This window comes from Phaseolus vulgaris, chromosome 8, assembly GCF_051622355.1.
Source record: "Phaseolus vulgaris cultivar YP4 chromosome 8, ASM5162235v1, whole genome shotgun sequence".
Classification (NCBI taxonomy): Eukaryota; Viridiplantae; Streptophyta; class Magnoliopsida; order Fabales; family Fabaceae; genus Phaseolus; species Phaseolus vulgaris.
The window spans coordinates 20,221,091-20,293,179 of NC_143505.1; the positions used below are offsets into that span (position 1 = coordinate 20,221,091).

The following is a 72,089-nucleotide window of genomic DNA, read 5'->3' on the forward strand; positions in this document are numbered from 1 at the left end:
TTAATCCTTTTATTTAATAAAATCAGTATAGGTTTAGTCTCCCAAAAATTATTTTTAAAGACTGAAACAATAAATTTTATCTTCGTGAATGAATGTACACATCATTCTCACTCCCACTCTTAATGACTTTAACTCCTTTAATATATGTAAATATACAAACAAGTAAATTTATTTTAGAAAATTTTAGATTATTATAGCGTGAAGAAAAAATACTTAGATTTAGTAGAACTTTGAACAAAATTAAATACTTGAAATTGTTATTACTAATATAAAATACCCTTCCATATGCTTTACGTGGTTCCCCACCACTCTCATTTTACCACCACCATCAAAACCCTTCCATTCCCTTCATAGTCGCATGTAGTAATAATAATAACAATTAATAAAATTCGAATTCTCTGCTTCCACACAAACTTATTTATTTCTGGTTAAACATTCATATATGACGTAAGTTTGAAAATAAGAGAAAAACTAAAGAATAAAAATTAGAAAAATAAAGATTATTATGAAAGGAACCGGGGAGAGTATTTCAATAGATGGATTTGAACTGATGAAACGTTTGGGCGGAAGGAAAACAGATCGTCGAAAGAAAAACGCACAGTCGAAAAAAAAAAAACAGTTAGACAAAGAAGAAGAGTATGATAAATGAGGGAATTAAGTAGGAAAATACATGCTAGATACCAAATTTGAAAGATGAAATAAGAAGATAGGAAAATGAAATGATCGAAGATGAAATAAGAAGATTAAGAAATGAAGATGAGAAAAGTGATTTTTATGGTTATATGTGTGTTCATAATTAATTAGAACTAATTTGGGCTTTGTCTCAAAAACTATTAAAAGTTGCCTTAGAAAATAAATATGTAAAAAAAGTTGAAGTGGTCAATGAATTTTGTTGGGAACTTTTGTAAATCACTTAAAGTTGTCAAGGAGGGTTTAACACACCCCAAGAAACATGTGTGTTAACAGACGTTATAATAACCCTTGATAATAGATCTTCTGTTAAAATTAAATATTTTTTGTTGTGAAAGAGTTTTAGATACACTATTTATTTCTTTTATAAGGATTATAGTACCCTCAACTTCTCCTTATTCATATATTTTATTCATTTTTTTTTGACAAAAAACGAGGTTGGATAACATTTGGATAGGAATAGGGATGGAAATGCGGGGTAGACCATGAGAGTCATCCCACTACTAAAAAGTGTGGGACAGACTCACTAATCTTGTCCGCATAAATAAAAATAATAATTATTTTATTTAAAAAAAATCAACCTCCATTCATTCATTGATGTTGCAGTGTGATCTTTATTTTAATGTACTAAAAAATAAATGTTTTATTTTAATCATCTAAACGAGTTAGTATTAAGAGTGACAGTAGATTTAATTTTTAAGTAAAGTTTTATATTTAAAATTTGTTAATAAAAAATAATATAAAAAAGATACTTCAATAGGATAGTTAAAAAATTAGTCATCTTCATTAAAATATTTTGTAGAAAAACTTTGATAAGATACTCTTATACATTTACATACATATATAGGAAAATGCAAAGCAAAACTTTAATTATTTTTATTCAAGCTTTCTAACAACCCTCATACTTGAATTTATATTTTTATCTTAATCGAATGAATTGAAACACGGATAACATTTTATTTTTTTAGTGATAGCACTAAGCATTTTTCTAATAAATGAAATTTTAATTTTTTAGTGATAGGACTAAGTATTTTTATAATTAATGAAATTTTATTTTTTTAGTGATAGGACTAAGTATTTTTCTAATTAATGAAATTTTAATTTTTGAAAAAAAATACTTTTCTTATGTGGGCAGGCCCACGGGTTACCTCTTATGCGGGATAGGCCTATGCAAGGCGGACCAGCTCATATTGTCATCCCTAGATAGAAAATATGAAATTACATGTAAACATACTAAAAGAAGATGTGAAGAAAAGGGTAAAGAGGACATTGAGATGAAGAATGCATCAAGAAGGGTAGGTAGAAACAAAGTAGTATGGAGGAGAAAAATACCAACAAAATTATGCAGAAATTAGGAAAGGAGGTTTGAAAGAGAAAGTGAATGAAGAAAGGTGGATGAGAATGTAGATAAAAGTTAAACCAAAAACATGGATAAGGGAGATTATGTAGGCAAAAAGCACACAAGAAAGGATTTGGAACAACAAAAGATAACCTAATTCTAACAGACAAGAGATACACTAAGGTAAGATACTGTAGGGACAATCACGTTTTATTAATAGGGAAAGAAGGCATGGACACCAGGAAAGCAATATTGGAGAATGAAGAATGGTTCTCAACAATGTGTGAATCAATTATTCTCTAGACAAAAGCATAAATGAAAGGAAACAAAATTGTGTGGGTTAGATGTAAAGGAGTTACCACTGTCGTTATGGAACAAGGAATGTTTTAGTAAATTGATAGTAGTGGAAACACTGATAATAATTGATGAGATACCAAGATGTGGGATTCGTTGGAATTTGTTAGAGTGAGAATACGTTTACCAATCGAAAATGGGACAAAAATGAAAATGAACACTAAAATCATCAGGGGGATTTATTAAATAACGTTAGAGAAAGACATCAACAAAAAGAAGACATAAATGTAGGCGTGAAGAATGAGGGAGAAACTAGGAAGATAAAGAGTCATCAATGGGAATATCGAAGATTGCATTGTCAAGTAACGAATGCTCTAATTATGTAACCCACAAGCTACAAGATTAAGTTGACAGAGTTGAACAACCAAATGATTCATTGGATAATCCTGCCAGAGAAAACCTTATTAGAGAACACAACGAAGGAGACAAAAGAAAATTTAGAACCATTGTAGAAGGGATCAAACGACCGACATATACACGAAAGAGGGGAAAAATATAATGCTTAGGAGATGATACAAAGAAATGAGGAACCTAAATTACCAAAAAGGAAAAGCCTAAAACGATAGATAGGGTAGATAAGTCACTACAAATAATTCCAAAGACTCTGAGTGAAGTAGATGTGTAAGAAAATTGGGTTGACAACAAAGCCTATTACATAAACCATAGGGAGACCAACATAGTGAAAGAAAATTCAGGCCCAAAATAGATTAAAGCCAAAATAAGGAAAATGAAAGCGAAACATTAGAGAAAAATAATTTGTGCAGCAAAGAAACCAAAAAGAGACAAAAGAGCTAAGACACTCAGGTATCAACGAAAGTGACAAAGACAAAGGGAACTACAAATATACAAAATAAAAAAAAGATTAAAAAGGGGGAATTGCAGACATAGGGAAAATGTTGGAAGATAAAAAAGGAGAGTGAAAGCAAATATCAAAATCTAGAGGGAGCTAGATGATCTTGATCAATAAAAACAAAATGAATCATGGAGCTTCAAATCACAGGAAACAAACAACAACAAAATACAATAAAGACATGCTCAAATGTTAACAATTCATCTCCTCAATAATTTTATTTCAAATAGTGGGATTGATAATTGCATTAGACGATTCTTGATGAATAGTGGTTACAATGAAGCAATATAGACTTTGGAATAAGGAAAAGAACTAGGGTTTACTTTTAATAAGGATTAAGCAATAATAATAACCATACTAAAAAGATGGAAGAGAGAGATTACAAGGTAAAACAAATGAAGCAAGAAGGGGACAAAAGGGTCTAAATGAAAATAGTTACTATGAATATTAGGGGATTAGATGGCTAGGAAAGGTAGAATACATTAGGATATAATTTAAAAAGACATAATGATACTAAATAAAAAAAAGGTAGTGATGAATAGTGAGACATGTTATAAAATTGGGAGGGGGGAGGGATGAGATAGAATGGATAGTAATGCAAAGCAACGGGTTGGAGGAATCCTAGTGTATGACAAAAAAAAAAACATTTGACATGAGAAAAAGAAATTAGAAGTATATTTCATAATAATAATAATAGGTAGATGCATAAATGATCATGTTAAGGTAGTTATTTGGAATATATATTTGTCATGTGATTTGAAAAAAAAAAATTAGAAGCAAATTTACTTGATAAAACATATTGAAACATGCAAAAATTGTTTGGGGATTTCAAAGCGGTTAGGAAAGTAAAGGAATGAAATGGTAGGAATACAACAACCAACAATAAGAAAAAGATGAATGGTTTTAATCTATTCATAGAAAACATAGAAGTTTTAGATATACCTATAGTGGGAGGAAATTTTACATCGAATAAGGTAGATGGAACATAAAAAAGTAGGATCGGTAGATTATTAATCTCTCAAAAATGGTTGAACCATTAGTTGGGGTGTAAACAATATGTGTAGAAAAAAGCATATCAAACCATTGCACATTAGTAAAGAAGGATAATAATATAAACTACGGATAAAAACCTTTTAGAGATATATGGCAGACACATATATAAAGGTTTTTAGAAAGAAGTTAAGAAACTCTAGTCTAATAACACTAAAACAAGAAGTTGTATGGAAATTTAAAAAGATAATCTGAAAAATCTGATAGGATAACGAAAACCCTGAATAGGAGGATTTTTGGAGATATGCAAACAAAGAAACAAAAAATCATAATAGAGATTAGTAACTGGGATAACATTGATGATAATACCGAGTAAATGGGGAAGGTAGATGATGAACATAGTTTTATTCACACTTATTAACTTTAATAATAAATTATTGGAATGCAATAATAAATAAATCCATTGTTTTAATTAATATTCTTCTAATTGGGTTTATTTGGGCCTTAATTATTATTTTTGTTATTGTTGTAAATTTTTGTCGAGATATTCTCTAAAAATCGTGCAATTAAAATCCCTCTACAAAATCATTAAAAAATAGAGCAAATATACTTTGAAGATATTATTCAAGAAAATCTTCTACAATATCTCTCACAACAATGTTGGAATCAATTACAATCAATGCACAAATCTGAAGAAAATTGGAAACAATATATCTGGAAGTGAAGCAAGAATAAAATTTGAGACTATTTGGAATGAAGATATATGTTTAATAATAATTTGAAACAGAAAATGAAACATTTGATAATTGTCAAACAATATCATAAGGTAGATTTTTAATCTGATTTTGTGGAAGGAAAAGAGGGTTATAAAAGAGATTTCAGAGGAAGGAAGAAATCGCTTTTGGGATCACGTTTCATAGGAGCAAACACATTTTATGAGAGCCAATTGTCTACTTAATTTTTGCTCTATGAGAGTCAAACAAAAAACAAATGACAAATACATTAGCTTTGCCATTCACTCTGCTAATATAAGTTGTATAATCTTATGCATCTCTCTCAAATGGCATTTTTGTTTATTGTTCCCAAACTTTAACCTACCATGCTCTCTTCCATTCATGCTTACTGCTACATGTCATTTTTGGTGTTTCCCCACTTCTCAGTAATCAATCTTTTAAAAGTTTAATGGTGTACTGATTGCAGTAGCGTGGAAACCAAATATGCATGCTTAGCATAGTTCTATGATCCATTGCACAAGATAGTAATCTTCCAAGTTGCGCCATATTGTAGCCTCCATCATTCACTTTTTGGATTGCTTTGCACTTCATTGTTGCCAATGTTTTTTGCACCAATGTTTTCTTCCCTTCAAGTACTGCATTTCCTTGTGATTTTCCATCACCAACACATTTGTTCTTTGTTGTGAGAATACATCTACACATGCACTAAACATATACCTTTCCAACCTTTTGTGATGCATCAGTATAATCATGATTGTAAATCAATTGAAAGACTAGTTGTTGCCTTTACACAAAATATTCCATTCAGTTGTCATTCTTCCAATTAATATCATGTAGAAAAATTCAACACTGATTTCCACCAGCCCACATCAAACCATAATCTTTCCGACCCAGTCACAATGAACAATAAAATTCACAAATAACAAAGTTTACCATCATAACAAAACATCCACAACTCTACATAGGTGGATTTTTCATAATCCCCTGCTCAACAATACTACACAATCCTTCCCAGCCTTATACACAAAAAGTTTAGTTCTATATCTGTGTCATATGCAACTCTTAATACATAGAAGATTATTCAAATACCAATCATAATAAGAGAAATTAAAAGCATGCACCTTATACTTCATCCATAACCAAGTTTTGAGTTGTGTCATATGAAAAATTTCTTCCATATCAACTTTACCTTGTTTGAAAATGAATTTATTTATATGATCCCATACACTTCACATTACTGCCAGCCAAAGACCTTTCCATAGTAGATTTTGTTTTATGCTAACATGAGCCAAATGAAAATTCTCAAAATGATACTTCAAATCCTTATGTTAAACAAACAAGATGTCTGTCCACTTATAACGAGAATTCCACACCTGATATGCTATCTTGCATTCCACAAACAAATCTTGGGTTGATTCTACCCCTAAATGAAAAAGAGAGAAAGTAGGCATTCTAACATTTAATCCTCACCTAATTAAGTTCAATCTTGTTGGAATTTTATCCAACAAAATCCTTTAAACATGGGTTAAAACATTAGGCATCGCTTAACTGGCCATAAGCATTTATAAATAAAATTATTTTGACGTCTATCATAATTAAATAAGCATTCATAACACTACAAGAAAATCATGAAATAGAAACCAATTTTAGAAACAAAAAATAATTAGTTGCTATAGTGACTAGACTAGAAACCATTTTAGAAACTAAAAAAAAAATGGTTTCTAAATTAGTTTCTATTATTGTTAAATAGTTTCTAAATTGGTATCTAATTAGATACCAAGATTTTAACTACCAAATACCAATTTAGAAACTATTTAACAATAATATAAACTAATTTAGAAACCAAAATTTTTTTTAGTCTGTAAAATGGTTTCTAATTTAGTCACTATAGCAACTAATTATTCTTGGTCTCTAAAATTGGTTTTTATTTCATGATTTTCTTGTAATGTAAGTTGATTTAACGATAAAAGAACCTGAATCATCACATTCCCAAACCTTTAAGTCTTTAGCCTCCCTGTTTAGATATACATTAGATAATACCATTAACATTTCTTCTTCTTATGCATGCTTCCAAACCTATTCCTTCTCCAACTTAATCTCCATTGTCATTAGGTATCTATCCATACTTCTAACTCTCCCACCTTTCCACCCTTATCTAGTGATATTGAAAAAAAAGCTTAGGGTACATATGCTTAAGATTATTTTTCCGTAACCACATATCCCAACTTTCTTTTCAAAACAACCAATTGAGAGAATTCCATGGGAATATTAATGAAGACTAAAGGATGTATATTTCCAACACGAGACCTTTTAATCAAATGTGTTCAATTTCCAGTCAAACTAACTACTCTCACTTCCAAACGTCTATAAAAGACTATGATAATTGATCTTCCCGTGATGTTCGCAAAGCCTTTGTTTAAAAAAATTGAAATTGTCTTATCCCTTAGAAGTTGTACCTAAGGATTACATTATTATAATTAGTCAGTGCAAAAGATGCTTAAATTATTTAAATTAGTTAGTATAAACAGTGCTAAAAAAATTTATATGTACAAACAGTAGTCATTCGTGAGTTATTCGATGATTGGATGAAAGACGTCAGTGCAGTCAAATAAGATTCTCAATGAAACTCTTAATCAAATTTGGATCTACTAGTAATTGTTGAACCATTAATCAAGTCTTCACCGAGAGAAAAAGAACGGATAAAGAGAAGTTCTTTTGAAAACTTGCTTACACTTAAGCATTCATCAATCAAACTAAAAGGAAAATTAGAGTAACCCAATTGCACTAATGATCTAGTCATCTGTCATCTATTCCGAGGTGAATTAAAACTTAATCTTACAACAGTTGCACAAAACATGGCCCTAAGAATTGAATTTTATGCATCAGTTTTACCTCCATCCCATACTACATGAATATCATATTCTTTAAAAGATATTCAAATTTTTCACCTTTAAAATTCCTAATTTCTATTATGTACCTTTTTTTTTATCGGCAATAAGCAATTAAGATAAATCGATCCACTTAAGGAGTGATCCAACCCTCATACAGAGAACAAAAGATAAAAATTTATTTCCCCCTTCTTATCTAAATCCACAGATTAATCCTCTACTTCCTTTCTCAACACTAAAACTGAACAAAAAACAAAATATATTGTACCATTATTAAATTGAGTACATACATACCAGGGGTTCCAGACACTATTCAGAGAACGAGAAACTCACTGATGGTATCTTAGAATTGATCCAGGACCAAACTTTGACCTGTGCCAGAGAAAATACTTCGGTATGATCAACCACTCCTCTTTTAAATAAACAATTATTTTTTTTTGTGTCTCCAAATCTCGTTGACCAAAGTTATCCAAATATTACCCATAATAAGATTAACTAAATTAGGTGAATCCAAAAACTTGAAATGTTCACAATGACCTGGGAACAATTAAGATCAACTGAATTCAATCCTAACCAGTCATAACATAGGTTCCAAACTCTCTAAACAACCCTACACCCGAAGAAAAGATGATTTGTTGACTCCTCTGATAGCCCGCATAAGCTGCAAATATTATTCTCAATCTTAATCCCTCGTCTCTCCAGATATACCTTTGTGGCTACCCTGTTTTCAATCACCCTCCAAGTTGTAACATGAGCTGAAGGCAACGCTTTAATCCGCCAGAAAGAATTGTAAAATCTCAAATTTTCCTCTCTTCCTTCTCCCATTAATAAATCGTAAGCAGACTTGACTGAAAATCATGTTGTCTCTTTATCCTTCCAAACCCATTTATCCGACTCTATCCTCCTATTAGAAATCGTCTCTAAGAGTTGTCTTTCTTGATCCTCCTCTCAAGCGAGCAAACTCCTTCTCCATCTTAAATTCCACTCCCAAATTTTGTTAATCCTTGATCCACATTCACATATGTTTGCTTCCTTAAGAACGGATAAAGAGAATAACCTTGGGAATCTACTTCTCAAATCTCTAGATGTTACCCAATTATCTGACCAAAACAACATGTCTTTCCCATTTCCAACCTCCCAATTAACACGATCTTCAAACTTCCTTCCCCATTCCTCTGAACACCATAAAGAAACTTTGTTGTTATCATTCTGAAGTTCCTTCAGGCCTCTCCATCCACCGTACTTTGATTCTATTACTTCCCTCCACAACCCTCCCTTATCCGAGTTCAGACGCCAAATCCATTTTCCCAATAAAGCAAGATTAAAACTTCTAATGTTAATAATGCCTAGCCCACTTGCATCCTTGGAATTACAGACCTTATCCCAAGCAACCCAAGCAATATTCCTCCCATCTGCCCTCCAACCCCACATAAAATTCCTCTGTAAACTCAAAATCTTCATTAACACCTTAGATGGAATCTTGAAAAGAGAAAGGTAGAACAAAGGTATAGACGATAAAACAGACTTAATCAAAACAATTCTCTCTGCCATCGAAATGTATCAACCCTTCCATCTACCTAGTTTGCTTTTTACTCTGTTGACCACCTCATCCCAAAATTTACCCCTCTTATGGCATCCCCCTATAGGCAACCCCAAATACTTAAAAGGAGTTCTCATAATTTCACAATTTATTACAGACACGAAACTCAGAATTTTCGTCCCTTTCACCCCAACCCCGCCAATCCTACTCTTGAGAAAATTCACCTTGAGGCCAGAAGCCAATTCAAAACAACTCAACATGACCTTAATGTTAAACACACTTTTGATATTTTCCTTATAGAAAAACAAAGTATCATCAGCGTATTGTAGCATATTTACCTTAACGGAATTTTTTCCTATCTCCAAGCCTTCGATCAATTCTTTCTCAACTGCAGTCCTAAACACCCCTGCAAGACCTTCAACCACTATTAGGAACAAAAACGGAGCTAAAGGGTCGCTTTGTCTCAGCCCCTTTTTCGGAATGAATTCCTTAGTAGGACTCCCATTAACTAGAACTGATATCAAAGTTGATTCCAAGCAAGCCTTTATCCAGAATTTCCACTTTTCACAGAAGCCAAGACTGCCTAACATATAATAGATGAAATCTCACCTCAAGCAGTCGTACGCCTTCTCATAATCGACCTTGAAACACACGCAACTTTTTTTCTTCCTCTTCATCTCTTCTATGGTTTCATTGGCAACCAGAATGTTATCCAAAATCCCCCTTCCTTCAAGAAAAGCGGATTGCCTGATATCTATTACTTTACTAATCACTTTTTTCAATCTGATTGACAAAATCTTCGAAAAAATCTTATACACACACCCTACCAATGAGATAGGTTTATAATCGCTAAGTTGCTGCAGATTATCATTCTTAGGTATCAAACAGATAAACGATGCGTTAGTCCCCCTGGGCCACCTTCCGTTGACCATAAAGTTATTAATCGCCGACACCACATCCTCCTTAAGACAATCCCAACAAAATTTAATGAAGCTAAAATTAAAACCATATGGACCAGGACTCTCTGAACTATCACAGCTCCAGACAACATTCTTGACTTCCTCTTCGGAGATTGCTCCTACCAACGCTTCATTGTCTTCATTAGATATAATATTGAATCCAACCTAACCAGGGGTTCTGACTCTCCATCAAATCTAGCTTTTGGTGCATGACTGCTTCTTGTCTAAATAGGTTCCAACTTTGTTCCGCCAACAAAAGTATCCTCTCTTCCCTCCCCAACTCATCTAACTCACTTTCATCGTCTTTTGCGTCCAACTCTTCAATTTTCTTTTATATAGATTCCCTTTCCTGGTTGACATTCCCGAATACCTCTCTATTCCACTTTTTCAAATCAATCTTTAGCTTTTTCAATTTTTCTTTTAGAACAACCATCCCTCCACCGAACACCTCATAGGTCTGTCATTTACTACGAACAAAATCCAAAAACCTGTTATCCTTTTGCCAAACATCCAGACTTCTGAAAGGTTTAGGCCTCCAATCCATCAATGAAACTTTTAGGACTAACGCGCCATGATCAGAGACCTTTCTGCTGAGAGCAAGTGGTTTACTATTTGGCCAAACATCCAACCATTCCCTAGAGACAAGAATTATGTCTATTTTGCTCTTGACCGTCCCATTTGGCTTGTACCACGTAAACTTTCTACCGACCATTGAAATATCCATTCAATTAAATCATTAAAACCCCTTATCTCTCTACTATAATCTGATGATGAGATGACACTTTTTCTCTCCTCTTTCCTTTTGATTAAATTAAAATCCCCGACAACACCACCATACCTTATTTTGTCGGATCTCCCTGATTTTTCGTAACTCTTCCCAAACCTCCTTCCTTTCTTTCAATGTACCAGAACTGTACACATTTGCTATCGTAATATGTATCTCGCCTCCTGCCTTCCAAACTCCTTCGATGATAGAGAAACCTTTTCTGTTTAAAAAACTTGTCATATTAAAACTACTTCTTTTCCACATTGTAACGATTCCACCTGCGTTATTTACTACCCCGTTCTCCTCCCAGTCAACTTCATTTTAACCCCACAGATAAAAACAACTTTCCTTACTGAACATTGAGCACTTTGTTTCCTGTAAACAAACAATTCCAACCTCCACTTTTCTAATCAATTCTCTTTCGTATGTTCTTTTAATATTTCCTCCTAACCCCCTTATGTTCAAACTAATTAGACTCATCATCATAAACACTAATCTCCATCTCCAAATTCCTGCAATCTGGATTCTCCACACTACTGAGCCTATTTAATACCACCTCTTCTTCACTTAACATAGTGAAACCCATCTCATTACCATCTTTCCACCTTCTCCTAGCTTCGCCCTGCTCATCTTTTAACCAAAGCATTCTACTGTATTTTCTTACATCACTGTCTGAGATAATGATTTACGATCTTAAGCCTTTTAGAAAGTCTGACTTAACTAACCTTTCAAACCTCGGTGAACTCCCGTCTCTTGATTTAGGCAAATCATCCACCCTTCCACCAAAGCTAGTTAACATCCTCCCCACTGGTGACTTGCGAAAAATGATTTTGTCTCCCTTACCGTGCCCTTAGGAGTGGACATCTTCGCAGCTCCATTATTTTCTTTACTCCATTCTAACCCCATCCTCTCCACCTTGCTTACTATTTCTCCACTTGCTTCACACCCCAAAAAACCATCATTTTCGTCATCAAATCCACCTTTTTCTCCCTCAGCTTGCATTGCCCCTGCCGCCACATCGCCACCAATCACCTTCTCTCCGCAATCGCGCCTCGGACTGGTCCCAGCATGCACAGCAGAATCAACTGTCGTAGCACGTTACCCTGCCCTTGCAGACGCCCCCACGTCGTCGTCGGTCGCTGTAGGCGCGTCGCCGCTGGGGACAGTTGTGCCATCACCGGTCACTGCAATCCCTCTTCCGTTGGTACCAGTCACTCCTTCACCAGAAGCCTTCCCTGTTCCGACGACATCGTCCACCGAAAGTCGTTGTCTCCCGCTGTCCATCTCCGGTGACTTCAAGGTAGAATCGACGTCGGCACCCACAAAACCAGAGACGATAGCCATCGCCGTCTTCACGTGGAGAATCTCGTCGACTTCGTCGACGTCTAGGCTCTCGATACCAGCGTCGCAAGCCACTGTCGACGACTCAGGAGTGGCCACGTCAGTTCCATCGTCACCGTCGTAGGTTCTGCCACCGCCTCCAATCCTCTTCGCCGCTCCTCCTTGTCCGACAAACCCTAGTTGCGAGTCCATGTCAGCATTGGGCTCACAAATTAGGGTTTCCCCCACCCAACTTTATGCATACATTTGGGTCTGATCCTGCCCACTACAAATTAGGTCATCTGCTCATACCTTACCATTAGTCGTTCCGCAATTAATTCCTACCAGAGAATTATTAGGTTTACAGGTCACCGCCTTTTCTAATACTAAAGCTTTCTCTTTCCTCATTTTCAACTTGTCGTTCTGACTCTTCTGACCAGAATTAATTCCTCCACTCTTGCATGCGTTATCTTTTGGAAACTCTTCCCCTTCCTTCGGGAATTGAACGGTCATCTCCTCGCCTCTTCTCTCTTCTTGCCTACCACCATATTCTGAGTAAATGGAATAAGAAAAACCTTCGTCAACACTATCTTCTTCACGAGCTTTTGATTCCTCCTCCGAAGCTGCAAACTGTAAGAATGTATGGCTTTAAACTAAAGGGGGGGTGAATGGTTTAAATAGGATTTTCGCAAACTTTTAAGTCAAGAATGAAATTACTTCGAGAAACAGTTGATAAGGAAATCAGTTTTCCAAAACACAAAGCAAATAAGCACAGCACCGGAAAAACAATTGGTTTTTTCGCAGAAACAATCGGTTGTTTATACCAGTTTGCAAATATCAAAACTGAATTTAAAGAGATTAAGGATAGAGAGAATGCACACATAGGTTTATACTAGTTCACTCTAAACCTAGAGCTACATCTAGTCTTCTCAGAAACCACTGAGGAAATTCACTAATCAATCAACCCTAAATCACTTACAACACAACCAAAGAAGTGACCTTGATGTAGCTCAGAAACCACTGAGGGGATCAAGGTCACTTCTTTGGTTGTGTTGTAAGTAATTTAAAGAGATTAAGGATAGAGAGAATGCACACATAGGTTTATACTAGTTCACTATAAACCCAGAGCTACATCCAGTCTTCTCAGAAACCACTGAGGAAATTCACTAAGCAATCAACCCTAAATCACTTATAACACAACCAAAGAAGTGACCTTGATCCCCTCAAGAAACACACTTCCTTTGGTCCAGCACAACAACACTAAGAATGCTGATTTTGATCCCCTCAAGAACACACAACACTACTCAGCAAACACATAAGGTTCTTTCAAAAGATACAAAGGATTACACTTGTTACAGAACAAATCTGAAATCAATACAAGATGAAAATCCTATCTCACACTCTTTGATCAAACTCAATCTCTAAGCAATTCTCAACTTTTTCTCTTAAGCAAAATCAGTTCATAAAACACAAATCTGTTTACTGTATTTAAAACAAAGTTGTTTGTTGCATAATCTCAACAAACTATTAATTGCATTTAAAGATTGGTCAAAGCATTAAAAACTGGAGCGTAAACAGTTATAAAATCTTTTAATGCTCAGTCAAAGAACAAAACATTTTTCTGTTATGGTACCAAAACAAACAATCGGTTGTTTCCACGAATCAATCGGTTGTTTTGGTTTTGACAGCAAGTCAACCATAAAAACAGTTTTCAACCTTTTCTAAAAACACCTAAGCATAAGACAATCGATTGTTTTGACAAAACAACAGGTTGTTTTTTACTTAGTTTGAAAAGCACTTTTCTTTTAAAAAGGATTGAGAATGCTTATGCTTTGGATTCAATCAAGAGTGGATTATACATTAAATCTACCCCAGATCCTATCTAAAAGACAGTTCAGCAACAGCAAGCACATCCAGCCTTTCATCAACCTTCAAAGGTTTTGGATTCTTCAAAACTTAAACACACTTGGTTCAACACAAACCACTTATGAAACGGGCTTTCAAATAAAGATACTGATGAATTCTCCTCCTCAAAAGACACTTGACATATCCTGTCGTTTATTCTCACAAATTTCACCTGTGTAACTTCCTCCCCCAACGACAATCTGATTCGTAACCTCGCGTACTCTAGCACCTCTTTTGAAACAGTTTCCTCATCGACCTCTTCTAGGTTGCCTATCATAGCCCCAATACGCGCAAAACATTGATTACTCCACAATGCCAAAGGAATACCCCTGCATCTGAACCATGCTATCTTCTCGGATACCACGAAAGAATCGTCCCAAGGCACTATGAAACCAAATATACCTTCAAACCATTCTTTGTTGTATGCAATCAACCTTTCAATTAAACACTCTTCTTCGCAGGACAAAAGCACGTACTTCTCCCTTAAATATCTCACCCTTACCAGATTAAATCCTCCTAGAACAAAACTTTTTTTAATTGCTTGCGCATCTACTGCCTTCAACAATTTCCCAATATAACATCCTTCTAGCCAAAAGGATGTTTCCGCATTAACCCTAATATTTGGCAAAAAATCTTCATCTCTCTTCTGATCGGAATCCTCTTTTCCTCCCCTAACAGCTTGAGCATAAGAGCGTTGTTGGGTATAGTGACTCCAAAAATTCCGAGAGTGTGTCTGGCTCTATGAATTTCCTAAAGGTTTCTCTTGTCTTCTATATTTTGGTAGGTTTGCCTGCAGTTTCCATGTACCAATCCAAATGGAATCAAGTTTCCTTTCCAATACATATTCATCCCTTATTCCATGAAATCTAACGAATTCGAATCTTTGTTTTCTGGCGTTTAACTTTCTAGAGATGAAGATGTCTAAAACCCTTCCCCAATGCTAAAAAACCTTGCATAAATCCTTCTCTTGAAACTCATTTGGCAAATTAGTAAAACAGAAAGACACGTCTACCATCTTCGCTCTCTCTCTACTCTCTCTCCACTGTCAGATGATAACCGATCATATGCATTCACGCAAACAGTAATTCTCTCCTCTCATTCACCTTCTATTACGTACCTTAATACCTTCATTGAAGATAAAAGGAAAAACTGACTCAAAATGATTGCCTAAAATGAATATACAGCACAACTTACCTTTATGAGCACTTCAAGTTTAGAGTAGAACTTTTGGACAATTTCAACTTCACACTTGCAAATAAGAAGAATTAGTGAACAACAAAGTTTGAGTTATTCCGTTAAAACTTGAAGGAAATTCTTGAAAGACAAGTCAAATTCATAATGTTCTATGACAAACTCAGATATTTAACATGTTCAAAAGCTCCAAAAAACATAAATGCATGGTTTTTTTTTATCAGCAAAGAATAAAGTTAAATTAAAAGGAGACACTTTGGGGTGTCCCAACCCTTTTACAAGCTACATGAAAAAGAAAAGATCTAAACCAGAAAACAATTTGACAGTTTTACAACATGGTTTGCTCCCAACCTACCCAACAGTGTGTTTCTTCCTGTGATTATCAACGTTCAGCACGTTAATCCTCCTATAGAATACACCTTGACAATTGTGGCCATGAATGTAAATCACTACAACCCCATCATATTCCCCTAACCAAAGTTCTGATATAATAGAACACCGCAGAACTCTTCTACGGGCAGTAAAAGGACATTTCAACTCTTCTTCAAATTATTATATATACACCTCCCAGGAGAGAACTTTCACATTATGTTTGTAGCCTTCAAAGAGCCATGTGCTTGTAAGTTTGTGCCAAACCAATGATCCCTCTACTATTAGCTTGTGCAATGCGCAACTGATATGTTTGTCAGTGTTATGTACCCCTCCAACAAACCAACCAACATAGCAGACTACTTTGGATCATACTAAGTTTAACTCATAACAGTTGTTACTCACCTAAACCTCAATAGCATGCGTAAACCACCATTACAACCAATCTTTGCCAAGCTTGGCTCCAAGCCTAGACCGTTCACGCTGACCACACTATCTGTTCAACCTCCACTTCTCCATATTCATCATCTAAGCATCCCTCATTGCACCACACACCTAGCTGTAGTACCAATCTCCCTCAGTTCTTGATTTAGGCTCAAACCCAGCTATAGCACGAGAGCCACATAACTCCCCTCAACAGTATAATAAAAGCCCCGAACCAGAGAATACTTTCACGCCTGCTCCATATTTGAAACAGGATTATCTGACTTATGCTCGGCAGTCTACCAGACTACACAAAATCTTCCAAAAAAACCATTAACATGAACTAAACCTCTGATATAACAGTGCACATAAAAGTTCCATCTGAAAGTTCCCTAACATAGCCTTTGTTAGTAACTGACGACCATTGTTTTAACGCGACAACAACAACATAACTACATCAAGTTACACTAGGACAAGTACTCTCTCCATGTTTTCCTTGCACCAGACCCGCCTCTACCAAGCTTCAGTTTATATTTGTAGGCATTGATAACAGTATCACACCATTAGCTTTGATGTTACCTGATGGTACTTAAACTCTGCTTCAACCCTGTCATCCCCAAAAAACCTTCAACACCCTCTATTACTGGAACTTTGAAGGCAAAGGTCGAGGTTCAAAATCCAATCCGAGAAGGTAAAACTAAAAGGAGAGGACCCGTATTTCAACCTTAGCCAGGCAGATATATGAGCCGTCATAAGAATTTCCTCGACGTCTACTATCCCTTGTTTAAAAACCACCATGTTTCTCTATTCCCACATACTCTGGACTATAGCAACCCATATTCCCTTCCATACCAAATTTTGTTTCGCGGTAAAGTGTGTTAAGTGAAAGCCCTCAAAATGGTCTATAAGGTCCTTCTGCTGGACAGACAAGATTCCTATCCATCTAAAACATAAAGACCAAACTCGTTGTGCAAAGATACAATCCAGAAATAAGTGTTGGGATGATTCCTCTGACGCTTTACAAAACACACAAAGAGATGAGTTAAAAACCATACCTCTCCTTATAAGGTTATCATAAGTTGGAAGTCTACCCAGTAAAATCCTCCACGCCGTAATTAATGCTTTAGGCGCCGCATTAACTTGCCACAAGAGGGTAAAGACATCATTCCGACCATCGTTGGACTGGTAGCTCATAGTCATATACGCAGATTTCACAGAGAAAGCACCCTTGTGGTCTCCGTTCCAAACCAGCGTATCCTCGACCTCCTTACTCACTAGCTTACCATGAATACGATTCAGCAGATCTCCCTCCATAGCGCTTTCCCAATAAATCTTGGCCTTCTCCAACTTAACCTCAAGTTCCACCCTGAATCCTCCCAATAACCTACCTCCCCCACTGTCTTTCCTTGATCCAGAGATATGGAAAACAGCCTAGGAAACAATTATCTAAGCTTGATATCATCCAACCAGGCATCTTCCCAGAAACTGACTTTATCCCCAGATCCAATTTTCCAAGCTATAGACTTTTGGAACCACCCAGCTTCTTCTCCCTCTTCACAGGCCTTAGACAAATCTCTCCACCACCACGAATGGGTTTTTCCAAAGACTTGATTACTTCTAACATCAATAGAGTACTTGGAAACCAGAATATCTTTCCATTTCCCTTTTTCCTCACTTAACAACCTCCATTTCCATTTTGCTAACAAGGCACAATTGAATTTTCTTATATCCTTGACCCCCAAGCCTCCTTCCTCCTTGGTTTTACACACATTTTCCCACCGAACCCAGGAAATATGTTTGCGATCATTCCCCCACGCCCAAAGGAATTTCCTTTGGATGCTAGGGATTCTATTACATACCATTATCGGGGCCTTGTAGAAGGACAGGTAAAAGAGTGATATGGTATTTAGGACCGATTTTACCAAGCATACTCTACCTGCTAATGATAAGAATTTTCCTTTCCATCCACTAAGTCTAGCTTTAACTTTACCCACAACTGGTTCCCAGAACTGCATCCTCCGTGGATTACCTCCTACTTGTACCCCTAAATGTTTAAAGGGGATCTGCATAATTCCACAGTTGAGAGTTCTTGCATAAGTCTCAAGGGACATCCTTTCAACCTTAATACCTGCCAATTTTTTATTTATGAAAATTGACTTTAAGACCAGAAGCCAGTTCCAACACCCTTAGGATCGCCTTGATTGTGAAGATATTGGAGTATGAGTCTTCACACAAAAATAATGTGTCATCCGCAAACTGTAACATACAACACTCAATCCCGAATCTCCCCACTTTCACCCCCCTAAGTAGATCCTCCTTTAGCGCTTTTCGCACAAGACCAGCCAAACCTTCGACTACAACAAGGAAGAGGAACGGGACCAAGGGGTCGCCTTGTCTCAATCCCCTGGTTGGTCTGAATTCCTCTGTCGGGCTACCATTAACCAGGACAGACACCATTGGTGACTCCAAACATAAATGCATGTTGAGCACGAAAGTTCAAGTCATTCTCACTCGCGAACGAACGAAAACCAAAGTTCAGCTGTTATCATGGCGTACTTGATTAGAGGCTAGGGTGTGAGATGTGTGCACTTCATCCACAGCTAATAGCCAAGGACTTGAGGTTCAGGGCTTCTACAGTAACCTTATGTCTATGAAAACTCAAAGCTAAAGAAGAAGGTTTCTCCAGCTTGTGGACAAAGATGAGTGCAGTCTCGTTGTGCATGGCTGATTTCAAACGCGTAAAGGAAGAAAGATCGTTAGAAAGCATTGAAAAAGAAAAGAGAGAGGAGAACATGTATTGAGTTTGGAGTTAGAAAATGGATGAAACCATCTCTCTTTGATCTTCACCTCTCAAGAAAGTTCTTGCCTCCAAAACTTGTCAACTTTCTGATATCTTCTTCTACTGAAGGATGAGTTATCGTTGGAATGAGAAGAGAGAGAAAAGAAGACTATCACGCCAAACTATTTAAAAAGTATAAATAAGTATCTATTAAATTAAGTACATTATTTGATATTGATTAACTACTTAGAAACCAAGTTAAATGAGTATTGTATGTGATACTTTTTAAGAAAATTCAAAATTTATAATAAAAACATTATTATTTACTTCTCTTAAGATTAACTTAAAGATAAAAAAATAATCTCAAAATTTGAAATATTCAAACAAATAAAAGTTACAATGACCCCCCACGAGGAACGAAAATCTATAATTTTAAAAATATAAAACAAAGAAAACTTTTTTATAGGAACAAAATTAAAATACATTTTTATGAGAAAAAAAAAATTAAACTTATAACAGTATTAATGTATTTGGTAGAAGAACCATTTTTTATGATTTGAAAATCTTATTTCTACATGTAATGCAAAATCTTGTAAATAATAGATTTTATATATGATTGTTAAGCTTTTCCTTGATGTATAAAGTAAAGGATTGCTTAAAAATTGAGCATTTTTTTGCAATACAATTCTCATAAACAACAGAAAACAAAAGAAGAAACAATGAAAAGATAAAGATGTGTGAGAGAACCAAATTCACATGAGAGAAGGTTACACCGACAGATTTTACACTAAGCAATTTCTATAGATCAACAATTTCCATGTAACAAACTTCATCAAGAATATTGCAGAATAGGCTACCACTTTATACACCAACATTCTAACATAGAATTAAGAAGAAAAAACTACAGGACTTTCTAATGTAAATTTATAAAAGCTTTTTTCATGGAACTTCTTTAAATTTTATTTTTAAGTTATACCTAAAATAATTTTAGTTTTACTCTTTTGGAGTTCATTGTAAGTTAGACTTCTATAATAGGTAAAAATATGCAATGAAAAAAAAAATGACCAACAATAGGTAAAAATTTATTTTAGGACACCTTAAACTCAATTTATATACTTTAAATTAGTTGATATAAAATCTCTAATAATATTAGTATATATATTATTGTCCTACTCCAAACAGCCACCTAGCATCTAACCCCAAGAAAAAAAATTAACTATAATTCCAATCAAAGACATAACTAGTTGCAGTAAATAACATTGCCAATCAAATTTTGAACTAAATTTAGGCCCATTCAAGAAATTGTAGAACAATTAAGTCTTCACCAAGAAAAGAAAAATACAAGAGCATAGGTCTGCAACTGAATTAAATGTTCATCAAATGGAGAAAAAACAACATACTTTTGAAGAGATAGATTCCTTGCCCCTTGGTTCATGGGGATTTTATAAATTCAATTTCTATCTGAATAAAACCTCACACTGTTCCGAGCACTTGTGGATGGAGAGTATTTGCTTGCGTTCTTTTGGCTTCCAAGTTTGCTTCTTAAGATTTTCATTCTGAAATTTCTTAAGAGAAACAATTTGCAGAGATGTTCCATTGTTCAAAAAATGTTTCAGCACCTTGTATTCAAGTACTCGCGACCATTGAAACTACGGATTTCCATTTGCTTGATATGTTGAACGAATCTAAGAGGAAAAATAGTTCCAAGTGGAACATCTTCACTGAAGAAGTTCTTGACCAGCTGTTTATATGCAAGTGTATAAGGAACTGAAAAATGCATAGCAATTAAATTGAAATATCAAACAACAATTTATTACCTGGTCGAAAGAAAGTATTTCTAGGTTAGGACAACTTGCAAACAACTTGATGAACACCTTTATCATCCAGTTCCGAGGGAAATCGTCACAATAAAAAGGGATAAACTTTATCATTTTCAAGTGTTGGAAGGTGGGCATCCGCATTTTAGAAACATATAGAGCCTTCACAAATAAAAATAAGAATTAGTTAATAACAAAGTTTCAGTTCTTTGAGACAAACTAAACAAAACTAAACCAAACCTTCATAATGGTTTCTGACAAGGTTAGTAATCTCAAGTTCTGCGTAGCATGAAAAAACTTGGTAGCTTTTTGAGATCGTGAATACAAGTCTTCCATATCTTCCCACTGAGACAGGTATTCAGCATTTATAACTGCCTCATGAATAGAATCAACACCTTGAATCATGTTCAATTCCAGCACATCACCACAGAGGGATAAGAACTCCAGATTTGGTGTATCCACTTTAAGTTTGTGACCTCCCTTAAGAGATAACGTCAACCTCTGGAGACTGTCAGACTTCAAATCAACATTCATCTCTGGTGTTTCCGTCACATCCCAACTAACCACCAAAAGTTTCAGGGAGGAACTCGACATGCGAAGAGTTTTCACTTCTTCATCCAATTCATAATACATCTTTACCGTTAATACAAAGTTTTCGAGCCTAGAGCATCCATCCAAAAGCCTCTGAATAGAATTCTCATCCTCAAATCTGAATGGATCGAACTCAACATATCTCAGATTGGGCAAACAAACAGTTTCTGAAATTTTCCAACCCGCAGCAAAGGTTAGACGGAAACTAGTTAGATTCTCCAACGAAAACATGTCAGATGGAATGTATACAGTAGATGCCTCAGTTCTGTTATTGCCTGCATCAAGATTGAGATCAAGCTCCTTCACCTTATAAGTAGAAAGTGCTTCAGCTGTGGAGGACAACATTGACCTAAAATCCCGTCTGAAATGTCCAACAAAATGTTGTGCATCTATCTTAAGAATTGAAATGGCTACATCTTCGTTTCTTTGTAGAAGCATTCTATTAGCGAACATTGAAAAAAGGTGAAAGTTTCTAATACATATGCAATAGTTGTCATCAGCGGGGAAAGTTAAATCAATACTAGGAAGTTGCAAAAAAAGGTCCTTCCAACTTTTGGCCAACACTGTGGTGGTGGCAGCTTCTTTCAAGTCCAAGAATGAAAGAATGAGCAATAGAACACATTCAGGAAAGTGAACTCAGCCTATCAATATGGTTTTCTCCATCTTCTCTTCCGTCTCGGGTTACTCTAGGGATCTTTGCTGGTGAAGGTTCAGCCATTTCAAAGGATATGGTTTTCAACTTTGGGAACTGTTGGAACTTTGGAATGAGAGAATGGAAGAATGAAAAGTCTGCACAAGGCTTAACAATAACTTTCTAACTTATAGCAAGTGGGATTAGGGTTTTAAGACTTCAACAGAGCGCCGTTTGAATAAATTATTTAAGTGCTGTGCAAAATAATCTTAAAAAGTATATTTATTTATGTATTTAAATTCCAATATTTATGAAAATTAGGTACAGCTATATGTTTCATTCATTCGTATGAAAAAGACCATTCTGATAATTTTTTAACTTTATAAATGGACATCAAATATATGATGATACAAATATTTTAATACTTAAGTTGACATGATGTAATAATTTTAATTCAGTTGCAAAACATTAACAGTCTGTAACTCATTACCGTTAGAAGACAAAATTACATTGGATTTATATACATATTTTATAACTATTTTTTCTATAATTAGAAAAAACATAAAAACAAGTTGAACAGTTATATAAATTTAATTATTTACCAATTATTGTCATAACATATGTAATTAAAGATAAACATTTAATTCATTAAACTCAATCATCTGTAAAATTATATTTTATAAGTATTGTAAAATTATTACTAGATTCATTTGATTTAAAAAAATTTAAAAATGAAATATAATTATAACATCAAAAGAAATAATTGTGTGAAATATATTGCACCCGTTTGCTTGCGTTATTTCACAAACAAAATAAATTATTCTTTTACAATCAACTTTCTTTCCTTCTTTCTATTTTCAAATTATCTATTAATTATGATGATGATAATAGCATACAAATTATTTTTTCGATCTTACATTTGTTATTTTTGTAATAATAATTATTATCATATATTTCTCAAATGTTATTAAATAGATAAAATAAAAAATTAAATCAATTCAGGATATTTTATTAGTATTCATCGGTGAAATGTTTCTCATTGTATAATTGATTTTATATATCTTTATTTTTTACTCATTTAAACTGGTTAATCTTGATTGGATTTATTGGATTCCCGTATATAATTTGTTATTCAAATCCAAAATCTAGTACTTGAATTTTAATTTAATTTGTGAAAGAATCTTAAGAACACTTCCTAAAAGTGCATTGAACATATATCAGTATTAAAGTAACAAAGATGTTACTATTTTTTATTATTTTCCTATTATATGACTCATTTATTAATATTTTTCAAATTTAATAAAAACATGAATTATATATATATATATGCACAAATATTCTAAAATATATTAATAGCTATGAATTGATATGTTAAAATAGCATATATTATTAGAGTGTGAAAAAAGATTATGAGAATAGTGTGGAAGAAGTAGACTTGTGAAGATGAAAAAGATGAGTATGGTTGGAGGAGATGAGTTTGGATGAATGATATGAGTATGAAAGAAGATTAAGAGAATGGTGTGGATAAAGGAGACTTGTGAAGATGAAATAGATGACTGTGAGTGAAAGAGATGAGTGTATAAGGAAACTTATATAGGAAGGGAGAGACATAATTGGTAAGTGAGGAGATTTGTCGCCTTTAAATCCGAACCTTCAAATTAAAAATAATCAGTGGTTTTCATTTGTTGTCACGAAGGCACACACACATTTCTATAGCATATAAATTACAGTCGACTTAACCGAGTTAACTTAAATAAATTAAAGATAGTTAACCTTCTTTTGAAGGGAATCACAGTTTTGACAAAAGCTTCTACCTTTATCGTTAACATAAAGCTTTCGAGTCTAGGGCATCCATCGAGAAGCCTCTGAATAGAATTCTCATCCTCCAATCTGAATGGATAGAACTCAACATACCTCAGATTGCGCAAACAAATAGTTTCTGGAATTTTTCAACCCGCAGAAAAAGTTAAACAGAAACTAGTTAGACTGTCCAACGGGAACATGTTAGATGGAATGTATATAGAAGATGCCTCAGTTCTGTTATTGCCTGCATCAAGATTAAGACTAAGCTCCTTCCCCTTATAAGTAGAAAGTGCTTCAACCGTAGAGGACAACATTGACCTAAAATCCCGTATGAAATGTCAAACAAAATGTTGCGCATCTATCTTAAGATTTAAGATGGGTACATCTTCGTTTCGTTGTAGAAGAATTCTATTAGCAAACATTGAAAAAAGGTGAAAGAGTCTAATACATGTACAATAATTATCATTAGCAGGAAAAGTTAATTAAGTCAATATTGGAAAGTTGCAAAAAAAATTCCTTCCAGCTTTTGGCTAAGATTGTGGTGGTGACAGCTTCTTTCAAGTCCAAAAAAGAAAGAATAAGTAAGAGAACACATTTAGGAAGTGAACTCAGCCTATCAATACGGTTTTTTCTATCTTCTCCTCTGTCTAGGGTTAGTCTAAGGATCTTTGCTGGTGAAGGTCCTTCAATATTGGAAAGTTGCAAAAAAGGTCCTTCAAACTTTTGTCTAAGAGTGTGGTGGTGACAGCTTCTTTCAAGTCCAAAAAAGAAAGAATAAGTATGAGAACACATTCAGGAAGTGAACTCAGCCTATCAATACGATTTTTCTATCTTCTCCTATGCCTAGGGTTAGTCTAAGGATCTTTGCTGGTGAAGGTTCGACCATTTCAAAGGATATGGTTTTCAACTTTGGGAACTTTGGAATGAGAGAATGGAAAAATTGAAAAATCGGCACAAGATTTAGACAGTGACTTTCTAACTTAAGACTTGAACAAACCACCATTTGAACTAACTGTGCAAAATAATCTTAATAAAAAGTAGATTTGTTTTATTAATTTATTTATTGGAAAAGGACCATGCTGACATTCTTTAACTTTATAAATGAACATCAAATATATATTTTTTTATTACTATTTCTATTTATGCTTGTATTTAAATTAACTGTCAAAACATTTAAAAGTACAAATATTTTAATACTTAAGATGACATCATGTAATAATTTTTAATTCAGTTGCAAAAAATTAACCGTCTGTAACTTATTATAGTTAAAAGATAAAATTACATTGGAATTATATAGATTTTCTTTTAACTATTTCTTTATGAAATTAGAAAAAACATAAAAACAAGTTGAATAGTTATATAAATTTAATTATTTACCATATGTAATGAAAGATAAACGTTTAATTCAGAAAACTCAATCATCTGTAAAATTATATTTTACAAGTATTGTAAAATTATATTTTACAAGTATTGTAAAATTATTACTAGATTCATTTGATTTAAAAAAATTTAAAAAATGAAATATAACTATAACATCAAAAGAAATAATTATTACTTTTAAATTTTTGTGTGAAATATATTGCACGCGTTTGCTTGCGCTATTTTGCAAACAGAATAAATTATTCTTTTACAATCAACTCTCTTTCCTTCTTTCTATTTTCAAATTATCTATTAATTATGATGATGATAATAACATACAAATTATTTTTTCAATCTTACATTTGTTATTTTTTCAATAATAATAATTATTATATATTTCTCAAATGTTATATTAAAATATATTAATAGCTATGAATTGATATATTAAAATAGCATATATTATTAGAGTGTGAAAAAAGATTATGAGAATAGTGTGGAAGAAGGAGACTTGTGAAGATGAAAAAGATGAGTATGGATGGAGGAGATGAGTTTGGATGAAGAACATGAGTGTGAAAGAAGATTAAGAGAATAGTGTGGATAAAGGACACTTGTGAAGATGAAAGAGATGAGTGTGAGTGAAAGAGATGAGTGTATAAGGAAACTTATATAGGAAGGGAGAGACATAATTGGTTTTCATTTGTTGTCACGAAGACGCACAATTCTATAGCACATAAATTACAATCGACTTAACCGAGTTAACTTAAATAAATTAAAGATAGTTAACCTTCTTTTGAAGGGAATCATAGTTTTGACAAAAGCTTCTACCTTTATCGTTAACATAAAGCTTTCGAGTCTAGGGCATCCATCGAGAAGCCTCTGAATAGAATTCTCATCCTCCAATCTGAATGGATAGAACTCAACATACCTCAGATTGGGCAAACAAACAGTTTCTGGAATTTTTCAACCCGCAGAAAAGGTTAAAGAGAAACTAGTTAGACTCTCCGACGAGAACATGTTAACAAGAATGTATATAGAATATGCCTCAGTTCTGTTATAGTCTGCATCAAGATTAAGATTAAGCTCCTTCCCCTTATAAGTAGAAAGTGCTTCAGCTGTGGACGACAACATTGACCTAAAATCCCGTATGAAGTGTCCACAAAATGTTGTGCATCTATCTTAAGAATTCAAATGGGTACATCTTCATTTCTTTGTAGAAGCATTCTATTAGCGAACATTGAAAAAAGATGAAAGCGTCTAATACATGTACAATAGTTGTCATCAACGGGGAAAGTTAAATCAATACTAGGAAGTTGCAAAAAAAGTCCTTCCAGCTTTTGGCCAACACTGTGGTGGTGGCAGCTTCTTTCAAGTCCAAGAATGAAAGAATGAGCAATAGAACACATTCAGGAAGTGAACTCAGCCTATCAATACGGTTTTCTCCATCTTCTCCTCCATCTAGGGTTAGTCTGGGGATCTTTGATGTGAAGGTTCAGCCATTTCAAAGGATATGGTTTTCAACTTTGGGAACTGTTGGAACTTTGGAACGAGAGAATGGAAGAATGAAAAGTCTGCACAAAGCTTAACAATAACTTTCTAACTTATAGCAAGTGGGATTAGGGTTTTAAGACTTGAAGAAAGCGCCGTTTGAATAAATTATTTAAGTGCTGTGCAAAATAATCTTAAAAAGTATATTTATTTATGTATTTAAATTCCAATATTCATGAAAATTAGGTACAGCGATATGTTGCATTCATTCGTAGGAAAAAGACCATTATGATATTTGTAAACTTTATAAATGGACATCTGATACAAATATTTTAATACTTAAGTTGACATCATGTAATAATTTTAATTCAGTTGCAAAACATTAACAGTCTGTAACTTATTATAGTTATAAGACAAAATTACATTGATTTTATATACATATTTTATAACTATTTTTTCTAAAATTAGAAAAAACATAAAAACAAGTTGAACAGATATATAAATTTAATTATTTACCAATTATTGTCATGTAATTAAAGATAAACATTTAATTCATTAAACTCAATCATCTGTAAAATTATATTTTATAAGTACTGTAAAATTATTATTAGATTCATTTGATTTAAAAAAAATTTAAAAATGAAATATAATTATAACATCAATAGAAATAATTGTTACTTTTGAATTTTTGTGTGAAATATATTGCACCCGTTTGCTTGCGCTATTTCACAAACAAAATAAATTATTCTTTTACAATCAACTCTCTTTCCTTCTTTCTATTTTCAAATTTATCTATTAATTATGATGATGATAATAACATACAAATTACTTATTCAATCTTACATTTGTTATTATTGAAATAATAATAATTATTATATATTTCTCAAATGTTATATTAAATTAAATAGATAAAATAAAAAATTAAATCAATTCAGAATATTATATTAGTATTCATCGGTCAAATTTTTCTCATTTTATAAATGATTTTATATATCTTTATCTTTTTACTCATTTAAACTGGTTAATCTTGATTGGATTTATTGGATTCTCATATATAATTTGTTATTCAAATCCAAAATCTAGTACTTGAATTTTAATTTAATTTGTGAAAGAATCTTAAGAACACTTCCTAAAAGTGCATTGACCATATATCAGTATTAAAGTAACAAAGATGTTACTATTTTTTATTGTTTTCCTATTAAATGACTCATTTATTAATATTTTTCAAATTTAATAAAAACATGAATTATATATATATATATGCACAAATATTCTAAAATATAGTAATAGCTATGAATTGATATATTAAAATAGCATATATTATTAGAGTGTGAAAAAAGATTATGAGAATAGTGTGGAAGAAGGAGACTTGTGAAGATGAAAAAGATGAGTATGGATGGAGGATATGAGTTTGGATGAAGGATATGAGTGTGAAAGAAGATTAAGAGAATAGTGTGGATAAAGGAGACTTCTGAAGATGAAAGAGATGAGTGTGAGTGAAAGAGATGAGTGTATAAAGAAACTTATATAGGAAGGGAGAGACATAATTGGTAAGTGAGGAGATTTGTCGTCTTTAAATCCGAACCTTCGGATTAAAAATAATCAGTGGTTTTCATTTGTTGTCACAAAGACGCACAATTCTATAGCATATAAATTACAGTTGACTTAACCGAGTTAACTTAAATAAATTAAAGATAGTTAACCTTCTTTTGAAGGGAATCACAGTTTTGACAAAAGCTTCTACCATTATCGTTAACATAAATCTTTTGAGTCTAGGGCATCCATCGAGAAGCCTCTGAATAGAATTTTCATCCTCAATTCTGAATGGATAGAACTCAACATACCTCAGATTGGGCAAACAAACAGTTTCAGGAATTTTTCAACCCGCAAAAAAGGTTAAAGAGAAACTAGTTAAACTCTCCGACGAGAACATGTTAGATGGAATGTATATAGAATATGCCTCAGTTTTGTTATTGTTTGCATCAAGATTAAGATTAAGGTCATTCCCCTTATAAGTAGAAAGTGCTTCAGCCGTGGAGGACAACATTGACCTAAAAATCCCGTATGAAATGTCCAACAAATTGTTGCGCATATATCTTAAGATTTAAGATGGGTACATCCTCGTTTCGTTGTAGAAAAATTCTATTAGCAAACATTGAAAAAAGGTGAAAGAGTCTAATACATGTACAATAATTATCATTAGCAGGAAAAGTTAAGTCAATATTGGAAAGTTGCAAAAAAGGTCCTTCAAGCTTTTGGCTAAGATTGTGGTGGTGACAACTTCTTTCAAGTCAAAACAAGAAAGAATAAGTAAGAGAACACATTCAGGAAGTGAACTCAACCTATCAATACGGTTTTTTCAATCTTCTCCTCTGCCTAGGGTTAGTCTAAGATCTTTGCTGGTGAAGGTCCTTCAAGGTCCTTCAATATTGGAAAGTTGCAAAAAAAGGTCCTTCAAGCTTTTGGCTAAGATTGTGGTGGTGACAACTTCTTTCAAGTCCAAAAAAGAAAGAATAAGTAAGAGAACACATTTAGGAAGTGAACTCAACCTATCAATACGGTTTTTTGCATCTTCTCCTTTGTCTAGGGTTAGTCTAAGGATCTTTGCTGGTGAAGGTCCTTCAATATTGGAAAGTTGCAAAAAAATGTCCTTCAAGCTTTTGGCTAAGACTGTGGTGGTGACAACTTCTTTCAAGTCCAAAATAGAAAGAATAAGTAAGAGAACACATTCAGGAAGTGAACTCAGCCTATCAATACGGTTTTCTCCATCTTCTCCTCTGTCTAGGGTTAGTCTAGGGATCTTTTCTGGTGAAGGTTCGGCCATTTCAAAGGATATGGTTTTGAACTTTGGGAACTTTGGAAATTTTGTTATGTGAGAATGGAAGAATTGAAAAGTGGGCACAAGGTTTAGACAGTGACTTTCTAACTTATAGCAAGTGGTGAGATTAGGGTTTTAAGACTTAAATAAAGCACCATTTGAACTGCACAAAATAATCTTAACAAAAAGTACATTTGACTTGAGCAAGACTGTTCACCAACACCTTCCTCTTCTCCTCCTCTGTCCTCCTCTTCTGGCCATCGAAGATCTCCATTACTGATCCGATCATGCTCCTCACCGTTCCCAACAGAAAGAGCAGATTCTTCAACATTCGTTTCTGAGGAAGAAACGGTATCGGATGAATCTTCCCAGGCCAGTTTTTCTTTGCATCCACAACCAAAACAACCGTTGGGTTACTCCTCAACTAGGATGCTGCACATATGATCGTTAATCTGCATTATTCTCACTCATCTAACACTTCCAAAGTTCTGGACTCTTTTCAACCTAGTGTATTCTAAGACCTCCCATGTGAGAGAAGCTTCGTCAATAGAGACCACCGTTACCGACTTAGAGAGCTCTTCAATCACTTTAGTAAAACAGTCCAAACACCTTACCCAAACAATTCTATGGCTAGCACTACAGTTAAAAAGCAAATTTATTTTATTAATTTATTTATTGGAAAAAGACCACATCCTTTAACTTTATAAATGGACATCAAATATATATTTTATGATTACTATTTCTATTTATGGTTGTATTTAAATTAACTGTCAAAACATTTGAAAGTACAAATATTTTAATACTTATAAGATGACATCATGTAATAATTTTTAATTCAGTTGTAAAACATCAAGAGTGTGTAACTTATTATAGTTAGAAGATAAAATTACATTGGATTTATATAGATATTTTTTTAACTATTTCTTTCTTAAATGGATAAAATTAAAAATTAAAAGAATTCATGATATTATATTTGTATTCATCAGTCAAATATTTCTCATTTTATAATTGATTTTATATATTTTTATCTTTTTACTCATTTAAACTGTTTAATCTTGATCAGATTTATTGGTTTCCCATATATAATTTGTTATTCAAATCCAAAATTTATGACTTGTAATTTTAATTTAATTTCTGAAAGAAGCTTAAGAACTCATCCTAAAAAGTGCATTGAGCATATATCAGTATTAAAGTTGTTACTATTTTTTATTAGTTTCCTATTAAATGACTTATTTATTAATATTTTTCAAATTTTATAAAAACATTATTATATATATCTGCACAAATATTCCAAAATATAATAATAGCTATCAATTGATATATTAAAATAGCATATATCATATATTTTATTTGTTTAGAAGAGAAATAGAGTCTCTGATAAGATTTGTGCCTATATTATCACTCAAAAGACTCTTTCTTGGACCTCCTTCTATATATCCAACAATGAAAAAGTCACTATATCTCAATTTTTCTTATATATAATGTTAAAAATGACTCACTACATTTACTACAAATAAGGCGGTTTAACTTTAAAATTGTTTATATCTTTCCAAAATGAAAGAAACTCACTTTGATTTTATGGGAGTTTGAGATTAAGATATAATATTGATTGTATTGAAATTTAACTTTTTTTTTATTTCTTTAACTATATTCATATGATAGTATTAATTTTTAGTTGAGAAAATAGTTCTCTTTATCCTAAATACAAAAAATTGAAATCATTATTCATCTATCCACATAGCAGTCTTTATATAAACTTTAAGAAGTGGTTAAAATTATTAATTGAATAATTATCAACATTTAAAATTAGTTTGAAATTCATAAGAGAATTAGATTTGAAAAATAGTTGATTGGTTCTAAAATAGACTAATTGAATTATTTTTCTATTAAAGATTTCATATAAAACAACTAGTTCTTTTATCGTAATAACTTATTGCAAAGACAAAAAACAAAATAAAACAAAGCTTTTTTAAATCATTTAGAAAACAAGTGCAATTCAATCGGTTGTCACGACAAATCAACTGGGATGAAAAATTTGCTATAGTCACCAGACTTTGAACAACAACTTTTTCAACTGATTGAAAGCTCAAAACAACGGATTAAAATTCACACAACTTTTTAGAAAACATTTCTTTTAAAAGAGATTAAGAATCAAGTGAATTGGATCAATACTATATGTGAATTGACAACTCAAAATCAACTAAATAAGACACACAAACACATTAGCAGATTCTTCGAGTCTTCAAAGTAAATTTGGAAGTATCAAAACATCTTGTTCAACAGATACTTATAAACAAAGATAAGTGTTTAAAAGACAAGACTTTCAACTCACCACAAAGGAGTTAGATTTTATGATCTCTTTATTTGAGATAATTTTACAAAGTGAAAAATTTACAAAATAACCTCTACTAAAAAACTAACATCCATGGTCTAGGGAATTTATACAAAAATATTAAGAGAATATTTACATATAGAGTATTGGCATGCAAAGTTGATGTATATTTGGAAAGTTTGTATGGATCAATGAAACTAAGTATATAGGCCTTGAAAAAGGACCATTGAAAGCAAACATAGATCCTCCACCTTGTGCTAGTGCTTTATTAGAGTTGGTATGTAGGTACTTTATGTTGACACATTTTTTATAACACTTAATCTTCTTTATGTTTTCCTTCTGAACATCATTTTCTCATACTTTTGTCTCTAACTTGTTTCAAAAAAATAAATGTGAGTTAGCCAATTAATTAATTTTTTATAATGAGTTAAAGACACAGAGATGGAATTAAAAGTCACGCCATTATATTTAACACTAAAAATCAAATGACAGAATATTTATATAAAAATAAAAACATTTTTAACACTTAATAGAATAATTTTTTTAATAAAAATTTAATTAAAAGATCTAAATTTACTTAAAAATTAATTAAAAGTTGTTATAATGATTCACTGGAGATTGAAGGGACGAGTGATTGGTACATGGGACGTTAATAGTGCTGCTGACAAATATATATTCTGATTATATATGAATATATGCTTTAAAGAATTTTGACCAGAAGTTCAACATATTTAATGGAAAATATACTGATGGCAAAAAAAAACCAAAATTTAAATTACTAGTCAGAAATCCACGCTTTAAGATTTGGAGTTTTTTTAATTATCTAATTTTTTATATGAGATATAAATCTATTATTTATTGAGGGTATATAAACATATTATTATTAATAATAAATCATTTCAAAGAAGAATTACAAAAGCCCCAAATGTCTGAGTCCTTATATCACATCTTAATTATCGAGTTATGAAAGTTAAAAAAACTCTTATTTGTAAAATTCTTCTTATCTTAATATATAGTTTTGCTAACAGTGGATTCAAATGCATTGTACTTCAATTCCAAGAGACAATAAGCAAATAAGCACTTATATTTATATTTAATGTAGGTAAGAAAATATACAACATTTTTTAACCAAATTTATATGAATTCTGATATGACTGAAATATGTAAATATAAGCAAAGGTAAATTTTTTTTATATTCAAATAATTGTTATTGAACAAAGTTATAAAAGCTCATTTAGTTTATTTCATTTGTTACTCTTTTTTTTTCAAATTTGTAAAAGTTTATTTAGCTTTTTTTCATTTGATAATTTTTTTTCTGCATTTAAATTATATAAACAGAATGCATAGCTCTCAAGTGATGACGGGTAATGTTATATGGCCTTTTTTAAACACGAACATATCATGTTCAATGTACAAACAATTTGCGTCAAAATAATTGTTTTTCTTCACTAATTAGTTTTAAATCATTTTTTTCATCAATTAATTTCAAATTATTTAATTTATTATAAAAGTGTAAATGAACTTCATACAACTACAATATCAACTATAATGGTACTTGTTATGTTATCTGTTTCTTTTTCATCTAAAATGTGGTTCATATTAAACTAAATAATTACATTGATGCAACAAATGAGATTATATCTTAAACAGATGACATCTTATACTACTTTTTATGATTCAACATTTTTTTTGAATCAATTTTACTCTATGGTTATTAGAAAAAGCCATGCATCACACTTCTAACCATCGTAAATTCTTTCAGAAAAAAAAAAGCCAATTACTAAAAGAGATCTTTATATCTTACATTTTATTCATTTTCATATTTAATTATTCAAATGTATTCTTTCAAAAATTCAATTTAATTATTTATATTTTTAAAATGATACCAAAATTATCCTTTTATAAGTTTGAAATTAATTCCATCAATAATTTAAACATGTTTAAACCTCTACCAAAAAACACATTTTATAAACTTTTTTACTACATATAATGACAATTTTTAATAATTAAGTTTGATTCAGGCTAGTGTTTCACAAATCCAATCCAATCCGAACCAAATTGATCCGCAAACACTCTAATGTAAAACTAAAAGTTTCAATTAGACATAGGTTTTCTAGCTAAAGGTTAGTTCTTTCCTACTTCCAATTGTCTTGTAATTTCTTGGTTGGATAGTTGCTGAAATGGAAAGACTCAAAACCCTACTTGCATAATAACATGAACAATCATATCATGTTTCGGTATACACAGGTTCATAAAAGTTTCATGTGGTCTTGAATCAGTACTTACAATGCTTGCTGGTGTTCTAATTCCTCAATTAATCTCTAAGGAAGGCCAATAGTTTGTTCTGTTGTTTCCCATATCTTGTGATTTCGGTAGCTTTGTGAAAGCAACTTGTAGTTCCGCAACAAGTCTTGAGTACTTGCTGTCTAAAATATTATGACAAAAGAATACAAATTGCATGCGGAGAAGGAGAGCAGATTGCAGAAGTTCTTTATTTTCTTATCTCACAAATTTTTTAGGAGCCTTTAATGCTATCTTTCAACCAGACAATTTATGTGCACATCAGTAGAACCAGAAAGTCTGAGATGCTACTTCTGGTGTCGACTGATGTATTACTGAATGTCAAGATCTAGAAACAAGTTTGTGCATAGGGCCTACACACCAGGATATGGTTCCACTGAAAAAAATGATTTGGGTGTTTTTCTTTAGCTCTTTCTTAGTGTCCTATATATACACAAAAGAGATCATATACATTTCAATCTGAAAATGCACAATGAACCTACTTCCAGATAATGCAGAACCAAGTTTTGCCACTATAGACATATCATTAACTCATTAAGAACTACATCCAAAAAGCTAAACAATTCTACATATAAATTTCAGATAGAACTTCAAAACGTACAACTGATGTGTAAACTTGTCTTCACAAAGAAATAATGATAAAGAGACAGATTATAACAGAAGATATAAAGCAGCATAAATGTCACAAACATATTAGGAACCACTCCTCCACCCAATGAAGAAAAAATAACAGACCATTGTATTCACAATACGCCAAATATTGATTAATCTGTTTCTTCCTTCCTATTACACACAATTAACAGGTCTAAGAGCAATTGTTGAATTACAAAATCCCATGGTGATTTTCCTAATGAAGACTTAGAAAAGGCTCTTTCTCCACCAAAAGTTGATAACATGTGTCCAGCTTTCCAACAAAATTAACTTTCCTAAGTTCCTGTTCGTCTACTATAAAGGTTATGATAGTCTGTCTTTATATGATATTTTCAAGCCTGTATGTTTAAATAGCCTATGGAATGAAAACTACAAATCCTATTCCTCTGAGGTTGTTCTTAATCACATACATGATCACTAAAATTAGTAGTTAGTGCAAAAGATGCTGAAATTAATTCCAGGTCCAAACAGTAGTCATGATTGGATGAAAAGCAAACAATTCAAGAATAGGAGTTGCATGATGTAAGCTTGAACGTCTTCCACAATTTGGCACGAATATATAGATAACAATGAGAAGTTCCAAAGAACTGAACTATAAATACTTCTGATTCTAAAAGTCAGAAACTTAGTAATAGAGTATACATCATAGAGATGAGAAAACCAAAATCATGCACTCATTACTATTATGAAGTCATCTGCTCTTGTAATTCAAATGAAAAGCTTCAAACTAAGGAGGCAAAATAAAAGAAAGAAACATGTGCTTATTAATAGAAAAATCTTGGAAGGGTAGCTACAACCTATAGGTTCAAATTCCCACGTTCAATATAGTATACTTCCATACAACAAATTTCTCCTACATAAAACAAATTGATGAACTAATCGCTCTCCAACCAAAGACCGATTGCAGTCACATGAAAGACACTCACTTTTAACCAAATTTAAATCTATTCAAGCAACTGTTGAACTATTAATAACCTAAAAACTAACATTCTCTAGAAAACTTGCTTACACTTCTACAGACAGGTTCATCAATCAAAGAGTGACCAAATCAGAAAAACATCTAAATTGAAAGCTCTCTCATTAAGAGTATAGTAAGCTATCATCCATTTACCTAGTCTATTACTACTAAAAATCTAAGAACAGAACACTCTTACACAAAATATTAGCCCACAGGTGTTAATTAATACTAATTCATAGAACAGAATACTTTTACACAGAAAAATTGGCTTTAAAGTGTTATAACTATGAAAACAATTTCTTCATCTGCAGTTAAATTGTATGTTTATCAGTTTTCCACAAAATACGTTAAGGAGAAAGATTCATCGCCTGTCGTAATTGTGGGCATTTTATAAAATCCCATTTCTTTCTAAATACAATGTGACAATCCTCCGAGTACTTCTTGAAGGAGAGTATCCTGTTGCAATGTTTCGGTACAGACATCCAACCATCTCTCTCGAGAGCAATCTTTTCCAGAGACTTTCCATTCTTTAAAAAATATTCTACCAGCTTGAATTCAAGTTCCCCACATTTAAAATTATTCATTTCTATTACCTTAAGATGTTCAACAAAAGATAGCGGAAGAACCCGCGTCAAAACAGAGTCAAATTCGTTATCTTCACCAAAGTAGTTGTCAAACACCTGTTCATACAAAGTATATAAGGGACTGCAAATTCATAGTATTTAGCCAGAACACCAAAATATCAAACGCCACTTACCTCACTGAAAACAAGCACTTCGAGGTTAGGAGAATTTTCAAACAAATTCAACAAAACCTGCACAATTCCGTGACGGGGAAAATAGTGACAATAATCAGGGATAAGCTTTAGCTTGATCAGGTTCCTGAAAGTTGGCATGACTGGTGGGGAGAAATAGAGAGCCTTCAAACATAAAAAAAAAAAAAACATGAATTAGATAACAACAAAGGTCAAGTCCTTCTATTAACACTTGAAGGAAAAGGCTTGAAAGTCAAGTCCAAGGCAACTACATTTGGACACTGCAATTACAACTACGTCGACCACATTTATTGCCAGTGTCCAGCTTCACAAAACATCAAGGATCACAACAAAACTGCGACCCAACCTCAATTTAAAGCCTTGGTCAAGCCAAATTAAACAAGACAGACAACAAAAAAACACACCTTCATAATGTTCTCGGACAAACTCAGTGATTTCACATGTTGCAACTCACTAAAAAACGCGAAAGCATGTTGAGCGCGTGAAAAAAGCTCATCCACATCTGCCACCTGAAACATAAATCCAGCTTCTATCACAGCCTCATCAATAGAGACGAGGCTTTGACTTATATGTACTTGAAGCACATGACCAGTAATGGTCAAGGACTTCAGATTAGGGGAATCTAAGGTAACTTTGTGTCGTCCCTCAAGAGAGCACAACAAAGTCTCAAGACTATCCGACTTCACAAAAACATTGAACTCTGATTCAACTTTCTCATCCCAGAAAAGCATCAGACATTTCAGGGAGGGACTCGACACACGAAGAGCTTCAACCTCCACGCCCTCTTCACTCTCACTCTCATTCAAAGACCTCATAATCAACACAAGATTTTCGAGAGAAGGGCACCCTTGGAGAAGCCTCTGAATAGAATCTTCGTCCACCAATCTGAACGAGATCAAGTGAAGATACTTGAGGTTCGACAACCAAACAAATTCCGGAACATTCCAACCCACACTAAGGTTTAGATGCAATCCAACTAGAGTCTCAGATGAAAACATTGCAGGTGGGACAGTAACACAACATGGCACAGTTGTTTTATCCATTTCAACAAAAACATTGATCTTTTCGACCCTGTAAGTAGAAACTGCAGCAGCGATGAACATCAACAATGACTCAAACCCAAATCGGAAACTCTCCACGAAATGCTTGACGTACAGTCGAATCCTTCTAATGGGTGCCTTGTTTCGCTGTTCAAGCACTCTAACACCGAACCTTATGAAAAGCTCAAAGAGTCCATGGAAGTCAGAAGCATCGTCATTTACACAAAAATGTAAATTAATTTCCTGCAATGAGAGAAAAAGGTGTCTCCATCTAGAGGACAAGATTGAGGTCACTGCAGCTTCCTTCATGTCCAAGCGTGAAAGGATGTGAAGAAGAACACAATCTGAAAGAGCACTTAACCTATCAGTGCTATCATCATCGCTCTCTGGAGTTATTTTAAGGGCTTTTCTCATGGGAGATTCGGCCATTTGAATGTGTGGGTTTGGAATGTGCAATTGAAAAGGAACTGAGAAAGCATTAGGAAACACAGAAAACACAACCTGTGTGGCGGTTAGAGAATGGATGAAACCCCCTCTTTGATCTTCTCTCACAATATTTTCTTCCTTTCAAAACCTAATTAATGGGGTTATGTTAAGGGTTCTAACAGCTACAATGGGAAAGGGGAAATATAAACAACAATTTTTTAAAGGGATAATTATCTAAATACAATAGTATATCAAATATTAGCACATTTAATTGTATATATTTAGAATTTAATTTTGGGAAAGTTGAATTCTACTATGATATTGTTCATTGTCTTAAATTATAAGCCTTTGTTGGAACACCCATAAAAAAGAGAAATAAAGGAAAATTTATTTATTTTATAAATTTATATAAATAATTAACAATTTAATGTAAATTAAATATTTATATTGTTGTTTAATTTCACTTTGAATAATAAATTATTATTATTACTACTGCTAATAAACACTTGTTTATCCAAATTTTTATGATAATTAAAAATTATTATAATAAAATTAATTAAAAAAATAATATTACAATTTATATTAAAGATATGTAAAATTGTATACTTAGTATTATAGACTTTCTTTTGATGTTATTGAATCAAATTTAATGGATTAAACACAATTAACATTTAACTATTATGACCAAATTATTGTGTTTCTAACATTGAAAATTTAGGCCAATGATATAAATTCAATATTTAAGTTAATATTATATATGCATTTGCATTTAAAGTTTTGAATAATATTAGTAGTTATATTTTTTAAATATTTCAACAAAAGAGAAATATGGGATTTAATTTTAAAAATAGAAATATTATTAATAATATGGTAAGTAGGTGGACAAAACAAAGTAAAAGAAAAAACAACAATGAAATATAAAATTGAATTTTAAAATTGTGAAAGGTACTCCAAGGAACTTTCGTGGTTTGTCTGAGTTTCTTTCATACTTTGGGTTACAGTGATTTTGTTTTGAGTTCTTCCCACAACTACAAGTGAACGAGTACCATTGAACCTTGGCAACACGTTTCAGCGAAAAGAAAAGGATATGAAGCGTCTCCCATCACACGACATATCTTACGCGTCCTTGCACCGTCGTTTTCTAGAAAGTGTGTTCTCGTTCACGAGGTTGCTCCGCCGTGGGCCAATGCTCGTCGCAACCGCCAGTAACTAACTATGTGAGGTTTTTTTGACGTTGCGTGCACCATGCAGACATCATCGAGAACACGGACTCGTTCTCATGGTTGAACTAATAATGCACTCTCTGTCGGTAACCACCAAGGGGAACGAACTAGTCACGATGGTGTCACGTGTGGTTTGCGCGTTGCATGCTAAAACCCACCTCTGACCCACAATAATGATGATGCATCGTCTTGTAGGTTAGTGGTCTTCAAGAAAAATAAGAGATGAAGTAGAGAAAGATGAAGGCTAATTCAAATGACACTTGTAGACATGCAAAAGTTGGGACAATGGAAAAAATATTATTTTTGTGTTCATACTATACCCACTAAACAAAAAAATATTTTTGAGAACTCAAAATAATAAAATTTTAATAACATCTGTTTTCTTTTTTCATTTAAAAATTTAATATATATTATTATATTATTAAAGTGGGTTGTAGAATGTATGTATTTTTTAAGGAATGTTAGAGTATTATTTTCCTCTAAAGAAAATATAAAGTATGACCAAGTAGTACTTATAGTTTAGAATTCTATTTTTTTTTATCAACAAAAGTTAATGTTAGAAGTGTTTCAACTCTTATACAAGCACCAAAATCCTCACCACCTAACTAGTTATTCCATAATAGCATTACAAGATTCAAAATTGGTTAAGAGTAAAGCTAACAAAACCTATAGCAAGAAAGGCCTAGGCTTCACAAGCTCAGCCACCATTGCCCATACAAAACAAAATTATGCAGCAAAACCTTCATAATTATTTAACCAACAATAAAAGAGGTACTTGGTTTAATTCCTTGGCCCGTAATTAATAGTCTTGTCATGTTCTCCCTCGCCTCACAATCATCTCACAAAGAAACATCACTGCACCTTTATGCTATAAAAAACCTATATACCAAATTTTTGAAAACTCAATGCCACCAATACCTAACAAGATAGCAAAGCAAAGACAAGGTGAATCAAGTTTTTAAACCTAACAGATTATTTAGTTATCATGTTAATGCAAATTAATAGGGATAAAATCCAATCAGAGAAAGAGAAGTTGGTATTCCTTACTTTGTGTTTCATCCATGCCCAAGATTGTACTTGTGCTAAAGGAAAGATTTCCTTAGCATCAATCTTTGCTTGATTAAAAATAACTTTGTTCCTATGTTTATAGATGCACCAAATCAGAGAAACCCATAAACTTTTCCATAACTTGTTACCATATTTGTTAAAGCACAAGCATGAAAATTGATCAAACTGATTAACCATAACATTATGGTTCACCGTACTAACCCCAAGCTACCTATTTCACATATTTCATGCAGAATTTGAAAGGGTACACGTAATGAGGATGTGTGGAGTTGACTCTTCCTCCCTTCCACATAGAGGACATGATGTATCTCTCCCCTTTTGTGAAGGTTCTGCTTAGATTCAAAAGATGGGAAAACGAGCCAGATATACTCCCATAACCATGACTTGCTAGCTTTGAATATGTGAATTTTACTGAGAAACTATAAGGGGGGGGGGGTCATTCCATAGCCATAAATCCTTTTTATCTGAATGAAGGGATACCTGCAATATATTTGTCATGAAGTCTTCTACCATAGGTTTCCCCCATTCGAACCAAACCCTTCTCCAGCGAAAAACCCATTCACAAACCTCTATGGACCATTTTTCGAAACTAGTAATTGGTTTATCTTCCTCTAGGGGTCTAGGATATCTCTCTTTGAGCTGAGTATTGTCTAACTACTCATCTTCCTAGAATTTAAACTTTGAGCCATCTCCCACCTGCCAAACCATATTTGAATCGAACCATCTATTTCCCTGATCTAAGATGCTTACTTTGGATAAATCCTTCCACCATCTAGATTTGTACTTATTTTGAACCGATGTATTTAAGTTTAACACCCTCCAAGACCCGTACTTCAATTCTAAGACGTCCTTCTATAGGCCAACCTCAAGGAACCCCATTCTCCATAACCATTTTACCAAGAGAGCCTTATTAAATATATCAATGTGTCTAATATCAAGGCCACATTCCTCTTTTTCTTTGTATATGTTCTCCCAACTACACCAAGTGATTTCATTGCCTTTTACATACCATCCCCACAAGAAGTTCCTATGTAGCTTTATGATTTCCTGCACACACCAATCAGGCCTTTAAAATATGATAAGAAGAATAATGATATAGCATTGATAACAGATCTTATGAGGCAAACTCTTTCGGCAAAAGATAAGTTTTTACCTTTCCGCACTGAAAGTTTTTTTCTTATCTTTGATAACACTGACTCCCAAAAGGAACATCTAGATGGGTTACCACTTACAGGTAGGCCTAAATAGGTAAAGGGTAAGTCCATTAGGCTACAATGAAGGATTTCGTAGTACATATTGACCAAATTCCTATCCACACAAACTGCACCTAGTGTACTCTTGTGGAATTTTACTTTGAGGCCAGAACTTAATTCAAAACATCTTATCATAGCCTTAATAGCCATAATACTTGCATACTTGATTCATAGACAAATAAGGTGTCATCTACAAACTGGAATAAATTGACCTCCACCTTCTTGTTTCCCACTTTAATTCCCGAAAATAGATTTTTTCCGGTCGCTTAGTTTACCAACTCGGATAGGCCTTGTGCCACGATTAAACACAAGAAAGGTGCAATTGGATTATCTTAGGCCTCTAAAGGGTTTGAATTCTTTTGTTGGGTTGTAGTTTACCAAAATTGAGATAGTAGCAGATTCTTAACATACTTTGATCCACTGAATCCATTTCCCACAAAATCCTAATTTGCCCATCATGTAGAACAAAAACTCTCAATTGACCGAGTCATACGCTTTTTCAAAGTCAAGCTTCACAATTACCCCCACTCCTTTTTTTTTCTCTTAAGTTCATCCACAACCTCGTTAATGACAAGGATATTTTCTAATAGCCCTTTATTTGATAAAAAAAAGCCGATTGTGACCCATCTATGACCTTCTCAATGACTTTTTTAATCCTTATATAAAGCATTTTTACTAGTATTTTGTACAAGCATTTGGCTAGTGAAATGGGTTTATACTCTTCTAAAGATTAAAGGTTCTTTGACTTTAGAATCAACATTATGAATGAAGCATTACATCCTTTCAATATTTTCCCTTCTCTATGGAAGTATTTTAGTGCATCGAACATGTCCTTTCTAAATAATTCTCAATGCTTCTTTACAAAGTTGAAGGAAACACCATCAGGCTCAGGGCTTTTGCTACTTTCACGATTCCATATATCCTTAACTTCTTTCACCTTAAAAGGTTCCGTCAACAACCGATTATCTACTTTCGTTAGGGCTTTAAATTCAACATTATCCAACCTAACCCCAATGTCCTCATATGTTGACATCTTGCTTTTGTAAAACTCTTTGATTGTTTGCTTCACAGTGATGGGATCTTCCTCCCAGGATCCGGAGATCATACTATGTACTCCTTTAATCTCATTTCTCGTCCTCCTCCATTTAATTGATGTGTGGAAACATTTGGAATTAGAATCTCCCTATTTGAACCATAAAGCCCTTAATTTTTGTTGTATAAGGGATTCATTTCTCATGTTAATAACCTATAATTTGGCTCAGAAGCTCCATACTCTTACTTTCTTCCAAGTTATCGACATCATCCAAGGAATCTATCTCACGTATTCTATTAGTGAGATCAAACTTGAGCTTTTCGTATATCCAAACACCTCTTTGTTCCACTCTTTCAAATCACTCTTTAGCATTTTCAACTTGTCCTTTAGCATTTGGAAATTATTTCCGCGAACAATGTAGCTTTCCCATTTACTTTTAATAAAGCTACCAAAATCCTTATTTTCATGCCATATGTCGAGAAATCTGAACGATTTTGGCCCCCAATCTACCACCTTTGATTTTAACACCAATGCACAATGATCTGAAATATTTCTGCCTAGAACATATTGCTTACTACTCGGCCAATGTTGCAACCATTCAAAAGAAGTTAAGAACCTATCAAGCCTACTTTTCGTCTTTCCATTAGGCTTGTACCACGTGTATTTTCTGTTAATGTTAGGCATATCAACCACTTTCATACTTTCGATGAAATTATTAAAGCCTTGAATTTCTCTCTTGTTACTTCTGCCACAATTTACCCCCCTTCTTTCACCTTCCTTTCTTATTGAATTAAAATCCCCTAAGATGCACTAGGAATTGCAAGCTTCCCTTAGTCTTACAACTTTTAGTTCATCCCACATTTGCATTTTCTCTTGTAAGTTACATGATGAGTACACATTTACAATAACAACATGTATATTAATCACCTTAAAGACCCCTATAAACGTTATGAACCATTTATTGATGATGTGGCTAGTGCACTGGAAAATATTATTATGCCATACAGTTAGAATCCTTCATGCCCCATTAATTGCTTTGCTGTATAAATACCCAATGTCATTATCCCCCCAAACTTGACAACATTTTTCTTCCCTAAACGTTAGCAATTTAACTTCTTTTAAGCATATCACCATGGTGTTATTGAATTAAAAACAGTCTCAAGCCACGCTCTATTTTCTTCAAAGATCTTTTCAAAATTTCATTCCTCATCACTATAAATGAGCATCATATTATCTCCCAGATAACTCGTTTTCAGAACACCCAACCCTTCCAGAATCAGATTTTCTTGCAAATAGACTAGAGAACTATATTCGCTTACTCTTCCCACCAAGCATTTGTCTAGCCATTCCTTATTGCTTACCTCAATGTTTATGTCCATACCCTTCCATAAGGCCCCAAAATCTGCTCTATCATTTTGTCTCCTAACCTCTTGTGCATACGTTTGCATTGGTTCCTTTTTGCGCCATACTTTTGACACCCTATTAGCGATTGGGATTTGTTGAGACCTTGTTTGATTTGTGTACCTTTGTGTTCTTCTGAATTTGTCCGTTCACGTGGATTTTTTTTTTTATTTCTAATGATGATGGCATCAAGTTCTTTTTGAATTCTTTTAGCGTTTCCCACATCAAAGAAACAAACAAAGCCAAACCTTCTGCCCCTCCAGTCAGTCTTTATAGGAATGAAAACCTCTTTGATTCTACCCTATCTATGAAAGATCCTCCACATATTTGATTCATCAAAATTGTTTGAAAAATTTGTGAAGAAGAAGGGTTTTTCATTCTTGTTGTTACGCTCAAACACTCGGTGTGTCATTGTGAATTATCGTTGGTGACTCATGTGTTACTTGTGTGTTACTCGTGTGTTACGTTCAAACGCTCATGTTTAACATTCTATTTGATGAAGACGTACTATTAGTTGTTGCATCTCGGAGATACTAGAGTGATGAGTAGGTACTACATTCTAGTTTTTTTTTTATATGGTCTTGAAGGGATTAGTTTGCCATGAAGGTTTATGAAAAATAACGTTTGTTATAATACAATTTGTATAAGATTTGCTCAAACAAAGATGCTTGACAACATTATCTAAACATTGTTAGATACTTTTCAAAGTTGAAAAAGAACTTTATATTTATAAGAACTTTGGATACAAAGGATTATAGATTTCATCTTTTGGGTAGAGTGATGCATATCAAGGGATAGGGAAGAAGTAGTATTGTTATCAAGAGTCACCAAAGGGAATCTATATTTTCTTCATGTGTAATTTACAGTCGCACAATCATGCACAATCATCACGATTTAACACCTTATTTTATAGTATGTCTTATATGTATTTAGGTGTAATGATACATGTTTTATAAACACATTTATAAGTCGAACATTATGTTTTATTTTTGACTTTTAACTCAATTTTGTATTTTTAGTTACACTATCATTTTTTTACTTATGGTTCATAAATTACATAAATTATTGCTGAAGTATTTAATTTGTGTCACTTATGGTTCATAATTTATTATTGCCGCAACAGAAACTAGTAGCTAATGTTTAGCTTAAAAAAATACTATGTGTAGTTTAAACCAAATATATGTTGGTTGGCAAGGATTTTAAAGAGTAGAAATGAGCACCATGTCTTTGAATTGTGGACACTACAAGAAAACAAGCAATTAACTTCCAAATTTTTGCGTGGACCATTTACGGACGCTACTATTGTCGGTCAAAATGGCAAAAAATTCATGCAACAATGGCATTCAACGTCAAACGAACGCACTTATGGATTTAATTATTTTTTTAAAAAGTCCAGTTTGCGTCGGCCGCGGCCCACGCATATGCGTCGGCTTGCGTTGGTCGCGGCCCACGCATATGCATCGGCTTGCGTCAGTCACGACCCACGCATGTTTATATTTTAGGATTTTAAAATTATTTATTTAAATTTATTTAATGTATAACAAATATTTTAATATTTAATTCTTTATTGTATTTATTTTAAAATTATTTGTTTAATATTATAATAAATTATTTAATTTATCAATTTTTAATATAAATTAGTTAAATTAAATTTATTAAATTAATTAAGTGTTTGATTTAAAATTAATTGAGTAAAAGAAAAGATGTATTTAAATTATTTAAATGTTATATAAAATATTTATTATTTTAAAGATTATTTATTTTATTTATATATTGTCATAAATATTTTATTTTTGAAATTATGATATAAATTAGTTAAATTAAATTTATTAAATTGATGAAGTGTTTAATTTTGAAATTATTTAAAAGAAGTTATCTTAAAAAGTTTATAAAGATTTAAAAACATGTAAAAAAATAATAATTAATTAAAAAATAGTAAAAAAAATGCGTATTTAAATTTTGTAAATATGATATAAAATATACATAAATTTAAGAATATAAATTCAAGATGAAGTAATTAATTAATGCAAATGGTAATGGATGTATTTAAAAATAGAGAATAAATTTTATCTAAAAATGTTTTATTTGGTTTAAGAAAAAAAAAGTTAGATAAAACTTTTTATTAGTAACTTAAATAAATTTAAATGTTATATGTTATATGTGTGCAATGGATGAATGAACAAGGATTTTTGTTTTGATATCCATTATAATTTTAAAGATGTTATTTATCATAAATGAAGCATAAGATCATCTTAAAGAATTAGCGAAAATGTATATGATACAAACATATTAAGACTAAGTGCGTGAGTAAGTAACTTATTCTTAATTGTTAGATTGATACAATATCCAATGTGTTCCAAAGTTGACTACATGCTTTATAAATGTCATTGTTATAGTTACTGAGTATGATCTCGAAAAGAAATTAATGTTTTCCAATTGAAGCACATAATAATGTAGTAAGTTGTAAGTAACGAGATGACACATATGCAATATTCCTTATAAGTGTGTTAATATAGTTTTCCAATGTACTAAATAATAGGTCTTTGACATAGTAATTTTAGTAGACTTAGTTCTTAATAAATGTAACATAAATAAGTAAGTTTCGACTGGGTGTAATATAGAATGAACTTAAAATCATGGAATAGAGTTCATGATTACATTTTGGATTATAAGTTATGTACCGGTATGGACGAGACCGACACTTGGTCTCCCTGACCGAGACCCACCTGGCTGTCCGAGACCTGGTGTACCTGACCGAGACCAGGGGGAACCTGACCGAGACCATGGAAGTTTGGCCGAGACGAGTGGAATCATCATGGCCGGCCAGGCCGACCGACCCATACTATCGTTAATGCTCAAACCAAGGTCAGTGAAGCTAATCCGTCATTAAGGATTATGTAATACAACCCTAAGCGAGATCCACTCCGCTAATCATGCCCAATAAGGTAAGCCTATTAAAATAATATAAATAACACACATCCCAAGGAGAAAGGTACGTCATTTATTACTGTTCACCTACAATAATACTAATCACCCGCTTCACTGACTTGAGCGTCGGAGTGCCTTCGCAGGTACCCCACATCCGGTGTTCGCCCGAGACCGAGAGTCGAGGGATAAGCACGAAGACGAGAAGGACTCCAGTCAACCACCCCAGTCCCATCTCCTTAGCAGGAACAAGTTAATAACCCTAGTCCATTGTCAAGATAAGAGTTGAACTAAGAAGTGCATTGTAAAAGCTGAAAAAGAGTATTATAAGCAATTTGAGAAATATGAGTCATTTCGTGATAGTTATAGAATTAACTTAGAATCATGGAATATAGTTGATTATTAGATTTTGGATTATAAGTTAAAAGGGATGATGAGGGTATCATGAGCAATTTCAATAATATGGTTCATTGATATTTGTGGTAGTAAATGTTATGTCACATAGAAATTATACTTAATTTAGTTTTTGTATAAATTAAATTTGTTTATTGTTGTATAAATTAAATAAAGTTTTTTTTTACAATTTAAATTAATTTTATGTTGTAGAAATTAAATTAAATTAGTTTATATAAATTAAAGTAAACTTTTATTGTATAAATTAAATTAAATATTTTTGTATAAATTAAATAAAGTTTTTTTTACAATTTAAATTAATTTTATGTTGTAGAAATTAAATTAAATTATTTTATATAAATTAAAGTAAATTTTTATTGTATAAATTAAATTAAATATTTTTGTATAAATTTAATTAATTTTTGTATTGTATTGTATAAATTAAATTTTTTTTATAAATTAATAAAAGTTTTTGTTGTATAATGAAATTAATTTTTTTTACATTAAATTAAATTTTTTTGTATGTAAAAAAAGTTTTAATTTATTTTTTAAATTTTGAATTCGATTTTAAATTGAAATAAAAATAAATATTTTAAAGTATGCGTCGGATGTGGCTAACGCATACTGAGACTATATATTAAATTTTTTGTGTTCCCGATTTTCCAACAACCCCAAATTTGAAAACCTAATTTCTCAATCCTTCAGTTCCCTCCTCCGCGTGCAGCTCTTCCTCGGCGTCCAGTTCTCCCTCCACCTCCAGCTCTCCTCCACGTCCAGCTCTCCCTTCGCGTCCAGCTCTCCTCTACGTTTAGGTTTAACTCACTCTCATAACCAATGACAGACTTGGATTGATTTTACAAAGAATTTCTTTTAGAGAATTCCCTTCTAAATACAATGAAGATCCTTCTCTTGCATTAGTAAAACTCAAGCAAAGACAACAAATGTATTAATTTGGCAATGATATATGGACAATTCCAATTTTTTATACAACCACATTACAACTCCTAATATTATTATTTTAATACTTTTTATATTATTTAATTACAAATTTACCCTTTATTATATATATTTATTTCTAAACCTATCACATCAATAAAGAATTATTCAATTTCAAAAATTGTGAAAGTATCATTTTCTTTATTTTTAAATCACGTTTACTACTAAAATTACCAAAGATAATGATGGAAAGCCTATACATTTCTTTTGGCAGCTAATTTCTTGATTACCGTGATAATCAAGAATATATAAATCTGGTTAAAATGTCTGAAGAAGGGCAATATTCAATTCATATTATAATAAAAATAGACAAAAAAAAAAAAAAAAAAAGTAAACACTAACTCGTATGACAGTTGTGATTGTGAATGTAGGTAGGAGTACAATGCAGCCATTCTGACCATCATATAGATTCCTATACTAAATCTGTTGTCCCACATAGTTTTAGTAAATAGTAATTTAAACGTGATCATTGAAGCTATAAGGAAAACTGACCTATCAAGCACGCTTCAAACGCATGTCAGACACGGGTTGAGAAGTTTCCTTTTTGTGCTTCGAATGCATGCTGGACACGCCAAAGATGACAACCTATGTCTAAGTTTTTAGACATGTTTGTCACACAAAAAAACTAACAGTCATGAGTTGCACTAACGACGCCGTTTTGCACAAGCTCATGCTTTCTCTACTCCCCCACTAAAGTATAGTACGATAAAAACAAGTTTTACAACGACGAGAGGTGAGAGAAAGAGAAGGAGTTTCGAGAAAAATTACTTTTTATTTTGAATTTAATATTATTATTTAATTTATATTTTCAATTTAAATTTAAATACGATTTATTATATAATTATATAATATTATTTTTTTATAATTTAAATATTATATTTTTATTTTACTTTATTTTTAAATCACAAACATAAAATTATTTCTTATAATTTAAATTTATTTTTAAATAGTAAATTAAAGTTTTATTAAAAATTAATATTTTAAAATAATATTAAACTTTTACCTAAGGAAAAAATAAAATATTAAAAATATTTTTTTTATAATAATCAAATTAAAATGAAAAAAAAATATAAAATATAACTCCATGTCGTGTTTGTCTTGTATCTGTGTCTATGTTTTATTATAGACAGTCATATAGCGAGATTCCCACTTTAGACGCTGAATTCATAGCTCAACAAGTTGCCTTGTGTTGATTGGATAAACAAAATTGGGGTTGTCATTGAAAGTTATTCTTCCCATCTGAATGTTCAGTGCTTCTGTTGGGTGGAATGCATTCCAGAACACATACTGATTTCTGTTGGGCATGGTGTTTGGAATGGAAGACATGTTATTTGGCCTTTATTTCTTCCAATTCCACAACACCTTCTTATTTCATTGAGTAGGTCTCGTATTAAGATTATGACACATACTAAGATTGGTAAAGTAATATATGTGACAACTTTTTTTTCAAGCTTCCTGATGAAGACCATCTTGAAGAAGAATTATATTAGAATCTAATTTATTCAGACTTAAAATTGAGATTTCAGACTTAAAACTTGGAATTGTTATGTGAAAATGAATTTAATAGATATTACAATTTATAATATCTATTTGACTGCAAATATGACTATTTATTTTCATGAAACTATCACTTTCATTTAGTTCATAATATTCATGATAATTGCATATGTATTTTAAATTATAATATATACTATAAATGTTTTAATTAATAATTTCATTTTTTTTGTCTTATTTAATTTCCACTACATTAATAAAATACATTTTTTTTATTTAATATCTTTTAGAAAAATATATATTAATATATGATTTAAAATAAGATCATCTAAATGTATAAACAAAATTTAAAATTTAAAACAGTATAGTGAAATTTATTTAAATGGTTGTATTTCTATATTTTTTACATTTGAAAAAGTGTTGCTCATGGTTCATAGTACCATAGACAACAATTTTACAATCCTCGCCTAAACACAACATGTTGCATTAGACTTTAATTAATAGTTAAAAAAAGTGTTGCCTATAAGAATAAGTAACACAATTTTTTTTTTTACCTAAAAGTGGTTCTAAAAATGTTGTCTATTGTCATATTTTTGGGAATGATTTTCCAAAAAAACTTTTTACTTAATTTTAGTTGTCTCTTGAGTGACTAAATATTATAATTAGTAATAACAAAAATATTTTTTATGCATTAATCCACAGGACTTTAAATATTTATTTTCTTTATTTTATGACATATGATACAGAATATAAAAACTAAGTAAAATATTATTTTAAAAAATATAACATGTAAACAAATAATATTTATCATATTACGAGTAAATAACTATTTTGATTTAAATCCCTATATAAGTATAAAATGACGTCATCTTATGCCACTTAATAAGAAGTTAATCTTTGAACTTTAAAAATAAATTAGACTTAAAAAACAACTTAATAATCAAAATCGTCTTTAGGTATTATAATTAGTAATAAAAAATATATTTTGTATGCATTAAATTTACAGGACTTTAAATATTTATTTTCCTTATTTTGTGAGATGCACTAGACCCTTTGACTAGTGCCAAAAAGAAAATTAAACTTTTTTGATACCAAGCTCTTACAATAGTACAAAACAAGAGTGAAGCACGAGATTCTCAGTAGCAAGCCACTACCCTTGACCCTTTCTTTAAAAAAATTAATTTAATATCAATGGTCCATATATAATATATTAAACTGATAAGAATAAATACTGATCTTAGCCAAAAGGTCAGAAAGGTATCTACATTTTATTATAATATACAAGATAAAAAAGTTAAATATTACAAAAATTTATTTAACAATTTTAAAAATATTTAATTATATTATTAATAACAACATATAATTATAAATAATGAAAATTATAATATAAACCCTAAACATTGTCATATATAATAATAAATATTATTTTCAAAAAAATTAATATAGTTAATAAATTTATTTATATTTAACGCAATAATATTTTCTATTATATTTTTCAATTTTTTCAAAAATACAAGTAATTATGAATATTATATATTAGAAAAATTTAATTAATTTAAATTTAATAAAAATATATCATAATTTATTATTCAAATATTTTTTAATAATAAAAATAAATTTGTAAACCTATATTTTATATCTTTAAAATAATTTCTAAATTTCTTATCAACAACTATCACATCACTCACAAATTATGTTTTGTAATTAGATTTGAAATAAGTTACATATGGACTATATCCGTATGTAACCGTTTTCTTTAAATTAAATTTTAATACATTACATACGAATATAATCCGCATGTAATATTTTTGGTTATTTTTTAATTAAATTTGAAATAAGTTACACACGGATTATATCCGTATGTAACAGTTTTTTTAATTAGATTTTAATACATTACATACGAATATAATCTGTATGTAACACTTTTTATTATTTTTTAATTAAATTTGAAATAAGTTACATACGAATTATATCCATGTGTAACAGTTTTTTTTTAATTAAATTTTTAAATACCTTACATACGAATATCCGTATGTAATAATTTCTGTTTTTTAAATTAAATTTTAAATATTTTACATACGGATATAATCCGTATGTAATTATTCCCGTTTCATGGCGCCAAAGTTACATACGGATTATAGCCATATGTAATTACCTTTGGTTTACATATGGAAAAATCTGTATGTAATGTCTATTTACATACTGAATAAAATCCATATGTAAATATCTGTATGTAACGTTCACTTTACATACGAATTTTTATCTGTATATAATCATCAGTATGTAATTCCAGATTTTCTTGTAGTGAATTTGCATTTCTGATTTTAGAAATTAAATTGGGAATCAATTGCATCTTGATTTGATAATTATATACATAATAGATTGAATGATACTTCGATTTGATTCATATAACTAGTTTAATTGATTAATTGAATCAATTAATCGTTCAAACTTGAACCTGCATCTTTAAAAAAATGTGATAAGAGAAATTGTTTGATTCCTGAATATGTAAATTGACCTTTCACATTCTTGATTTTGTTTTATTACAATTTGTTGTTTTCAATTCTAATCAATTACATTTTACGTAAAACTTCGTAAATTTAATTTGTATGGAAGAAATACTAAAGATTGAATACAATATACATGTCCCTTATAATAATCAACCTAGGTTGTGTTTTATATTACAAATTTTAGAGAAAATTTAAATTCTAATTTCATGAACAACATTGAAAATCAAGTAGACGTGTTTGGGTATCTTGTCCAAACAAGGGTTCCAATATAACTTGAAAGTGGAAGTTTTTATGTTTTGTTAACATTGTGTTTGAAAAGCAGAGCATGTAGAGCTTACCAAGTTGCACAATACATAAGCCATGTTGAATACTTGAGGCCATTAAAAGTACCATTGTTAAGAGGTGTCAAGTAGTTTCTCTCTATCATTAAAAATTATTCAATGTGTAAAGCTCTATTCATTTAAAATTGTTAAACCTCCTCTAGTTGAACAAGGTTGCCTACTCTTCATGGGTTGTCTGGTAAAAGATCTAATAGACTTGTAGAGTGAATATCTTCTGCTACACTTATATAGTGAACATTCTCTTGTACACTTGTTTTGTGAAAGGTCTGTTAGAATACATGGCCTTAAACGAGAGGGGGGGTGAATTGTTTAAGGAAGATTTTCGCAGACTTTTTACTTTAGAATGAAAATACTTTGAAAGAACTTTGATTAAGGATTCAGTTTTTCCAAAACAAACAGCAAAAGCACAAAGCTAGAAAAACAATCAGTTGTTTTAGCGAAACAATTGGTTGTTTATATCAGTTCCAAAATAACAAAACTGAATTAAAGAGATAGGGATAGAGAAATTGTACACAGTTGTTTATACTGGTTCACTCCAATCCAGAGCTACATCCAGTCTTCTCAGAAACCCTGAGGATATCCACTAAGCAATCACCACTTGATCACTTACACCACAACCAAGAGAATGACCTTGAAAACCTCAAGACACACACTCTCCTTGGCCAACACTAAGATTGCTGATCTTGAACACCTCAAGAACACACAGCCAATCTCAGCAACACACACAAACAAATTGTTCAGCAGTTTACAAAGATTACACTTGTTACAGATGAATATCTAAAATCAATACAAGTAAAATCCTTATTCAACACCTTGATCAATCTCTCAACTCTTTAGCAATCTTAGAACTCTTTTTAAAAACTCTTAGATCAAAACTATGTTTCAAGATTCTTAAAACTTTAAAACAGCTTTTCAGAATATATCTAAGAATATAGTTTGTTATCAAATCTTAAGAAACTCTTAATTGCATTTAAAGTTGATTGGTCAAAGCATTTAATGACTGGAGCGTATTTAGTTAAAGCATTTAAAGCTCAGTCAAAGAAAACAGTTTTTCTGTTATGGTTTTAAAACAAACAATCGATTGTTTCCTCGAATCAATCGGTTGTTTTGTTACTTAACAAAATACACCATTCAAAAACAGTTTTCAAACTTTCTCAAAACACCTAAGTGTAAACAATCGGTTGTTTCGACAAAACAATCAGTTGTTTCAACTTAGTTTGAAAAACATTTTGCTTTGATAAAAAATGAGATGCTAATTGCTTTGAGATTTAATCTAAGGGTTGATTACAACATTGAACTACCCCAGAACAAAGCTAAAACCAGCACAACAGCATCAAGCAAAGCAGAGGCTTCATCATCCTTCAAAGGATTTGGATTCTTCAAAACATTGAACACCACTTGGTTTAACAATCTCCCCCTATTTGATGAAGACAAATCCCTGGTACTTGCGTTGTACTGATTAAATCTGAAGCAGTTCTTGCAGAGAAAGCATTCATACTATCCAAAGCTTCTTACAGCAGCAAGTTAGATTTTAACTCATTAAGCATAATAAACAATCGGTTGTTTACACGAAACAATCGGTTGTTTCTATCAGCAGCAACAGAAAGCAATTTTATATTCAGAGATTTAAACATTTTATGCATATAAGACATAGATATACAAGAACCAATAATTCTCCCCCTATTTGTCTTCACAAATAGACTTTAACATGTATCAAAAAAAGATTTAAGAGAGATTATTAAGATCAAGAATACCTAACTCATTTCTCAAGAAGAAAAACCTCTCTTTTGGCAAAGGCTTTGTGAAGATGTCAGCTAGTTGCAGTTTGGTTTCCACAAACTTCACTTCACAGTTCCCATTCTTCAAAACATTGAACACCACTTGGTTCAACAAGGTCGTCCTGTACACTCATCTAATGGATGATTATCTTGTACACTTGTCTGGTGGAGGGTCATCTTATATAGTTTGTCATGTCTACCATATTGTAGAGTATCTATGTGTTTTATGCTTGTCGTAAGCGTGAAACATGTATTAGAATTGTTGGCCAGGTGAATTGTTTTTTATAAAATATTTTCGCAAAACTAGAAGTCAGATTGAAAATTCTAATAAAATCAATTGATTGATTATCTTGCTCAACCGATTATAAACAAATATAACAAAAATCAACCAGTTTATCTTTGTTCAATCAATTAAGATATTGTGATTATCAAATATGCAGCAGATAAAAACAGTAAAGAGAGGGATAAAGGGATCCATACAAAGTTTTTATACTGGTTCACTCTTAACACAAGAGCTACATCCAGTTCTTAACAAATCAACTAATAATTCACTAAAAAAAATATAAGTTTACACAATTAAACAACCTTATGTTTAGTTATTAAACCCTACAAGAACTCTCACTTACAACCAACAACAGAAACACAAAAACCCTAAACAAGAATATAAGCAAAGTTTTGAAAACACCTCAGGTGTTTACAACATATTGTACAGAGGAATACAAACTCAGAAACATCTTCACTACAATACAAGAATGATCCAAGAAGCAATGAAATTCTCCAAGATGTTTGAAAGCAAACTTTTTTTTTTTTCTGATTCAATTTCGTTATTTTCAAAAGCACAAATTATCCATTTACATAAGTCTTTGATAAGGGACAAAGCAGTTTGATCAATTAAATCCCTTTATATTTTTTTTTCTAAATAGGCACATTTTGTAAAACATGATTATTGTTATTATACTACAAGAAAAAAAATATTTTTACAGATGTTTATTTTTACATTACCGAGGGTTAAAGCCTCTGCTAAGTCATTTATCTAGGATTATGGTTTTCGCAAGCAAACCATTTGTTGGGAACATATTCCTTAAAAAAATTTAACCTTAGGAAAAACTAACATTAACGGAGGTTTAATTTGCTTTTTGTATTTAATAGAGGTTTTAAAACCCTCCTTAACTACTATGAATTTCAATGCCACCGTAAAATACTATGGATTTTAGAATCTCTGTAAAATACCATGGGTTTTAGATCCTTCGTAAAATACCATGAATTTTAGAGTCTTCATAAAACATCATGGATTTCAAAAACCTCTATAAAGTATCATACATTTCAAAGCTATTAACATTTGCAAGCATAACCCAACAGAAAACAAAAAGCACAACTAGCTAGGATTGCAAGTAGTTGAAGCCTATAGAAAATCTAAACTATGAATTTAAGGGAGAGTGGTGTGATAAGAACATGTGATTTTCTATTTCAATGCTTATGTTTTCTATAATATTCAAGCATAACAATGGTATGCATCAGGAAGTACACATGAAGGCCTCCTACAACATCCAAGGAATTTTGAAGCATGGAAGAACTTTGAACTAATGAATCCTCAATTTGTTTCAAATCCTCGAAATGATAGACTTGGTTTAGCTACTGATGGGTTCAATCTATTTGGTGATTTTTGTACACGTCATAGTACTTGGCCTATTGTACTCATACCCTACAATCTTCCTCCTTGGATGTGTATGAAGTAAAATTCATTCATTCATTCTTTCCATGATCATTCCTAATAGAAGAACACCAGTAAATGATATCGATGTATATTTAATGGCATTAATAGAATAATTAAAATATCTACGTAACACTGGACTTAATTTTGTTGTATTCATATAGTAATAAAGTGTTTATAAAGATACCAGATGATCTCTCACCTATTAGACTGGGAGTCTAAGAGTTTTGAAGATAACAAAATACTCTAAGATATGTTATGATGTATAACCTAGCTCACTCATGTGCATAACAAATAAAATTAATACATCAAATGATCTATAAAGCTAAACATACAATAAGATTGAATGGTCATTCACAAAACATGTCAGACATTGTAAATATGAAGAATCAAATGATGAAAAGAATGAATGTGATAGATTATGCCTAAAAGCTCATGACATATTAGATGTTTGTCAAAGAAAAAGGAGTTTTCAAAACAAATAGACAATGAGTTTCATATACATAACAAACATTTTCCAAGGAAGAGAAAGATGATGTTACCCAAGTATTTGACATTGTCAAATACTATATATCCATGACTGGTGATTAAATCTGGTGAACGAATCATACAATCAAAGTCTAGATGAGCAAGACATTAAGCGAACAAGAACAGGCTAGAGAACGTGCTAAAAGAAGTCTTAGCTAAAAGTGACAAATGATGTCAATTAGACTCGCTAGATGAAGCAAAGAGAAGAACTCATAAAGCAAGGATAACAATACAAATGACAGACGATGTCCCAGAGGAACTCCCTAGACAATGTTCAAACATGAAAGAGATATACAAAGGTCTCACAAAGCATGATAGATAATGTCTATAAAAGAACTCAAGGGACCAAGCTCAATACATAATTGTTAGAGAGAGCTAACACTAAAGTTCCAAACACTGAAAGTCGTGAATGCGACAGACGTTGATCAATGATCAAATCAATATGACAGACGATCATACACTCACTCGTTGAATTAATTACTTACATGATCATATGATTATAAAATGTTTTCTAAATTTGTTTTGTTATTATGAATGCATTCAAGTCAAAGTTAAAATCAAAATGAATTGATTGAAATAAGAATAGAATGTTTTAAAAGTGGAAACGTAAAACAAAACACAATGTAAAATGAACATACTCTGTGCTTTAAATGCTAAAAGAAAGAAAACATTTTCTTGAATGTTTATAAATTGTTTTCGAATACAATTGTTTTAATCAAGATCAAATTTTTATTAGAATGATTTTGAAAAAATAGATCACACCTGTTTCACACACTTAAAGACTTTTTGAAATATGTTTTATGAAATATATTCAAAAAGAAATTGTGCTTATACTAAAAGCCTAAAATATATTAATAATATGTTTTGAATTAATATCTGGTATTGGAAGGTCTCCATAATTCAAAAGATATTTATTTATTTATTAATAATAAATACATGTTTTGTTTTAAGTCTAGCCCTTTTAACAAGGGTTCAGACTTTTATCACTCTAAAAATTATAATAATAATAAAAAAAGGAAAAATAAAAGCAAAATAGAATGAAATAAAAAAAAAACCACTCCATGTTCACTTTTTACACTCCCACTAAGAGTTATAAGAAACTTGCAGATGATTTTCTCGTTATGTATGTATATTTACGTTGCTGAGATTTGATTATATTGTACATATGCAATTATTTTGATCATATATTTTGTTTAGATAAAAAATGACTTGAATGTGTTGGGTTCAATAGTGTCAAAGTTCAAGAGGAGGGGTGAATTGACCTTTTAAAACTTTCGCGCAGATTCAAGTTTTACCACAGTACACAGAAAATAAATCGATTTATTTGGCAATGAACAGATTTATTTTGACATTGTTTATGTTTTAAAAGCGATTATACCAGCCAAGAAATTCTTGAGGTTATGCAGATTAATTTGCAAACCACACACACTGATTTTAAAGAGAAAACTATGAACAACAAAAAGAGTGACCTTCAATTTTTAAGCGAGTGATAAAGGTTCAATTATTAGCTTGACAATCAATTGGGTAACCTATCACAATCAAACTGTTCCAGTTGTAATTAACAGTTCATATATCATCTTAACAAAACCAAACTGATTTTCCAGATAATAAGAACAGTATGAACAAGCCCAGAAAAAACAGATTTATTTTTAATTGAACAGATTCAATTTTAGACAGATTAACAGATAACCAAGAAAACGAGTGCAGGGATGAAGAGAAATGAACACAAAACAATTATACTGGTTCACTCCAATGAGCTACATCCAGTCTTCACCTAATCCAAGGTGAAATTCACTAAAACACAATTCAAACAATTACAAAACACCACTGTTCTTGAACCCTACAAGAACGTGACAAACCTTGCTGAAAAACACTATTTCAGCACACACAACTCTTCAAGAAACCCTATCAAGAAGAGTTTACAACCACACTTTTACAAGGAATGAAATATGAAACGAATACACCTGATAGAGGATGCATAAATCTGCCTTAGACCGGTAGAACAGATTGCTCACACAGTAGCAGCACCTCTAACCAAGCCTTAGAGCCAACCAAGAACAAGCACACTTTTGATTTGCAAAATCTTTGAAGAACACATGTTAATTCTCTTTAAATCCTTAATTCTCTGTTGTAAACCTTGTTTTCTCAATTGTATGATTCACACTTAAATGTAGGAACAAGCTTTCTTTTTTATAGAAAAACAACTTATAACAGATTTTCAAAAAACAGTTAAAGCTGTTATAAAAAGAACAGATTGAAAATAAAATGAACAGATTTATTTTCAAAAGCAGTTAGAGAATCTGTTATGTGAAGGAGACTTAGTCAAACACTTTGGTGCAAGGACAAAATGAAAAAAACCTTTTAAGATAAACATGACACCAGATTAAAAAAGATTCTATTCATTTACAGATGAACAAATTTATTTTCAAAACGATAATAGAAAAAACTTAACTATTGAAACACAGATGTTTTGATGGAATGAAGACTTAGTCAAAATACATGATGCATAAAACCTGATTTTCAAAAGGACTTAATCAATGCATCAGTTTAAGAAAAAGAATCTATTCATTTAGAAAAGAACATATTTATTTTTTATGCAGTAAGGGTGTTTTTGCAAAACATGTGAAAAACAGTTTCAGAAAATTTGTGCTTGCTCTTATCACATGGTTAGGTGTTGAGAGGTGAGTTACCTAGCAAAAAGATTACTCTAAACAACCTCTAAACTGTACCTAAGACATTCTTAAAGCAAATGTAAATATACATGAAATTTACATAAATGGCTTCATCAAACACATGTCTTGAAGGGGCATAAACCATCTTCAACAATCTCCCCCTGTTTGATGGAGACAAATCCTCATAGCTTTGTTGCTTTAAGAACCTGTACTGCACCAAATACCAAACCAGAAAATTGAAACATTGCATAACATGTGAATCAGTTTTAAGGTGCAGAATGTAACTTCCTGTTTCACCTAGCTTCACCTAGCATGGTGAGCTATTTTTCTCCCCATTTGGATTCATCAAACAACATTTAAGCATAAAGAAAGATAAAACAGAAACACAACCATAACAGTCTAGAAAACAAATACAAATTGTTCAACATTACAGAAATATAAACTGATGAAAGGAAAGCATGGAAAACAAGATACTTCTAATCTTTGTAATATAACTCTACAAGCTGCAACTGAACTCCTTCAATTTGATCATCAAGGTGCTGAAACCTTGCTTGAGTTGTCTTAAAATATGCTTTATGTTCTACTGTCATGGCATCAAGGTGATACAGAACTTGCCTTTCAAACATGGATAATGGTTCATCTCTGTACTCTGGGGTTTGATAGGCAACAATAGCCTTCTGATGAGTTGCAGCAGCTTCTTCATGCACTGATTGGGGAGCTGGTGAATCTCCTTTTATTTCTACAGATGGAGAGCTTATCCTTTGACTTCCAGCATGATCAACAGATGGCTCTTGCCCGTAGGAGTGATGGATAACATAACATGAGTGTTATGTAGCTTGAACCGTGTCATCTTCCATAGGAACAACCTCATCTCCATCTTCATTGTTGAGGTTTGAGGCTCCATGTTCTTCTTGAGGATTCTTACCTTTGAGAATCATCCAGCTGTCCTCCACTTTATGAAACCCCATTTTTTGTGAGAGTTGAGTTATCAATCTCACTTACAGCTTTGATGGTTTCATTTCGCTCATTTGAAGTGTCAATGCCAAAGTAGTCAATCAATTTTGAAACAAGTATAGCATAAGGAAAGCGATAATCAGCTAATCTTTTGGATTTCAGCATATGCTCATTGATGATATACACCCAGTTAACCTTGATCAAATTCACGATGCAGTATAAAAGGATTAAATCCTCTTCATGTAAAACAATATGATTTGTACCTCTAAGGATGAGCTGCCATGCTATGATGTAGGCAATAAGCCGTGGTGTTAGGTTCAGATTTCCTGCATGGAATCTGTTTATGCTCTGGGCAGGGTTCCTCATACAGCTTTTGTAATACTGAAGTTTGTTGAACTCCTGAATCCCACTTGTGTTCCCTTTTCTAACCTTTAGACCAGAATATTTGATTCCAGCCATTGAATTCCAGACTTCACTGGTGACCTTCATTTTGATTCCTTTCACATAGGATACAATGTTCTTTCCATCCAAGGTTAGATTTGTGTAAAACACCTTAACTAAATCATGGTACACATTACCTGTTAATTCCAGCAGCTTTTTCAATTTCTGGTGCTTCAGTGCAAACCTTGTTTCAGCCAATTTTTCAGATTTCAGCCAGTTGAAATCCAACACCTTGGGTATGTTAATCTGTTTTCTGCTCATTTCGTGAATGTAGGCATTGATACCTTCTTCATCTCCAACGAACCAACCTTCTAGCACTCCTTGAAATGTGCTTTGCATGCCCTGGTTTTTCTTTTTCTGTCTTGAAGAGGAAGCCATGGTTGAACCAGAATTTTTCTTGTGATTTTAATGGTGAGTAACGAAAATGGGCAACCAATGTGGGTAGCAGGTTTTTACACAGATTTATATTGTAAAATGAATGAGATGATGAAGCAGTTATGAATGGATATGCACGAAGATTTTATGCTCTGAAATTGTGCAGAAAATCTTTGAAAAATGCAGCAAATATTTGAGGTCATGATGCACACATATCACACCTTCATTAAGCAACCAATGCATCAAATCGGTTACATAACCATGACCAGAACCGTCAAAGGTACAATGGTTAATGCCTACTAAGTCAGTTAATCAGTCAAAGTTCACTTTCTCTTTTCTAGTCATCAAAGCATATCAGTACCAATAAACACGTTTAATTGCAAATAAACATATTTAATTTTTCACTGCGAGGCACAATTAACACTTATAATACCCAATTCATTGAGCAGAAAATTAAACATATCTTTAGCCAATAGTTTTGTGAACAAATCTGTAAGTTGTAAATCTGTACCAATGAACTTAATCTCACATGTTCCATTTGAAATGTGTTCCCATAGGAAGTGACGCCTAATTTAAATGTGTTTAGTTCTTGAATGCATGACAGGATTTTTGGTTAAGTTGATGGCACTTGTGTTATCACACAGCAAAGGTATATGGTTAAGTAAGATACCAAAGTCATTCAATTGCTGTCTTAGCCATATGGTTTGAGCGCAGCAACTCCCTGCTGCAATGTACTCTGCTTCAGTAGTGGAGAGAGCAACACATGCCTATTTTTTGCATTGCCATGAGATCAAGCTTGATCCAAACAAGTGACAGGTACCACTGGTGCTCTTCCTATCAATTTTGCAACCTGCAAAGTATGAATCAGAATAGCCTGTCAAACTCAATGAAATGTTACCTGGATACCACAAGCCAACTTCTTTAGTTCCTTGCAAATATTTCAGAATCCGTTTGGCAGCATTGAAGTGTGATTCTTTAGGAGCAGATTGAAACCGAGCACACATGCATACTGCAAACATTATGCTAGGCTTGCTGGCAGTGAGATACAGTAGAGATACTATGAGTCCTCTATATTTAGTTTCATCAACAGGAATTCCAGCTTCATCATGATCCAAGTGACAGCTAGTTGAGAAGGGTGTGCTGATTGGTTTGCACTTGTCCATTTCAAATTTTCTCAGCAGATCCTTGCAATACTTGGCTTGATTAAGGAAAATGTCATTCTTGAGTTGTTTGACCTGCAAGCCTAGAAAATAGTTTAACTCACCCATCATTGACATTTCAAACTCACTCTTCATGATTTTGACAAAAGTTTCACACAATTCTCCATTGTTTGATCCAAAAATGATGTCATCCACATATACTTGTACTAGAATTGTGTCATGCCCTTTCTTCTTTATGAACAAGGTCTTATCTGATGTGCCTCTGTCATAGCCTTGTGAGGTAAGGAAATCACTTAGCCTCTCATACCATTGCCTAGGAGCTTGCTTGAGCCCATAGAGAGCCTTTTTGAGTTTGAAAACGTGTCCTGGATGCTGATGGTCTTCAAAACCTAGTGGCTGTGAAACAAATACCTCTTCATTTATATAACCATTCAAGAAGGCACTCTTCACATCCATTTGGAATAGCTTGAACCCTTTGATGCAGGAGAAGGCAAGTAGTAATCTGACAGCTTCTAGCGGAGCCACTGGTGCATATGTCTCATCATAGTCTATTCCTTCTTCTTGATTATACCCTTTAGCAACTAGCCTAGCCTTATTTCTGGTAATCACCTCATTCTCGTCCATTTTGTTTCTGAATACCCATTTTGTTCCAATGACATTCATCTCAGGTATTCTAGGAACAAGAGTCCAAACCTCATTAAGAGCAAATTGATTCAGTTCCTCTTGCATGGCCAGAATCCAGTTACTATCCTTGAGGGCCTCATTCAGATTTTTGGGTTCCACTTGAGATACGAAGGCCATTATTTCACAGAAGTTATTCAAGGATTTCCTAGTTGATACTCCTTTCTCAATGTTCCCAATGATATTATCAAGGGTTAGGTCTCTTGGGGTTTTCCATTCTTTTGGCAAACCTGCAGACACAGTAGGTTCTTGCACAGCATGTGAGTCAGCAGTATCAATATGAATCGATTCATTTTGATTTAAAACAGATTTAAATTCATCACAGTTAAGGTCATCAACGGCAGTTTTAGATATGCTATGATCAGCTTCATCAAATACAACATGCATTGATTCTTCTACTATGAGCAATCTTTTATTGAAGACTCTATATGCATGACCACTCAAAGCATAACCAATGTGCACACCTTCATTAGATTTAGCATCAAACTTACCTAAATTCTCTTTGCCATTATTCAATACAAAGCATTTACACCCAAACACTCTAAGGTGACTCACACTAGGTTTCTTGCCCTTATACAATTCATATGGAGTTTTCTTAAGAATGGGTCTAATTAAGGTTTTGTTTAACACATAAGCTGCAGTATAGACTGCATCTGCCCAAAAATACTTAGGAAGCTTGGATTCATTTAACATGGTTCTAGCTAGTTCTTCTAGTGATCTGTTTTTCCTTTCAACTACACTGTTTTTTTGGGGAGTCCTAGGGGCTGAAAAGGTATGTGATATCCCATGTTTCTCACAGAACCTCTCAAATCTAGCATTCTGAAACTCTCCCCCATGATCACTTCGAATAGATTTTATGCATAAACCATTTTCATTTTGCAGAACCTTTGTTAATTTCTTACAAGCATTGTAAGCATCATTTTTATGTGCAAGAAACAAAGTCCATGTAAATCTAGAGTAGTCATCCACAACAACTAAAGCATACAAATTTCCAGCCAAGCTAGCAACTCTAGAGGGTCCAAATAAGTCCATATGCAATACATCCAATGGATTTTTTGTAGAAACAATGTCTTTTGAATTGAAAGAGGATCTGATTTGTTTACCTTTCACACAAGCATCACAGAGCCTGTTATCCTGAAATTTAATGTTAGGTAAACCAAAAACAAGATCTTTAGATTTTAATTTATCTAAGTGATTAGTGTGTATGTGAACTAACCTCCTGTGCCACAGCCAAGACTCATCACTTCTAGACAGTAAACACTCATTTGAAGAGTTAGTTTCCATGATATCCAAAAGGTATATGTTATTCACTCTCTTACCAGTAAACAACACCTTTCTAGAGGAGTCACTTGAGATTGTGCAGCCCTTTGACTTGAAGTTCACCTTGTATCCTTTGTCATAAAGTTGACTGATACTGAGAAGGATATGCTTGAGTCCTTCTAAATAAAGCACATTCTCAATAGTGGTTGAATTCCCTGTTCCGACAGTGCCTCTGCCCAAAATTCTTCCTCGGTTATTATCACCATAGGTTACATGTCCCTCTGCTTTGAGCTTCAAGCTAGTGAATTTTGTAAGATCTCCGGTCATATGTTTGGAACAACCACTGTCCAAGTACCATTGATTTCTCTTGCTGCCTTTCTGCAAAACAGAACAAAGATGATACAAATGGTACCCTTTTCAGTATAGGGTCCAGCACAGATTAAAACCTTCTCTTTGGTAGCCATTTTGCTAAGTTCTTAGGAACAAGATGCTTTCTAGCAATGCATGACCTAGAGGTATGACCAGATTTCATGCAGTAAAAACAGGTTACATGAGATGCCTTTTTGCCACTGTTAAAAGCTGAAAAATCTGATTTTGCTGGAACAAAAAAACTTGAAAGCTTTTTGACATTGGTTACACTTCCAGGGTTATAACCAATACCATTCTTGTTGAAAACAACATTCTGTGAGCCAATGAGAGACTTAAGATTCTCTCTTCCCTTGGTGAAATTGGAAAGGGTTTTTAGCAAATACTCCACTTGTTTTTCCAATTTTTTACAGTTTTCACAGGTTTTAATAGAGACATGCAAGCATGTTAGTTCAAGGCTTACCATATCTGTTTTAGCCTTATGCAGTTCTTCCTCAAGTGTTTTTACTTTAGGTGCAAGCACATTATTTACCTTTTGCAACTTACTACATATTACAGCTAGCCTATTTGCTTCATCATGTGTTTCTTTGAAAGCAACAAGCAATTGATCATAGTTATCAGATTCCATAGAGAATTCACTTACTGAATCAGAGATTGACCCTTCATCTTTCACCATGAAGCACATATTGTTTTCCTCACTCTCAGTTGAAGAGCTACTGGTTGAAGATACTTCATTCTCTTCCCATGAAATGTAAGCTTTTCTCCCCTTGCTCCTTTCAACCTTCTTGCTCGTAGATTTGTCCTTTGATTGATTGTTTGGACAATCCATTTTGATGTGCCATGTTTTACCACAGTCAAAGCAAGTGTAGTTAGAGGAATTTGAGTCATTAGGTTTAGGATACCTTCTTTTCTGCTGGTTCCTATCTCTATTTTTCTTTTTCAGGAATCTGCTGAACCTCTTTGTAAGTAGGCTGATTGTTTCATCATGTTCAACATCTTCTTTTTCCTCATTGATCTCATTTTGTTCACTTGCTTTCAGTGCAAGTCCTTTGGGTTTTCTTTCCGATGTTTCCTGCTCTTTGAGTCTCTTGAGCTCCAGCTCATGCTCCATTAATTTCCCAAAGAGTGCAGCAGTTGACGAATCACGACTTTCTGATATGGCAGTCACCTTGGGTTGCCAGCTTCTGTCGAGGCACTTCAGCACTTTTATGTTGAGTTCCTCTTTGTCAAATTCCTTTCTCAAACCAGTAAGGTGATTCACAATATGAGTGAACCTTTTCTGCACATCAACAATGCTCTCCTCGGGTTGCATTCTAAAGAATTCATATTCTTGGATGAGAGAATGTTTTCTTGATCTCTTTACATCTTCAGTATCCTCATGAGTGACTTCCAAGACCTCCCACATCTCCTTAGCTGAACTGCATTGGGATATCCTGAAGAACTCATCCATTGTTAATGAGGAGGTTATGACGTTCTTGGCCACAAGATCATATTGAGCCTTCTTCCTTTCGGTCTCATTCCATTCAGATCTTGGCTTTACCACTTCTTCATCCTTGACAACCTACATTGGCACATAGGGTCCACGGACCACAGCTTCCCAAATTAATGCATCAATAGATTCCGTGAAAATTTTCATTCTTATTTTCAAAAAGGCATAATTCATTCCATTGAACATAGATTGTCTATTGACAGAAGATCCCTCAGCAAAAAGCACTTTAAACTCAAACATTATTGCAAACAAACTTGATTAAAATACAAGTCCTAGCTCTGATACCAATTGTTGGGTTCAATAGTGTCAAAGTTCAAGAGGGGGGTGAATTGACCTTTTAAAACTTTCGCGCAGATTCAAGTTTTACCACAATACACATAAAATAAATCGATTTATTTGGCAATGAACAGATTTATTTTAACATTGTTTATATTTTAAAAGCGTTTATACCAGCCAAGAAATTCTTGAGGTTATGCAGATTAATTTGCAAACCACACACACACTTATTTTAAAGAGAAAACTATGAACAACAAAAATAGTGACCTTCAATTTTTAAGTGAGTGATAAAGGTTCAATTATTAGCTTGACAATCAATTGAGTAACCTATCACAATCAAACTGTTCCAGTTGTAATTAATAGTTCATATATCTTCTTAACAAAACCAAATTGATTTTCCAGATAATAAGAACAGTATAAACAAGCCCAGAAAAAACAAATTTATTTTTAATTGAACAGATTCAATTTTAGACAGATTAACAGATAAGCTTTTTGGCATCTACGGTCGTTTCAAGTAGCTATGCTGACCACCGACCGGCGATCATGTGGAGCATTACCATCTACGATCGCCGTCTGCTCAGAGAAGCTTTTGAAAGTGCTCTTAAAAGTTTTAAAACAGTATAAAAATAAATATGTTTTATGGAGAAAGAATCTGTTTATTTCTTCTCTGTTAAAAGGCTTTTCCAAAATTCTGTTTAGGGCACCACAAGTAAAGCTTAGTTAGTTATTTCAGTTAAAGCTGAGCTGGCCTGTTTGCTATACTTTAATCTGTTTTACTGTGAAAGAACAGGTTTATTCTTTGGTCTGCTGAAAGGTTTTTCACAAGTTAGTTAGGGCACCAAAGGTACAACTCAGACAGTTATTTCAGTTAGCTGAGTTGGCGGTTTTCACAAAATAAATCTGTTAAGTTCAAAAATGAATCTGTTGTTTTCATAATTGCTTTTCAACTGTTTTTTGAAAAGAAGTTAGAAATTGTTTTCTATATAAAGAAAAGTCTCTCTCACATGAAGAGAAGATGAGCAATTACGTCTTTGACAGAGATCAAACAATTTCCATGTGAGAAGAAGGATTGAAAGATTTTTGAAAGGTTTTCCAAAGAGATTTTCAAGTGTGCTTGTTCTAGGAAACCTTTGATCTTGGTGAAGGTGCTGGTGCAGTTCTGCAGCAAATTGAACTACTGGTTTTGAGTTCTTGCATCTTCTTTTGAGGTGTAATCTTTCCTTTATTCTGGTTTGTAAAGGTGTAAGTGTTAGTCACTCCTTGATAGGGTTTCTTGGAGTGCAAGGTGTGCTGAAATAGGGTTTTTCAGCTTTGGTTGTGTTGTTCTTGTAGTGTTCAAGAACTGCTGTTTTTGTAAGTGTTTGGTACTGTTTTTAGTGGATTTCACCTTGGAGTAAGGTGAGACTGGACGTAGCTCTGTATGAGTGAACCAATATAAAAACTTGCGTGCCTTTTCTTCTCATCCCTGCACTCATTTCTGGTTTTGCTTAATTTTGTCAAGAACTAAATCTGTTCTTTTGAAATTGAATCTGTTAATTCTAGGTTTAAGTAAAAACTGTTCTTCCTGATTTGTTAAAGCTTTCTAATCACAAACAAGGCAGTTGTATATGATCGTTTAAGTGATCTGTGAACAAACAGTCTATTCATTAAAATCTGAGAAAGAATCATTCTCCTTAGAACCTTGTGTTGAGTAAATTTGTTTGATTTCTAAGCATAGCTGTATCCTTCATCCTCATAATATTCAGCTGATCTGGCTCTGTTATAATCCTCTGTTGATCACAATTTTATATTGAACAAGTTCAAATTATGCTAGACTGCTCTGAAGAATCAATCTGTTTCATGTAAAAACAATCTGTTCTTTTTGCCTCTGGTATACTGAAAATTGTGTGTTCTTGCGAAAATTTTATAAGCTCAATTCACCCCTCCCCTCTTGAACTTAGACACTAATAGACCCAACAATTGGTATCAAGAGCTAGGGCTTGTATTTTGCTCAAGTGTATGCATGATGTCTGAGTTTAAAATGCCTTTTGCTGAAGGTGCGTCTATTAATAGACCTCCTATGTTTGGTGGTGTTAACTATGCTTTCTGGAAAATCAGGATGAAGATCTTTATGGAGTCTATTGACATGGGAATCTGGGATGCAGTGGTCAGTGGACCTTTTATACCTTTGCAGGTTGTCAAAGATGAAACAATAAAGAAGCCTTGGTCTGAATGGAGTGAAACCAAGAAGAAGAAGGCCCAATATGACTCCTTAGCCAAGAATATCATCACCTCTGCACTGAATATGGATGAGTTCTTTAGAGTCTCTCAATGTAACTCAGCAAAGGAGATGTGGGAAGTACTAGAGGTAACTCATGAAGGGACTGATGATGTGAAACGAGCAAGGAAGCACTCACTAATTCAGGAGTACGAGCTGTTCAGAATGCAATCAGAAGAAAGTATTGCAGATGTGCAGAAACGATTTACACATATTATAAATCACCTCACTAGCCTTGGTAAAGTCTTTGACAAGGAAGAGCTTAACATAAAGGTGCTAAAATGCCTTGATAGGAGCTGGCAGCCTAAGGTAACAGCATTCTCAGAATCCAAAGATTTATCCAAGATGTCCACTGCTGCACTTTTTGGAAAGCTAATAGAGCATGAAATAGAGCTGAAAAGATTGAAAGAACAAGAAACTGTGGAGAAGAAGGCCAAAGGAATTGCTCTGAAAACTACCATGGAACATGATACAAGTGAGGAAGAAGTTGATCCTGAACATGATGAGACCGTGAGTCTGCTCACCAGAAAATTCAGCAGGTTTCTAAGAAAGAAAAATCGTGACAGAACTCAGCAAAGAAAGAGGTACTCCAAACAACCTAATGATTCAAATTCTTCCAATTACACGTGCTTTGGATGTGGTAAACCAGGCCATATAAAAGCTGATTGTCCAAACAATCAAAATAAAGAAAAATCAGCAAGCAAGAAGAGTGACAAAGGCAAAGGTAGAAGAGCATACATCTCATGGGAAGAAAATGATGTATCCTCATCCAGTAATTCCTCAACTGAAAGTGAAGAAGCAAATATGTGCTTCATGGTGAATGATGAAGAATCCAACTCTGACTCAGTAAGTGATTTTTCCACTGATTCTGAAAACTATGATCAGCTGTTAATAGCTTTTAAGGAAACACATGATGAAGCAAACAGGTTGGCTATAATGTGCAACATATTGAATAAAATAAATAGGGTACTTGAACCTAAGGTCAAAGCTCTTGAAGAAGAACTGCACAAAGCTAAAACTGAATTGGTTAGCCTTGAATTAACATGTTTGCATGCATCAATTAAAACCTGTGATAATTGTAAGAAGCTGGAAAAACAGGTTGAATATTTGTTAAAAACACTTTCAAATTTCACTAAAGGAAGAGAAAATCTTGAAACCTTATTAGGTTCACAGAATGTTGTTTTCAATAAAAATGGTCTAGGATATAATCCTGAAATGAAAAGTAATGAGAAAAAGCTGTCTAGTTTCTTTGTTCCTTCCAAAACAGGTTTTTCCTCTCTTAGTTATTCAAAAACAATGCATACTGCAACATGTTTTTATTGTATGAAGTCTGGTCATGTATCTAGAACATGTAAAGCTAGGAGGTACCTTGTTCCTAAAGGATTGGACAAATGGCTTCCTAAGGAAAGGTATTAATCATGCTGGACCCTAGACTAAAGGGGTACCATATGTGCTAAATCTGTTTTGTTGCAGAAAAACAGCAGGAAAAACCAGTGGTACCTTGACAGTGGCTGCTCAAAGCACATGACTGGTGATGTGACTCAGTTCATAAATCTGAAACTCAAAGCTGAAGGGCATGTCACATATGGGGATAACAATAGAGGAAAAATTCTTGGAAGAGGAGATGTTGGTACTAAAGACTCAACCACTATTGAGAATGTATTGTATGTTGAAGGGCTAAAACATAGTCTTCTAAGCATTAGCCAGCTGTGTGACAAGGGATACAAGGTCAATTTCGAAGCCAACACTTGTACAATTTCAAATGAAATTTTTGGTAAGGTGTTGTTCACTGGAAAAAGGGTAAACAACATCTATCTCTTAGACATTATAAAGAGTTGTTCTGAAAATGAGTGTTTGTTGTCTAAAAATGATGAGTCATGGCTGTGGCATAGGAGGCTAGGTCATATTCACACAAATCACTTGAATAAGCTAAAGTCTAAGGAACTTGTTTCTGGTTTACCAAACATAAAATTTCAAAATAACAGATTGTGTGATGCTTGTGTAAAAGGAAAACAGATTAGAACTACTTTTAAATCAAAAGATATGGTTTCTACAAATAAAGCTTTGGATGTTTTGCATATGGACTTGTTTGGACCATCTAGGACTGCTAGCTTAGCTGGAAATTATTATGCTTTGGTGATTGTTGATGACTTCTCAAGATATACATGGACCTTGTTTCTTGCTTCTAAAAATGATGCATATAAAGCCTTTAAGAAACTAGCTAAGGTTCTGCATAATGAAAATGAAAATAGGATAAAACAGATTTGTAGTGATCATGGGGGAGAATTTCAAAATGCAAAGTTTGATAAATATTGTGAAAAACATGGGATCATACATAGTTATTCTGCTCCTAGGACACCCCAACAAAATGGTGTTGTTGAAAGAAAGAATAGATCACTAGAAGAATTAACTAGGACTATGCTAAATGAATCTGGTTTACCTAAATATTTTTGGGTTGATGCTGTATATACTGCTTCTTATGTGCTTAACAGAACATTGATTAGACCAATTCTTAAGAAAACTCCTTATGAATTGTATAAAGGTAGGAAGCCTAGTATAAGTCATCTTAGGGTTTTTGGCTGCAAATGCTTTGTTTTAAATAATGGTAAAGATAATCTGGGGAAATTTGATCCTAAATCAGATGAAGGAATACATATTGGTTATGCTATAAATGGTCATGCTTATAGAGTGTATAACAAAAGATTGCATGCAGTTGAAGAATCTATACATGTTGTGTTTGATGAAACAGATTTTTCTGTGCCCAAATCTGTTATAGATGAATCTGGTATGGATGATTTAAGAACCATTCTGCAAAAGAATCAATCCAGTGAGCTTGATGCAACTAATTCAAATTCTATCAAAGAATCTACTGTGAATGCAGGATTGCCTAAAGAATGGAAGACTCCAAGGGATCTCACTCTTGACAATGTAATTGGTAAAATTGAGAAAGGAGTCTCAACAAGGAATTCACTCAACAATTTCTGCAGAACAGTGGCTTTTGTGTCACAGATTGAGCCTAAAAGCCTGGAAGAAGCACTGCAAGACAGCAATTGGATAACAGCAATGCAGGAAGAGCTGAACCAGTTTGAATACAATGAAGTGTGGACTTTGGTTCCAAGAAAGCATGAGATGAACATCATAGGAACCAAGTGGGTGTACAGGAACAAGATGGATGAACATGGAGCTATCACTAGAAATAAAGCAAGGCTAGTTGCTAAAGGTTATAACCAAGAAGAAGGTATTGATTTTGGTGAAACCTATGCACCAGTAGCACGTCTTGAAGCTGTCAGATTACTTCTAACATTTTCCAGCATACAAGGTTTCAAGCTGTTTCAAATGGATGTCAAGAGTGCATTTCTAAATGGTTACATCAATGAAGAGGTGTTTGTATCTCAGCCTCCAGGGTTTGAAGATCACAAA

The 72,089-nt window shown here is 32.8% G+C and overlaps 2 protein-coding genes and 1 pseudogene across 2 annotated transcripts; all 3 read right to left on the bottom strand.

Annotated features, from left to right (window-relative positions):
• Positions 1-20,709: 20,709 nt before the first annotated feature.
• On the bottom strand, positions 20,710-21,943 carry LOC137825582 (putative F-box/LRR-repeat protein At5g41840). Its single transcript, XM_068631283.2, has 3 exons — positions 21,155-21,943; positions 20,915-21,076; positions 20,710-20,838 (listed from the first exon to the last, which is right to left on the bottom strand). Exons 1-3 carry the CDS (start codon positions 21,941-21,943, stop codon positions 20,710-20,712), a joined length of 1,080 nt encoding a protein of 359 aa, XP_068487384.2.
• Positions 21,944-36,047: 14,104 nt separating this feature from the next.
• LOC137824951 (F-box/FBD/LRR-repeat protein At5g22660) lies at positions 36,048-38,293 on the bottom strand. The gene is made up of 3 exons (XM_068630623.2): positions 37,023-38,293; positions 36,601-36,762; positions 36,048-36,523 (listed from the first exon to the last, which is right to left on the bottom strand). The coding sequence occupies exons 1-3, from the start codon at positions 38,085-38,087 to the stop codon at positions 36,191-36,193; spliced, it is 1,560 nt and encodes a 519-aa protein (XP_068486724.2). The 5' UTR covers positions 38,088-38,293; the 3' UTR covers positions 36,048-36,190.
• Positions 38,294-50,953: 12,660 nt separating this feature from the next.
• Positions 50,954-51,131, bottom strand: LOC150025500 (U2 spliceosomal RNA; annotated as a pseudogene).
• Positions 51,132-72,089: the final 20,958 nt, after the last annotated feature.

Excerpts from the sequence above, each read along its gene's own strand:
- LOC137825582 (XM_068631283.2), bottom strand. The coding sequence starts at position 21,943 with ATGCTTCTACAAAGAAACGAAGATGTAGCCATTTCAATTCTTAAGATA. Across the intron at positions 21,077-21,154 it reads TGTCAGAAACCATTATGAAG|GCTCTATATGTTTCTAAAAT; the intron begins GTTTGGTTTAGT and ends TTATTTGTGAAG. Across the intron at positions 20,839-20,914 it reads AAATACTTTCTTTCGACCAG|CTGGTCAAGAACTTCTTCAG; the intron begins GTAATAAATTGT and ends GCATATAAACAG.
- LOC137824951 (XM_068630623.2), bottom strand. The coding sequence starts at position 38,087 with ATGGCCGAATCTCCCATGAGAAAAGCCCTTAAAATAACTCCAGAGAGC. Across the intron at positions 36,763-37,022 it reads TGTCCGAGAACATTATGAAG|GCTCTCTATTTCTCCCCACC; the intron begins GTGTGTTTTTTT and ends TTATGTTTGAAG. Across the intron at positions 36,524-36,600 it reads AAGTGCTTGTTTTCAGTGAG|GTGTTTGACAACTACTTTGG; the intron begins GTAAGTGGCGTT and ends TTGTATGAACAG.